Raw genomic sequence first — 72,089 nt, forward strand, 5'->3', positions numbered from 1 at the left:
GTGTTTTCCCTTGTCCTCATGGGCCCGATCCCATTTAAGAACCAGATCACCCACACCAAATTCATAGGTTCCTACAGACTTCTTGTCAAACCACCTTTTAATCCGGCTTTGGTGGACAAAAAATTTCTCCTTGGTCTTTAGTCTCTCCTCTTCCAATCTAAGGAGCGTGTCAATATGGCTTTGAATGGTAGGGCAAGGGGAGCCTTGTGACTCTTGAGCTAGTTTGAGGGTTGAGAGATAAAGGTTAGGTGGAAATATGGCTTCTTTCCCATAAACCAGGAAGTGGGGGGATCTTCTAATGGATGGTTTTCGAGTGACCCGGTCAGCCCATAAGGCATTGCTGAGTGCATTGTGCCAGTTTCTTTGGTGAGAGAGAAGGGTTTTCTTGAGGATGTGGATGAGGTTTTTATTGGTAGATTCTACTAGGCCATTCCCCTGAGGGTAGTAGTTGGCTGAATGTTTTAAAACAATATTGTTTTCCAAAGAAAAATCATACAATTTTAAAGATGAAAAATACGTAGCATTATCAAAGACAAGTGAGGTTGGGACACCAAACCTGGCTATGATGTACTGATTGATGAAAGATATTACCTCATCGTCATTGATTTTCCGTAACGGGATTGCCTCCACCCACCTGGTGAAATAGTCGGTGGTCGTGAGTATATACCTGTGTTGTTTTGATGAGTTTAGCATGATCTCTCCAATGACATCCAACCCCCATTGTTGGAAAGGCTCTTCTACTGCTATGGGTTGGATTGGAGCGGATGATCTAGCCTTCCTACCTATGTGCTTCTGATAGATGGGACACTTTCGAACACAGGCATGCGCATCCTTAAAGAGTGTGGGCCAATAGAAACCTACTTACATGATTTTGTGGGTAGTGGTGTCACTCGCATAGTGACTTCCTATGGGTCCATCATGTAGTTCTTTCAGCACTCACTGAGCTTCGTCATATTCCAAACATCTTAGCAGTACACCGAGGTGGTGCTTTCTGAATAGATTTCTTTGAACTATTTGATATGAGGCAGCCTTGAGCTTGACGACTCTCTTCTGCTTGGCGGACAAGGTATCCGTTAGAGACCCTTGAACTAGGTATTGCTTCAGGCCAGAGTACCGCGAAGAGGGGTCATGTGAACCGAGTAGCTCATTCTGCTACATTTTGATCTCATGTTCCCAAACTTTTGCCTCCAAGACCGATTGATTGGCCTTCGAAACCTATTGATCTGCTGCCTCGGCGGTTAGTTTACAGAGCCTGTGTCCTTTCACTATGTGTGAAGGTTTGAAATCCAAATCATACTCTTGGAGGGAGGTCATCCAATTGGCTCTCCTCTCACCCAGCTCCTGTTGGACGAAGAGTGATCTGACTGTCGAGTGCGGGACCATTATTGTGACGTAGTTCATTTTTCACCACTTTGTAGACATAATATGCCTACTTATCATTGTCCGGGTAATTGAGTTATGCACCTTGTAGCCATGTGCTCATGAAGGATATATGATGTTCATCGTGGTTGCAATCCTTTTGTGTGAGGACTGTGGCCAAGGATGAGTCTAAGGAAAAAGTGTATAAGATGAAATCCTTACTGAAATCCGGGCTGAAAAGGGAAGGGGCCTCAGCGATCATTGTTTTGATGCGATCAAAAGACTCCTTTTCTTCTTGATTCCATTTGAAAACCGAATATTTCTTTATCATATTCTACAAAGGTTTGACAATTTGCGCAAAATTTAAAATAAATTTGCGAAGAAAATTGATTTTACCAAGGAAAGATTGCATACCTTTTTTGCTGCTTGGTTGGGGAATCTGTGCTATAGCCTTCACGCGATCAAGGTCAACAGTGATTCTGTCTTTGGTAATGATATATCTGAGAAGGTTTCCCTCGGAAACCGTGAATATGCTCTTTTTGGGGTTGAGAGAGATTCCATATTTCTGGCATCATTCAAAAATATGCTTCAGATGGTGAAGGTGGTCAGCCCTTTTCTTCAAGAAAACAATGACATCGTCAAGGTAGACCACTACACTCTAGTCCATTAAACCTCGAAATGTGATATCCATTTCTCTTTGGAATGTTTCCCCAGCATTAATCAGTCCGAAGGGCATACGACGAAATGAAAACATTCCCCACTTTGTTCTGAAGGTCGTTTTGATCTGGTCTAGTTCGGCTACTAGGACTTGATTGTAGCCAGAGAAGCCATCTAACAAGGAGAAAATTTCCAATCCTAAGATGGTTTGGAGAATCTTCTCCATGGAGGGGATCAGGTAGTTTTCTTTGTCTGATACCCGATTGAGGTTCTAGAAATCGACACATAAACGGATTTCTCTAGATTTCTTACGTACTGGAACCAGATTGGATACCCAAGTAGAGTGTCTAACCTTGAAGATAATGTGAGCATCCAACAAATTTTTGAGTTCCTTCTGGATAAGGGGTTCTAATGTGGGATGCACCTTCCTCAATTTTTTTTGAAATGGTTTAGCCCCTTCTTTTGTAGGAATGACATGCTGGATAATCCACGTATCATATGTCTTTAGTATGTCCAAGCGAAAATGTCGCAATACCTCTTGAACAGGCTGATAAGGGATTGTGTTTCTTCGGGCGAGCATCCTAGTACTATGTTGACACATTTGGGATTGTATTCGGTCCTGAGGTTAATTTTTTCGTGCGAGAGGGTGGAACTTTGGGTCTTGGTGTTTGGAGGGCCTTGGAACTGGTTCTGTACGTCAAAATATTTCTCTAACATGACCACTCCTTTAGGTATAGGGTTTCCTTTTCATGAGTTTGCTTCTTCCTGTAGGGAGCTTTCATGTTCCTCTTCTTTGATGGATGTGCCTTTAAACACTTTTACACTCTTCATGAACTCCAGTATCTGTTGGTTATCATTGAAAATGTGTAAGTTATTTATGTTATCAGGCACAGCTGGTTTATAAACAATTTCAATAGAAAATTTGTCCCTAAGGGGTGTGAATATAACTACTACATTAGCCAAAGTGTTAGCGACAACATTATTAAATCTAGGAACATAAATAATACTGAAATTTTTAAATGAGTTTATAAAACGCCATACCTCTTGCTCGTAATTCTTGAGCTGAGGGGACAAATAGTGAATTGTGTTGCATACCTGTCTTGTAATGATTTGAGAATCCCTGATTACCTTCAGACAATCTTCCTTTAGGTCTATGGATTTCTTGAGGCCAAGGATTAATGCCTCATACTCTGCAGTGTTGTTAGTGCATTGGAACTCTAACCTGCAAGAAATTGAGAATCGGTTTCCTTTGGCATCTACCATGACACAACCTGCTCCAGCTCCGTCATGAGTCTTAGATCCATTATAATATAACGTCCAGATCCCAACATTGAGGATGGGTGGGTCCAAAGTGTGTTGGTTCAATGCACATATTTCATTATTATGACCTAGGGTTTGCAATGGGAGTTCCAACTGGGTATCCAGAGGGATATTTGATGTTTGGGACTAATAGCAACCAAATAGTGTCTCGAGGAGACACACCCGTAGCTCCTCTTGGGCGTAGCTGATTGGTTCGTTAGAGCCCTCAAGATCGGTTATGGTGTGCTTCATGCAAGGCTCACTGTTGACTCTGATATGATTATTCTTTCCTTTGTAGGGTAGCCATAAGTGGGACCAGTCTGTGGCGAAGTAGCCTTGAAGCTTGCAGGACCAATCTTTGCTAAGGAGTAACCTGTAGGCTTCTGGGATGTCTACGAAAATTATGTCAATGCATTGATGCACCCGAGAATCAGAAGACAACTGAATAGTAATTTTATTCAACTCTCAAATGGTTGGCACTTGTGACCTACCCAGCTAGATGATTTTAGTGTCTGTTTTTTCGGGCTAGATGTTTAGCTTATTGTAGACTGACTAGGGTATGACGTTGGTTGACGCACTAGAGTCAACGAGGAAGTTGTGCACATTGTAGTTGAACAACTCAAAGGTCAAGAGGAAAGGAGGGGTTGAACCTCTCGAGTTTTCATTTGTGGCATTTACAATGGCTTGCATATCAATCATGGCATGGGATCGGCCTGAGGAGTTGGCCTTGACTGATGAGGGATATTTTGAAGGGATGAGAGAGGTGGAAAAATTTTTGACAATCAAATCACGTTGACTGGTCAACTTGCACAACTCATATAATGAGATGTTAGCCCGTGTCTTCATCATTTCCTCGATAATATTTTAATCCAAGTCTATGGATGAAGTGTATTCTGATGAGAATTTCGATAACAAGGTGTTTTTAGTTGTCACCCCTTTTGTCGAACTTTTGGGTGTGGATGTGTCCCCTTTCCCAACGGTTGGGGACTATTTAGAGCTTAGGTCATTCATCCCTTTGGGGAAAGGGTGGATGCCTGGCTGGTGTTAGCGGGTGGAAGAATCCTTCTTAACAGAGCCCTTTTCTTATCTTCTAGCATGGTGTCCGACATGGGCTAGGGCATGACGTTGGTTGACGCACTAGAGTCAATGAGGTAGTTGTGCACATTTTAGATGAAAAACTAAAAGGTCAAGAGGAAAGGAGGGGGGTTGAACCTCTCGATTTTGCATTTGCAGCATTTACAATGGCTTTCAAATCAATCATGGCTTGGGATCGGCCTAAGGAGTTGGCATTGATTGACAAGGGATATTTTGAAGGGACGAGAGAGGTGGAAAAAGTTTTGACAATCAACCCGTGTTCACTGGTAAATGTGAACAGCTCATATAATGAGATATTAGCCCATGTCTTCTTCATGTCCTCGATAATATTTTAATCCAAGTCTATGGATGAAGTGTATTCCAATGAGAATTTTGATAACAAGGTGTCTTTAGTTGCCACCCCTTTTGTCGAAATTTTGGGTGTGGATGTGTCCCCTTTCCCAACAGGGCCCCTTACTCTTAACACTATAGCTTTTGGGGGGCTTCTGGGGAGGAGAGTCTCCCATGATGGCCTCTTGAGTGATTAGCATTTCTCCCCCACGGATGACTTCGAAGGCTAATACAACATATGGAGCATCATCGTTGGGAGGGGAGTCTTCCTCTTTAGGGTCATTAGTTTCTTCTTCACCCTCTCCCATGGTCTGGTCTTCTAAAATATGGATTACTACGGTGGTCATGTTATGGAGCCATTGGGGGAAAGTTTTCTTAGAATGAGAGGCCTAGTGGAAAGTGTAGAAGTTGTCCTTTCCTATCTCTTCCACATTGAAGTTCGTACTGGATGTCTGAGACATTTTAGGGGGGATTGTTAGTTTTCTGGAGAAAGGGTTTATCAGGTTTTCCTCCTCCCGAAATGTCACTGGTCTTTCTCTTTAATTTAGACACCTCATTAGTTAGTTGCTTTAAGGATTTGGCCAGTCCTTCGAAATCGAAGGAACCTTTGTCTTTATATGTGGGTTTACTGGATGAAGCTTGATTTTTCTTAGAGGATGGTTTTGCCTCCTCTCGTGAATCGTGTTGTAGGGCACTGATAGAAAGGAGATAACTTTCGACCTCTAGAGTTGTGGCAAATTTCTCCATTAGGGTGAGTTTTGCTTGATGTTTAATGAACACGACAATGTCCCGCGGCAGGGCCCTGGTGTAATAACCAATCATGATGGAATCATTAAGGGCCACATCAGTCAAGAACTTATTCAAAATGGTGGTGAATCGTTGGTTGAAATATTTCACCTTCTCCTTCTTGTGGCACTTCAACATTCTAAGCTAGGTGAGGATAATAGAAGGTGTCTTGTCTTCTGAAAACTTATCCAGAAAGTTTTTCTAGAATTCATCCCAAGTTCGGATGGAGGCAATGGGTAGTGACTGATACCAGGTGGCAACCTTATTCTCAAAAGTGTGAGAGAATAGGCAACAAGCCACGTCGTCGTCTTGCACCCTCATTATTTGCAATGTTAGGTAGAAATTGCTAATATGGTCATCATCCGAGGTTCCCTTCTCGGGGTCGAACTTCAGGAGGTGTTTCTCAGGATGGTGGGGCATGTCATGAAGTTGGCCCCTAATGCCTAATGGGGATTGAGAAATACAGACCAACGGTTGTTGGAAAAAATTGGCTCTAGGTGGGGGAGGAAACAAGAGGCGGTTTTCATTCCCGTCTAATTTACTACTAATGCCTGATCCCCCGTGGGTGTGAGGAGGTTGCATGCCTTCCCCTCGAGGCAATCTGAGATGTCCTAGGTCCCTTGTGTTTCTCACATTCCTAGTGTTTCTCAGGTTCCTCAGGAGCTATTGATTGTTGTAAAAGTTAATACGATCTCTAAGATACTCCCCAGTCCCCCGCCCTAGGGTCCCCTCAGTATTCTCTCTTAAAGGTTAGCTGTTGACAAGGGTATCTTTTGGAGACCGTTGATTGTTTCCCTGCGTCTCTCCCCGTCGTGACTAGTTGGTTTCCCTGGTGAAGGTCCTCTTAGTGTCTCCCCCTTCATCTTTGGGAGGAATCTCCAACCCCTCGATGGAGAGCCTTTCAACGGTGTCGACATAGTCATCAAGCACTAGCCTGATTAACTACGACATGGAGTTAACTAGGATGCCTTGACGCGTATGATGAGGTGTGGAGGTGATAGGGTTGGATAGGGAGTTAGTGGCAGGAATTCATTTCAAACCCCTAGTGAATTTTCGAGTAATAGGGCACATGGCCCTGAGTTGTTCGTTGGTGACATCGAAAAGGGGAAGTTCCTCCCCTCCTGGAGCATCTTCAAGAAGGGGAGGTTGGGAAACATCTTGCTGCAGCGTCATGAAATCCAGACCATAAGGGGGAATATATGGTATTTTAGGAGGCATGGGGGGATGAGGTTCATTAATAGCTTAATGAGAACTTTCAGTGTGAGGGTGTGGATTAGTAATCTCCATGGCCCTCCTTGTAGCACCAAATCTGTTGATGGGATGGAATTCTCTGCCAACAGAAAAGGGGATCTCCCTGGTGTAGGTTCCCAACTAGACCCTACATCGTTTTCTTTAGGGATCTCATCTGGTATGTAGGTCCAGCTTCCATTCAGGTGTGTTGAGCTTGCTTCAGATTAAAGTGGGATGTGAGCTCAATTGAAATCATGAACTTCAATAAACATAAGGAAATAATTGACAAATATCTTATAACGTGCATACCATGAATAGCTAGGATATTAACAACATAAACCTTACATAAAGTAATTGTTAGCAGACTTCAAATAAGACTCATGTTTTATAAGATAAAGTGCTTAACAACTGTAAAGTAGTTCACAGAAATCAAACATTTATAAGCATAAGTAAACGTACAATCAAGAATAGATTATAACAATACCAAAAAAACAGTTCACCAATACAAGCATAGAGTTAGCGAATCATATACCATCCACGCGTAGCAACACAAAGTTTGTAGTATGAGACAACACATGAATAGACCTTACATCAAAGAATTCTCAAGAACATTTGATCCATCAAACGAAAATACTCATGGAATTACAATGTAAAATATTTGAGGAATCCAATAGTGGAATATTACAATCACTCCTTGCATCAATTAGAAGAGAATAATTTCTCTTAAGCAATATGTCTCTAAAGGTCCTCAGCCCAAGGCCTTTACAATGGGTCATGAGGGTGTATTTATAGAGTGAAGGTGACTCTTGGCCTACCCCTGACTTTTGAGTTTCCTCATGGCCTTTCATCTACCTGATGACTCTTGGAATTCCTCATGACCTTTCATACTCCAAAATGTCTTATTCGATCAAATTACAAACATCACAAAATAATCTACTAATCTAATCTATCAATTTAATAATAGAAAGTTCATGGATGTCCAGGTTGAGCCGCTCCATTAAGTATGTGTGCCATTGTTTGTACTCGGTTGCGATGGGGGTGATCTACAACTGCTCTTCATCATGTCTATGCAGGCATTCAAGGGAATCTGGAATGAGGGTGGTCCATTTGACGTTCACCTAGTTATTCAAGGTTACTAGTTTGGTGTAAATTCTTACTGGTTCCACCACATAGCATGTAATATTTTCTTTTGTGACGAGCAGATCTTCTACATGGGTTGTATGTTTATATGTATCAACAAAAGCCTACACTTCCTTTGAGATATCCTACTACTTCCTTACCTTTCTGACTTCTCCAATAGATGGAACTTAATGAATTTGGATCATAAACTCTAGACCATTGAAAAGGTGTCTATAGGAAGCCAACACCCTATCCACATCCTTGGATATTTTTTCTTTTGATTGAATCTTGATGCGAATTTGAACCTTGGCGTTTTGCATTTTGATTTAATCTTTCTTAGGCACTATCGCTGGTGCTTTTGGGTACTTAAAGGACCACTCATGCATGTTTTCTAGAGAAATTACAACTTCCATTAACATTGCAGCTCTTTCTTTTGTGTGAACGTGTATTGCCAATATAGGGGCCACTGTGTGGTGCAGCTTTGACATCTCTTCATAAACCATTGCCATGGCTTCCCTGAGGGTCTCTGCCTCCCCTTTGATTGCTTCCTGGAATTCAGTTGTGCTTGAGTGAACTAAATAGAGGGCTACATTCTCTTCTTTTGCTCTGCTTTTCTCCTACTCTGTACTGGCAGCCCTTTGCTAAGATGTGTAAAGCCTATTCTGAAGGTCCATGACCTGTTTTCTCATCTGGGCCACATTATGTTCTGTGGTGGTTACAAAAGTTGTCCCGACCGAGGTGATCATCTCTGGAGTCAAAGTGATTTTGGGCACAATCTCCTTGGTCGTGGAGACTGCTAATGGCACTGCTAGATTCCTGGCATAATAATTTTTCCTTTCCTGCACAATTTTGAGGTTGATCTTCAAAGGTGAGTTTAGTGAGATCTAGGACCTCCTCTTCTTGTCCTTCTGAGAAACCCAACTCTTGTAAGGGAAGGTGCCCTCCAATGAGGGGAGTAGAAGGAGGAACATCTAATGGGGGTAGCTCACTTTGTTCCATGTCCAGCTCAGATGTTTTACTGGTCTCTCCTCGTTTGACTCTCCTGGTTTCCTCTTCTTTACTCCTCAATTCTTCCTCCTGCCACTTTCTCTCTTTCTCAACGAGTGCTCCTTGCCTCTCAAGCTCCTCATCCTGCTTAAGCTTTTCTTCTTTCTCCTTTTGCTCTTGTTATTGCCTCCTTTTTTCTTCCTCCTCTTTGGCCTATTGCTCCTCTTGCTATCTTTTCATCTCTACTTTTTCCTGGGCCCTTCGCTCCTCCTCCAGCTTTTCTTCTAGTTGTTTCTCTCTTTCCTCCTCTTCTTGTCACCTCTTCTTTTTGAGCTAGCCTCGATCACTAGAATCTTGTGATTTCTTGAGTTCTTGTTCTTGTTTCCTCTTGAGATCTTGCTTCTTCCTTGCCAAGGCAATGTTCCTTTGTTCTAGCGTTTCATTATTTTCCTCCTCTTCCGTGTCACTCAAAATATCTTCGACCTCCTTTTCTTTCTGCTTTTCAAATTTCTGAAGCCCTTTTGTGTCTCCCATTGTTTCTTCTTCATGGTGGATGCTCTCTCTTGAAGAATCACATTTTCCTGAGAGTGCTCGAGGAGCTCCTCCTCTCTGGCTTGTTGCTCGCTAAGCCTGAGTTCCCTAGTGCAATTATACCATTTCTTTACCCCATCTTCATGACCTTGTCTAGCATGTGAATATGACCAACGGAATTTTTCTTTCTTGCAGTGGGTAGCCATGACCTTCTCAGGATCGTACGTCTGATAGTTGATATTTACAAAGTGGTTACCTTTCAATGCTTCAACTTTTGTCTCCACCTGTTTGAATTTCTCAACTATATATGATCTGATGACAAGAAGGAAGGCAAGCCATGGTTTCTACTTGACTTTTCTTAGTACCTTTGAATGACCCTGTGTCATCTAGTAGCAGACTTCTTGTAGGAGTGTTTTGTCTGTGACAAACCTAGATAGATAATTGGAGCGCTTATGGGTACCCAAGACTTTGATGAACGTGCCCTCCTAGATGGGAAACCAATGTGCTACCTTGACCACGGTCTCCATAGCCCTCCTTGACATGCATGGTGGTTCCTCACCAAATAGGGATAGCGGGGCAATCAAATATTCAGAAATAACATCTATCATACCTTTGTAGGAAGTGTCCTAGAAAACCTTATAGTGGTGGTGCACGAGGCTGGTCGGTGATGTATCCCTGTGATAGCTCCAATTCTCAAATTGGCATCTCGTGCAGACAACATCTAGGAGGTATGAATCTATGTAGAATTATGGTGGTTGCTCTGGCTCTGGATGCTTGGTTGTAGTAATGTTTGTCTTTAGGGATGATGCCAGAATGCTCGTCCAGCTGAAAATTGTTCCCTGGGTGGAAACAACGTGCATGAGAGGAACCCCGGTACCGTAGAATACGTCACAGTCTGATTTACCATACAAGCGACACATCATAATGATAATCAGTTGATATACTTGTTGTAGCCCCTCTGTCTTGTGTGCCTAAACTGCTCTAATCCGGAATTTTGATGGGTCCTGCCACCATTCCCTTAGGATATCCTTAACCGAAGTTGCAAAACCAGTGACCCACTGGGTATTGAAGGTCTCCTATATTTCAGGGAGTCTGTAGTAGGTGGAAATATCTGTAGGGGATATTGCAACTAAGGGTGCTCTAGTGTGGTCCCTAATCATCCATGAATCTGTATATGTATTCTGCGGGACCTAGTCAATAGTTTCCATGCACAGAAATATCATATGATGTGATGCTATCTTGTGCAGTTTAGACCTCTTAACATTCAGGGATATCGGGAAATCCTTGAGGGTTTCCGATATGTCCGTCCTCATGAACTCTTCATAGATTACTAGGAGGGTCTTGTAGTTTTATTGATATTGTTGGCAGTGTACCCATAGATGGGTGGTTCCTCGTATTGGTAGATTTCTAATGAACTACTTCCCGAGCTTCTATGAGCGACCTTCATAGTTGGGGGTGCCATCTCATATTTGAAGGAGGAGATGGAGATGCACTCGATTTCTACGTCACCTGGCATGTCGAACAGATAATCACACAATGAGAGAAATGCGATGAAAATTAAACAGAAACTGCTTAAATAAAATCAATTTCAAACGCTGTCACGAGGCCTTTTGGCAAGTCGCATTGGAAGGTAGGTCGCATGGGTCGTACGGAAAATAGCATGAATTAGTGACTCGGTATATGAGTTAGAGGTCATGGGGGTCGCGAGGTCGCGGAGTTGCTAAGTCCCAAGGTCGCTAGAATTATGGTATCGCGGTTGCGGGCCATGCGACCTAGGCTTTGGGTAGGCTAAGGAGGAAAAATTGGGGCTTAAGGGAGGTTTGGAATTCTTGATAGCGAGATGGTGAGGCTCACTAGCAAAAACAAGGATGATTAAGGTCAAGGAATGGCTATGAGGGGGGCAAGAGAGACTGCACGGGGCCAGAGTAATTGATTTTAGGTTTGAGGTGAAAACCTAGGCCAAAATGGAGATAAAAAACACCCTAGGGTGGAATGTGGAGGGTCGGGGTGGAAGAGAATGACACTTGGACCGGAAAAATGATTACCAGGAAGGTGAAAGGTCACCTACCTAGAGAAATTTGTGCACCCAAGTCGCAATCCTCCTTCGTCTCTCGTGCGACCAAAGGAGCTATTACAAATGAATCAGGGTAACCTACTATTTATATTTTTGGTCGCATGTGCGAGGGTCGCATGGGTTTCAAGTGCAACCTGTTGGTCGTAATGTTACAAGGGTCATGTGGTCGCGATAGGTATCACTTGTGACATTTGCAACCTTTCTGACCTGTTGGTCGCAATGGTCGCAAGGGTTTCAAGGGTCGCAAACTATCAATATCCGACTGATGCGACTCAAAAATCTTACAATGCTCGGGTCGCATAGGTCGCACTAGTCGCAAGTGATGGAAAGAGTCGCATTCTGAAGCTACGACTGACTTGCTTGAACTAGATTTGTGACTTAGCTTGACTTAGAGGGAAACTTTAGGTTCTCACGAGGATTTTCTGGTCTAGTGAGCTTTTGAGCAGATTCTTAAGATGTGGAAAGTTCTCGCACAATACAGGGGCTCCAAAAATTTTAAGGATTTGAAATTTTTGGAGGGGTTGTTGCAAAAACTACAACAATATGCAAGAATGTAAACTGATCAAGGTCCCTATTCCTATATGTGTAAAACTATTTGCATATCAGCATCCCAATACATAAAATGATGAAGAGGACATTTCCAATTTTCCATATGCTAGTTTTATCAACAGTTTGATGTGTGCAATGGCTTATACTAGAGTATATATTACACATGCAATGGGATTTTTGAGTAGGCATATGTCAAAACTAGGTAAGGAGCATTGGAAAAATATAAAGAGGGTTCTTAGGTACTTGTGTGGCATTACATATTGTGGAATTTGTTACCAAATTATATCTAAGAAGACAAAGCGTTGAACATACATGGATTTTTTTATGCTATCTAGGCTAGGGATATGGATTAAATAATATATACAAGTGGCAATGTTCTTGACCTATTTAGAGAAGCAATTAGTTGGGTTACTGAGAGGGAATTTGTAGTTTCACTCTTAACTACAAAAGTTGAATACATTCTAGCCACTCATGTAGGTAAGGAAGATATATGGCTACAAACATTTTGTCCTGGTATTAGGTTTGTATAAGAAGATATAAGTTTATATTGTGACAGTTAGAGTGCAAGCCTTCTAAAAAAGAACCCATATTATCATTCTAATAAAAATCACATTGATGTGCCATATCACTTTATGGGAGTCATGGTTGAAGATAAGAAGGTATTTCTAGTGAAGGTGGATACTCTGGAAAATGTTACATGTTCATTAAAAAATTATATGAGAAATTATAAATTATCATGGTGTAGAGAAACAATATGGATTGATACCTTAGATTATTTATCAAGTACTCTAGAAACCCCCTGTATGCAAAAAAATAAAAACTAGGAGAATTTTGAATACCTATTACATTTTTTCCACAACTAGCCCCACATGCAATTCATTTTTCCATATATAGTGGATGGTTCATAAGAAGGGGGTGAAAACCTACCTATCCTAAGGGTTTGTAGTTGGGTAAAAGGCCACAATATAGATATATATATATATCTATATATATATATATATATATATATATATATATATATATATATATATATATATATATATATATATATATATATATATATATATTGTGGCCTTTATATATATATATATAGGATACCTTTTTGCATCCATTTTTGGTGATTTGTGGTGCATAATGATTCAACCCATGGTTTTGAAATTCTAGTTAAGGGATTAAGATTGTAGTTTAATCCTACCTCATGGATTAGGAATTTTGTATTCCATAGGATCCTATATATTTTACTATAAGCAATGAAGTTGATTAATTATAAAAATTAGAGGTGTGCCTCTAAATAGTTTTTTGGCTTCCCTGATGTTGGGTTGTGTTATATTACTTCCACGACTAGCCTACGTAGTTAAACGAGGGGTTAGAGGAGGAGTGGAGCACCCCCTTCATTGCACCAATTGCGTAGCAGGGGGTTCACGGACTGGCGGTAGCCCCCTCTGTCCAAGGGGTTTGAGGGGATCAAGTAGCCCCCCTCTACGGGGTCTAGGGCAGCACCCTGGGGAAATTTTTTTTGGACCCTATATCAGGTTGGGTGGACCTACCTATGGTTTTGTTCATGGTTTTCCCACATGGTTTTGGACATGATGGTTTTTGGTCCATGGTTTTAGACGCGATGGTTTTTGGTCGATGGTATTGGATGCTTCGGCATGTATAAATACATATTGTAACATTGAAAGGAACATAATGAAAAATCAAGCTGGTAGTCCGGATTTTGGGATCCAGGGGAAAATATCTATGTATATGTGTTTTATGTGTTATGCTCTTGCATTATTTATTTTCTATGTTTTAGAATTTGTATGCAGGTAATTTCTGTATGGGGTTAAAACCTACACCTGATTTGGGTTTCTAAGGTATACCTTTGTGTAATTGTGATTTCTAGTGTTTTACATTTTTTTATTAATAATATATGTATGCATTGCATTAATATAAAAGGATTAAAACTTATACATACAATCCAAATTCCCATACTATTAGGTAGGGAAGCACCCTCTACTTATTTAGGTCCCTATTTTTATAACATTTCTGCAAAGTTTGATCTAAAAATGGAACCTAACATAATTATTGAGATCCCATGAAATTCTCCAAATGTTTCCAAAGTGAATATAATATTGACATTAAAGAAAGAGTTGCTCATTTACTTCATTTAGTAGTTTGACAAAAGATGGGTACCTAGACCTTCTTCCCCCTTGTTTAAGTAGTTGACTCCAAGTTAAAGGCTTACCATCAAGAGTTAGACACATGAGAACCACTACCTTGGTATGGGAAGTGTTCCTCTATATATTATTTTAATACCATTTTTTCCTCACCTTACCCTAGTTGACCACCACCTTGTAGCCTTGATTTGTCGAGTATGCAACATTATAAACTAAACCAGAGAATCTTTCTTGGTAGACAACTAGCGATGTGACTTCTTTAACTTTTCTAGAAAGTAATTCTACATATGAACATTAACACCCTCAAACCCAAGATCTTGTGTAATGTCTCTAGAGAGTATATACCTTTGGCTTAAATTTTAGATTTAAATTGACTTTCCCTAGATCTTGAAGATTATTTGCTTGATTTTTTATGCTAAGAAAATGCTTTGATTTCAACCCATAATTTCATCCCTTCCCACTTTAACTTATGAACCATCCCATACCTTCAAAGCCCCAAGTTCTCCCAATGCCAAAATCGTTAACGTTATATATTTTTATAAAATGAATACCCCCTTGATTTGAAATGATGGCTTCATGTATCTGTCTTCCCTCCAAGAAGCCAATTTTATTAGCTAACACGTAACTAGAGAAAACCAATTTTTACCTCAAAGATATTAATCTTGATTTTATTTTTATATAAGTTTCTACACAGAGGGAGGGGAAAAACTTCATTAAAAGAGGTGGGAAAATAAACCTTCAGTGTGAGAGATAAGAATGTCACACTAAAATTTCAAAGGTCCTTGACATTAATCAAGCCTCCTCCATAACCCAAACAAGGTCATTGCTAATGATATCAAATAAATATATATCAAATACCAACATCTATCCATCTAAACTATGGATTCTATCCTTTCTGAAAGAGACAAGAATAGCCAAAAGCTTCATTTTTCGCATTGTCTTTTAAATTTTCTCATATATATCCTCCACAATATCCTAGGAAAATCTCAGGCCACTTTTGGGACTTTTGCATTATTAGTACAGATAGGTGCCTTAAAATAGATTCAAAGTGACTTCCCACCATAGATTCTAAACCCTATAGATCCCTTACTTGAATTCCATCCTCAATTAGAACCTCCTAAATCATGTTTCATATACTCCTATGATAAGTGAAATCAAGAAAATAGATTTTATTATTGTGACCTAGTGCTAGCCAAGTTTCCTAGCTTTTTAGCCTCCAATCACATTCTATGTCCAATAAAACAAATTCTATTGTAGACTTCAAACATTTATTTATTTTCAAATATTCCTCACTTAGAATAACTCCCCCTAAACCAAGTAACATCTAGCCAAACTATCCTACACTCTTTCAAATGAAAATATTTATTCTAGAACCTAAGAGAGGCCCATGCCACGACCTTTTCTTTTACCTCCTTTACCATGTTTGGAAACTAATTACAAGTAGATGAACCAAGTGAAGGACGTAAAGAAAACCAATTATCTTTAACTAGAGCCTTGAAGTCATCCTCAAAAACCATTCTAGGATTTTACTTAAAGGGAAACCATGGTTTTTTTCGTTGGAAATTCAATTTCCAGTAACACTAGGAAATATTGTGAGACGTTATTACTGCAAACCCATGATCAAACCCTATAGATTTGTAGAAAGAGGTAGTCATGAATAAGAAACCTATCCAACCTCTTTAATATCCCATTAATACCTACTCTGGTATTTAACGAAGTTGTCTTCACCTTCAAAGGTTTGACGTCCACCAAATGAAATGCCTCCAACCAATTAAGAAAAAAATCAATCATGGTATCTAATTTAAAGATTCCTCCTTAGATTTTGGATCTATGTATTATGAAAATTAGTTCCTCCATCGATCCACCCACTCCCCACCAAGAAAAAAAATACTAAACCATCATATTTACATACTTGGAACTATATATCTTTTTCCTAAAATGTTTGATTATCTTCATATGTATCATAGATGTTGAGTAGGGTGATCGAGAAGACCAAGATTATAATGAAGAGTTCTATACATAGACTAGAAAAAATGGAAAAAGTGTTGATAAAAGATACATCATGCTTGAAACCCATTATAATCCCTTTGAACAAACAAATAGAAATAATAGATAAAAAAATGCCACGCTCAAAATAGATTTTTTTCAACATCAATACTAAAGGAGCTCCCAACCCAATAATATCTTGAAGAATTATAACTATAGGATGTTCTACATTAATTAAACTCTTTAGGAATATTTTTTGGCTAGGACCCCTAACCTCAAACATGTTCATGGAGAGGACTTTCATTAGTGAAAATGGGCTTGGAATTCTCTAAGGCCCTAATAATTGATCTATGTCTTCCTTGATTAATTTTTTTCACCACACATTTTGGGCATGTCTCAAAGCATACTTATCACCCACAAAGAGACCTTTTATTTTCTACAACATATCAAAACCAAAAATTCCCAAAGGACTATACTATGTGACTAGAGGCTCTCCCCTTGATCATATATTGTAGTGGTCAGCCCCTTGGAATTACTCACTAGAGAGGTTGAGGAATCCTCACATATATTTAAGGTTCATGAGGAGTAGAATAGCTCTAAGATATCATCTAATACCTTAACTTTTGTTTTCCTATTGAACCAAATAGAAGTGTTTTCTTCTAATGATACTTTCCACTACCTACTAATGAATGAATGGAGGATGTCAAACCCCCATCCACACCATGAAAGGACCAAAGAGAAATTTCCAAAACTTTAGTATGATAAGAGTCACCCAAAAGAACATCAGCAGTGGTCCTTGCACCAAAGAGGCTAGGATACTTCAATTTCATGGATGGTGAGAAAGTTCCTTAAGGAACTACATGAAGTGTCAATCCCACTAGTGCAGGGAGACTTTGATATCCTTAAATCAATTGTACTGAGAAGTACCCAAATTTAATATTATTCTACACATTACCACCAGTAGAATTCATGTCTAATAGAACTTAACTATGCTCTTGCATATGTATATCATGTTTAGACAGAGACCTAAAGACCCAAAAAACCAAAGAACTCTTCTTTGGCATCATCCTCTAGAACATCTATGAAAAGTGTTTGGAACACTCTACCTAGATATGACCATATTAATCCAAGGGCTAAGTATGTCTATTTTTCCCTAGAAACATGGAATCCCCTTAGAAATGTCTAGATCAATCTACACCTAAACCACCAAGTGCTTTAAACTATGAATGAAGCTATCATCCACCAAATGGAACATCCCAAGAGGTTCTTAATAGCCCTATTGGCCTATTCAATGGACAAATCCATTTGGTAAACCAAGGAGTTTTACCCAAATTGGGTATCTCTCTAATGTTTTTTAGGAAGCATCAGGAAATGTGCATCAAGGCTTGAGGGAGAGTGGGCACTATTGATAAACTAGATCCCTTTGAGGATGAATAAGCAATTCCCCTTATACTTCAAAATGAACCCACACCAACCTTGCATCAAACCATGAAACATAGGACCATAACCTAAGACTAGACAATAGACCTGAGAAACCTAATAGGTCTTGAAAACTTACCCACCAAGGATGTATTAACCAGATCTATAATATGATCAAGTGAAACATCTTTACCCACCACCAATGAAACTCACCCCACTTTGTTCTATATTACCTTCTATCTCTTTTTAGGTTTAGGGCTCTTTACTAGCAAACCCTCACTTTCCTGTAGCACAACTAAGTCTAGAAACAATACAACAAAACCTTCACCATGTATTATTGATGGAGATATAGAAGTGATGGAGCCAAGAAAATATGGATCTATTAGGTGATACACTAAATGCAACTCGAAAAACTGGCCATCCTTCAAGAGTAAGTCATTATCATCCCTTAACTTTGCCCTACTAATCCCCTACTCTTTTACCCTCATGACAGTTGAGAATGGATCCATTATATAGGCCTCAATACATCCTAGAGTTAGTGGAATAATATCTCATATAGAATTCTTGGATTAAAATCCACATAAAAAGGTAGCATTGACTCGTTTGGCATCACCTAAGCCCTTTTTTGTATTACCTCCTCATGTAATGAATTTGATATTCCTTTGACAAGAGAGAGAATACGATCTGGGGACATAAATATATGATGGACTTGTAGGGAGTCATAAAAGTAATCCAACACATCTAGGTTAGTTATCCATCTCACCAAGCTTGTAATATTCTTCACTAAAATATTTTTGTGTACACCCAAACACATATATCTTCTTGTTTCATGAATAGATACTCCTTATATTGTAATATATTGGGAAAATATAATGAATTTAGTACATAATTTATAGTTAAACACAATATTAGAAAATAATAATAATAATCACAAAATAAAAAACTATATTAATTACAAATAAAATATATCAAAAATTGGTGTCTACAAAAACTAGGGTTTTAACTTGCAGATTCAGAACAAGCCGCAAAAGTGTCTCTTCACAAACAAAAGGATGGTGTGTTACACTGCATCTCTAATTGGGGCATGAGAGCGTTAGGCGAGAGCGGAGAGATCCCCTCCTATATAAGCATAACGACTAGAGAATCGAGCAGTCGGGGAGGAGCCGCAGCTGCAAATGGAGCTGAAGGAGGAGGAAAATGTAGCCTGATATTGGGAGCACAGTGGAAAGAAATAATATGGGGACAATGCCTGCCAAGAGTAGTGAAGAAGCCTTGATTTCCAATTCTCAATAATAAATTGGAGCATTATCAAAAATTTGTGAAAGACCATGCGTTGATATGCAAGTTTATAGGCTTTTGGCCCTCTGAAAGAGATCTGGTTAAATGGATCCAACTGAAATGGAAACCAAAAGGGAATATAGATTTGAAGTTGGGGGCTCAGGGTTTCTTTACAGTGATCTTTACCAGTCTTGAAGATAAGGAGAAGGTTTTTGAAAATGGTCCATACTTCTACTACAATGTTGGTCTCTTCATGCGACATTGGGAGGAATGCTATAACCTAGATGAGGAGAAATCTATGGCAGCCCTAGTATGGGTTAGATTATTCAGCATCCCTATGGATTTTTGGGATCCAGAAATATTGGAAGGAATTGGAAACTCCATTAGGAGATTTGTTAAGGTTGTCGACTCAATAAGACAAGGAAGGTATACCTCATACACCTGGATCTATGTGTACATTAATATAACAGAGCCCCTACCAGAATTTATCGAGTTGGAGTACCAGGATGAGGTATGGAAACAACCATTGGACTATGAACATATCCCATTTAACTGCAGAAGATGTCATTAATACATCCACTTTTGCAAATAATACCCTCTTAATCAATCTGAACCCATGACGTCTAAGACTGATAAGGTTGCAGCAAAATCTCAGGATGATTCAAATGGATTTCAGGAAGTCCAAAGAAGCACAACACGTGAAATAATCAAGGCATAGGCCAACAACAACCTCGCAAGGCTCCTAACAACCAAAATCGATACAATATCTTAACGTAGGAAGATGAAACTCCAATGGGTGGCCAAAAATCTAAGAGGAAAGTTGAGGAGGAACCGTAGGAAAAAGAAGGCTAGGGGAAAACTAAAGATAAAGTCAATATGGAAATCGATGGAATGAAGGAGGATCTCAGTGTAGAAGAATAGATCATGAAACAACTACTGAACGAATGGAGGCACCTAGATGAAAGGTTCATTCCTGAGGACCATAAGCAACTATACAAGGAAACTTTTCAATAATATCGAGATAAAAAAGGATCGGTTTCTTTGGACCAACCAAATCACTTGGGTTCTTAGCCAAGCCAAGAAGCAAAGCTAAGTGTTTCTGGAAAAGGAGGTAAGAAAAGAGGCATAAATAATTTTCAAGAATCCATACGATGGTGAGATATTTTTTGGTAAACTTGGCTAGGGTGGTGCCGATTTTTGTGGTCTTCCACTAAATTAATAAGCGTTCCCAATGATTATCTCATCCTGGAATGTGCGAAGCCTCAATAGTAGAGGCAAATAATGGTACTTGAAAGATTGTCTTAAAAGATACAAGCCGAGCATTGTGATTCTCCAAGAAACTAAAATCTCAGAGACTAGGCTAAAGGACCTAATTAAAAATTTCAAACCCTGGTATGAGGTGGTAGCCCAGGATTCCAAAGGAAGTCCAGGAGGGCTTGCTATCTTATGGAATCCTACTTAAATTACATTTGAAGACTGGGTTAGTATGCCTCAAATTCTCTCAAGAAAATTTCGACACATTGGTACTTGTCATTGGGCTCTATTATCAAGGATATATGTGCCTCATATTCCAGGAGAAAAAGGGGTTTTCCTTCAAGATCTTAGAAAGCTCAAAAGACTTTACCCAGAGGAGATGTGGATTGTTAGAGGTGACATCAACCTAATTATTTCATTAGAAGAAAATAGGGGAGGCCTGCGTTGCATGGATACGAAAATGGAAGCATTCGAGTACACAATAAAGGAGACACGTCTAGTAGATATGCCAAAAAATAATGGGGTGTATAAATCGAACAATTGGTGTGGAGGAACAAATCATGTAGCTTCACGACTTGAACGATTTCTAGTGTCAAAGCATGTAATTAGTCGTGACATTTTTCTTGAAACCTCCATTATCCGATGCATGGGTTCAGATCATTGGCCGACCAGGCTAGAGATTGACCTGAAAATGACTCCCAAAAATCGTCCCTTTAGATTTGAATATTTCTGGCTCAGGGACCCCATGTTCATGAAAAAAGTGGAAATTTGGTGGAAAGGGAGCTCAGCCCAAGGGAGGAACCACATGCACACTTTTCACCTAAAATTAAAAGACCTAAAAACCCAGATCAAGAGATGGAATCAAGAAGAGTTCTGCGACATTCTAAAATATTAGCACCAACTTCAAAACCAAATGCAAGAAATTCAAAAAAAAATCATTAGTGAAGGCAGATCTGAGAGCACCTCATTGGAGGAAGGAAGACTGGTCAACAAGCTGGAAGAAAGAACATAACAAGAAGAAATTATGTGGAAGCATAAATCTCATATACAATGGCTTCATCAAGGGGAGAAGAATACTCGGTTTTTCCACAAAGCTATGGTCCAACATCGATAACATAATAGAATATTATCCCTTAAGGATGATTCGGGGAATAGAGTTGTTCATCATGAAGAGATGAAAATACTGGTGGTAAACCATTTCCAGTCTCTTCTCACGGAATCTCCGGAGAATAGACCGGAAACTATTCAGAGAATAACTAGGCACATTCTTCCACTCATCTCTCGTGACCAGAACCTGGAACTCATGCGAGTGGTTACCCTGGAGGAGATAGAGGATGTTGTCAAAGGAATGGCTAAAAAAAAAATCACCAGGTCCAGATGGATTCACTTCAGAATTCTATCAAGTTTCTTGGAGATTCATCGGTAACAATATTCTGGAGGTGGTGGAGTAGTCTTGTTGCAATCAAAAGGTATGTCCAATTCTTAATTCCACATTTATTGCTTTATTCCTAAAACTGCCAAATATGAAGACTCTCAGGGCTTTAGGCCAATCGCCTTGTGTAATGTCATTTACAAGATCATTTACATGGTTATTGTTAAACGCCTGAAGCCTCTCCTTCCTGGTCTTATCTCCCCTAAGAAAACTAGTTTTGTGGAAGGTCATCAAATTTTGGATGGTATTATTACTTCCCAATAACTTTTCCATTCTATGAAGCAACATAAAATCCCTGGCATGATGATCAAGCTAGACCTTTCGAAATCCTATGATCAACTAATTTGGACCTACCTTATCAGTATTCTCAAATCTTTTGGATTTGAGAAGCGTTGGCTAAATTGGATCTTGTCTCTTATCTCGTCTCCTGTTTTTTCAATCTTGTTAAATGGCTCCCCCTCCCAAACCTTTAACCCTTCCTATGGCTTGAAACAAGGTGACCCAATCTCCCCTTTTCTTGTTATTCTAGTAACCGAGGGTCTTGGGAAGATACCTGAGATCAATGGCTCAATCATCCCAAATCAAGAGTCTGTGCCCCTGGGGCAACGATCTCCCCATTACCCACCAACAAATTGTGGATGACATTATATTATTATGTCAAGTCGCGTTGATGGAAGTAAGAAGGGTCAAAGCTATTCTGCAGGACTTCATGTCAACCTTGGGTACCCAAATCAATAATGACAAGTCAAATATATTTTTCTTCAATACCCATATGAATATCCAAACCTTCCTTTCTTGGATGTTGGGCTTTGGGATCGGTTCATTAACTATCAAATATCTAGGAATGCCTCTGGTTTCTAACTCCCTAAAACCTCATGTTGGAAAGGTCTGCTCCAAAATATCCAATCGTAGTTGAAAAGATAGCCTTTGTGAGTGCTCAATATAGCAGGTAGGATTGTACTTCTTAAAGTAGTTCTCCAATCGATCCCTATTTATCAACTATCTGGGATGGTTGTCCCTAAGACTTCTTACACTGTTATGGTAGATATTTTTAAAAAATTCTTATGGGGTGGAGCGTAGCAATTGAAGAAATGGGCATTGCTTTTGTGGCCACATCTCACAAGATCCAAGATGGTGGGGTTTTGGGACTCAGGGATTCGTTCATCTTGAATCAAGTAATGGGTGCTAAATTATGGTGGCGATGGATCAAGGGAGGAAAAGACCTATGGAAAAAACATATGGACTAGAAAATATGGCATGTCACTTCAGATAGAGTACATTATTCGATACCAATATCCACCCAAGAGGTCCTCATATGGAACGTGGCAGCAAGTAATAAAGACCTAGTCACTCAACACTTTTTTTGGGAAATTAGAAATGGAAAAACAACATTATTTTGGCAAGATTTATGGCTACAGAGACAGAAGTTATTCAGTTGGAAAGACCTTGGGGAGATATTTCTTTACACCACTAGTTAGAATTATCAGCAAGTGGATCAATTCTGGAAACCCTCGAGAGAGACCTCAGGATGGAGACAATGGAAAAATTATCAGGATTGACGCAATGCACCCATATTTGATCAATGTAAATGATTGGATAAAGAATGACAATCTCAAAAAATCAACAGTCTGGATGGACCAAACATTCTCAAATGGGGTTACTCTACCCAAGGTATTTTCAATATTAAGGAGGCATACAAACTTCGATTAGAGGATCATCAGAATCAATACAACCATCTATGGAAGAACATATGGTCTGGTCCACTCTGGCTGAAAATAGCTTACTTATTATGGCTAGTTTGTAAAGGGATAATCCTCACTTGGGATCAACTTCAAAAACGTGGTATGCATGGCCCATCATTTTTCTCTTTATGTGGGCAACATAATGAAGACCTAGAACATCTCTTGAATTCTTGTTCTTTTGCTAATCATCAATGGAGGTAGCTTGGCACCATTTTTTACCATATGGATAGAGACTTCCAAAGCATTAAGGAAAGCCTTCTCTTATGGCGAAAAGGTATATTTTCAAGCCTGGTGCTCAATTGAGCTTGGACTTTGGCTCTAGTATTCCTCCTCTGGGCTATCTATAAGGAAAGAAACAATGGGATATTTGAAGACTGCCGTAAAACCCTAAAGTTTGTTTGGCAAGGCATGGTCCAAAACATTTTAGAAATAATATTGGCAGAGAAATGGCATCTAGATGACTGGTTAGTAACTCCTAATGAAGCTAGAATTATTCATATGCTAAATTTTCCCCTTTCATGATTGCCCCACGCTCATGGAAAATTCTAATTGCCCTTGTAGTGTCTCCCAAACATTTATCTACTCCTCTGAATTATTTTCTTAAACTAAGTTTTGATGGTGCATCCAAGGGAAATCTGGGTATAGCGGGTTATGGAGGGCTCTTTTGGGATTCAAGGAAGAGGACGAGATTGATTTATGTGGCGGCTTGTGATTTTGCAACCAATAATGAAGCAAAATTTAATGTTGTTAAACAAGGTCCCCACCCTGATATTATAATGGGTTACCGGAAACTTGTCATCGAAGAAGACTCAACGATGGTGATAGAAATCATTAAAAAGTTGAATGAAGGAGCATGATGGGAAAAACTTAGCCACAGTTGGAGCATCGCTCGATTAGTCCAAGAAGTCGACGATCTCCTCTCTAGCTTTGATTATATCCTAACCTCTCATGTGAGGTGAGAGGGAAATAAAGTTGTGGATCTCCTAGAAAATTGGGGTTGTGCTCATGAGGGAAGATCCATTGAGCTGGATTGGCCCCCTAGTACACTAGAAGTCTTTTTTCAGCCCCTCAATACAATCTTGGAATGGGATAATAAGGAAATTTAGCAATCCCGCCATGATCAAGACCCATTTCCTTGATCGTGGTGTGAGCGGTTTAATAGCGGTCATAGTACTATGTGTTGGAAATCTTCCTGATCCCAAGGCAATCCTTCACCACCCTCCACATGCTCGTATCACATTGAGAAGTGGTAGCATGTCTGAAAGAAATCAATGTAAATTATGAAGGTAGCAAGGTCAGTTTAATGCAACATGCTCCCAACATTTTCGGTGTTCAATCTCATAATTTTTTTGTTTGTGTATGGGCTCGACATAATTTTGGAATTGAGCATCCTTGCAACTTACGACAGAATTATGTGGCAGAAATTTACAAGGCTATGGTTCATTCATCATGAGTTCAAGTCATCAGTCTCGGGTATGTGCTCAGTCTTCTAACTTATTTCTGTCATGACAAGCTCTTCATGTCTCAGGGTTTCATGGGAGAAGAGATATGCTTTGTATAAAATGGTTTGGGAAATGTATTCTCTAGAAATGAGTATGGTCATCTCTGAATTTCTTGAAGGTTGTATCATTTTCTTTATTCCTTTTGTGTGTGCTCTATGGAGTTTTGTTGGCTCGTATGGGTGTTCTAGTTATTAGGTCGACAAGCCACTTATGGTCTCTCTCATTCTATCACGAGTGCCCCAACCCTGGTTCTCCTCTAGCATTTTGTGGCTATGGCTTGAATATTCTTAGGCCTCTACAAAACACTGCTTTGGTTGGCCATTCTTCCCTCGGCTGTTTTGATTGTTTGTTAGACTTATGTTTCTGGACGTTGGGATGTCTTCTTTATAAGACTATGGGTCCAAAATTGGGGCCATCATTGGGTTTTTCATGGGTTGTGGTTCTTACCATCAATTACCTTGATAGATCCTCTCAAGTGCAACTCTCAGTAGTGCTCTGCTCCTGGGTTGTGGCTCATTTCGGCTCGGCATCCTGGGTATCAATTTGTGGGTTTCAGTTTTGTTTTATCTGTGTTACCGGTGCTGCATCATGGCCCAAGCTACTTCTGGAGGAGGTTGGACCATTCGGGGCTCTCGTGGGCATGAAAAGAAGGCCAATTCGGCAAGTACCTCCAACAATCCCATCACACCTACTAGTAAATCGCATGGACGCAACTCCACCTCTAGGATTATTGAAGAAGCAAGGATAATGTATCATGCAGTCTTGGCCCTAGTTCGTCAACTCATCGCCAAATGGGAATTAGAGTTAAATGAGATAGTGGGAATGTTGGACCTTGACTTAGATGATTGGCATACCCTGGTGCCTGATCCAGGGCATTCTTGAGGTTGGGTTTATTAGTATAAGCAGATTGTGCACACGTATCTGTTATTAAAGGGCCTTTTGGTTAAAGCCCTAAAGCACATCCCCCCAGGATTGGCCACGAATGCTCAAGCTTTACCAGACTATAAAAAATATTTTCAGCAAATCAAATTTTAGTTACAACAGTAAAACAATTGCCTTAGCCATGTCGAGAGGCATATCCCATGCATTCCACAATCTGAACTTCCCGGGACAAGTGTTAAGGATCCGGCTTTGGGTGACTCAATAGTTGATGAGTAGTTTTGGGTATCACTTCTCTTTACTTATTAGTATATGAAACATTTTTTTTTATATTTTTAGCACCTTCAGTATGTATACAGATATCTAGATGTTAGGCAGTGTAAGGACAATTAGACTTTTTTATCATGGATGGATAGACTTATTCTATTTTGTTTTTGGTTTGCTTATCATGTCGTTACGTGGCCAACAGACCTAGTTTCCCATTGGGCAGATTAAGGCCACCTAACCATTTGGCGTATAGGCATAATATGTCTGTTTTTTATGATAATGAAAAGAAAAGTCCTACCAAACTTTTTAAAAAAATATATCAAAAACTAAAACATTTTAAGATTGATATTGGAAAGAAAGTTGCAACCATGCAGGAGTCCATGGCGGAAACAAGGGTTTCTGAGTAACTGCTACAGTATCAGCGCTGGAAAGGAACAGATCACGGATAGCAGCACTGTTGAGAAGGGGACAAAAGCTGACTGTCCAGATGGGTGCAGAGGGGTCCATTGGGACCCCCACCTATAAACAAATAATCATGCAGAAACAGAGACAGCAAGCAAAGGAGGGAGTCAGAATCCCCGGGAATGACAGGCTCAAGCAGAGTGGCGGGAAAAACAAGGAGAAAACACAAGTGGAAGACAATGAACCAAGCAGTAATACAATAAACCAAGGCAAAGAAGATGAGGGTTTGGAAGATAATGAAGACAGAAACGCTTCAGGACAAAATCTGACAGGAAACAAGGAAAAACAACAAGGAGCAAACGGGGAGCCCACAGACAGCAAGCGGGGGAACAAAGAGAAGGAAGGGGACACAAGCTCGAACCCCAACAACGACTCAACAAAAAACGGTATTTGTAAACCAAGGAAAGCTGATAGTCTTAGAGTTGTAATAACAGATCCAGAAATACAAGCCTATAGAGAGCACATGACAGAACATGCAGTCATTTGCAAGTTCATGGGAATGTGGCCAACTGAAAGAGCCTTGTGTCAGTGGATCAGACAGCATTGGAAGCCCAGAGGAGATGTTAAACTGCATTTGGGAGCCAAAGGTTTTTTTACAGTTGTGTTTACTAACCTGGAAGACAAGGACAAGATTTTCGATGGAGGCCCGTATTTCATGGCCTCAGCTGGTTTATACATGCGACCATGGAAACCGAACTTTGTTCCGGAGAAGGAATCCTTCACTCAGGTTCCAGTGTGGATCCGCTTGTTTTCTCTCCTGATAGATTATTGGGGTTTGAATGCTCTAAAGCAGATTGGAGACCAGTTGGGGACTTTTGTTAAAGCTTCAGAGGCAACATTACAGAAGAAATACACCTCCTACGCAAGAATATGCGTGGAAATGGATGTATCAGGGGCACTATACGAGGGATTATGGCTCGAATACAGGGATGAGGATTATTTTCAGGCAATAGACTATGAGCAGATACCGTTTCGCTGCCGGAAATGCCATGAACACGGACATCTAATAAGGGAATGCCCTATGAACAAGAAGGAGGAGGACATCAAAATAGAACCAGCAAATAAAGGCAAAGATAACTTTATAACCCCGAAGTCAAGGCAGAGAGCCAACAGAAGAAGGGCATACAGAACAGGAATAGAAAGAAACAACAACAGCAATACTTTTGAGCTCTTGGATTTGGAGACAGACTCAGAGGAGATACAGAAAACCAAAGCAGCAGATAAGGAGCCAAGAGACAAGGAGGAACGAACCAGGAAAGAAGAGGAAGAGGACAAAAACAACAATGAAGTCCAAATGGGGGAGCAACCAGAAGAGCCGGAGGAGGATACAGACATGTTGACCAGTGATGGAGGGAGCGAGGACATTGAGCTGGAGGAAGTTTTAGCCCGGGAAGGGATGAATCTACCTGCCATAGTGGAAAATTGGAAAAATCAAGGTATAGAAACGGTACCAGAAGAAGAAATCAAAAAAATCAGTGATCTGTTTACAGCAAGGCAGAAAGCAGCTCTAGAAAGGCAACATAGAAAGCTAGGCATCGCAAGAGGTAATAGTCTCCACCCGAAGAGTCTTCTATGGAACTCATCAAGCTCACGGCAAAAGAAGAAAAGGGGCCGAAAGACAAGCAATGAAGCTCTGCAGGAGCTAGGAATGATAATGATCAACTCAGGGAAAATGAAGGCTCTTAGCGCCTTCCCGTCCTTTCAATAACCCCTCAAGTTTATCATGAAGATCATTTCTTGGAATGGAAGAGGGCTAAACAGCCAAGCAAAGCACAGAATGCTGAAACGCAAATTCCAGAAATATAGACCGGAAATCATGTTCTTACAAGAAACCAAATGCAATGGATCCAGTATGGCAAGGATAACCAAGAAGATAGGAAGGCACATAAATTTTCTAGAAGTTGAAAGTCAGGGCAGAGAAGGAGGACTGGCAACTCTATGGGACACAAGAGAAATTCAAATACTATCTGTAGAAGCGAACAAGCACTTCATTGCTGTGGAAGCTCAACCCACAGGTAATTCTAAATCTTTTTTATGTGTAAATGTCTATGGACCTCAGAAGATAGAGGATAAAATCAGTTTCCTGAATTCTTTAAATAGGCTCATAAGCAGGCACCCAATGTCCAAATGTATTATGGGGGGTGACTTCAATATGATAACTACCCTTCTAGAGAAGAAAGGGGGTCTTAGGAAACTTAATAGGGATGCGGAGTCTTTCATTAGTTTCATTGAGAATGCTAAATTGGTAGACATTCACACCAAGAGTGGCAATTTCACATGGAACAATAGAAGAGGGGGAAATAGAATGATAGCCTCTTGCTTGGACAGATTTTTGGTTTCCGAGAGCATCATGTTGGATGGTATCCTTGTTGAATCAGATATCCTTCCCAGTGGAGGTTCGGACCACTGGCCAATATCGCTCATAGCTGATATTCATGGCACACCAAGGAATAAACCCTTTAGATTTGAAAAATTTTGGTTGGATCATCCCAGCTTCCTTCAGATGGTAGAAAAATGGTGGTTAGAACCTATGGAGGGTGAGGGCTCTAAAATGTTCAAATTGCAGAAAAAACTAAGACTTACTAAAGATAAGATAAAAGAGTGGAACATAATAGTTTTTGGGGATATTTTCAAGGAAAAAACCTTTATAGAAAATAAGTTGGAACAAATTCACAGAGAATGGGCAGCTGGACAAAGTAGTGAGGAATACATTGAACAGGAAAAAACTCTAACGCAACAGTGGCACAGTCGATGTCGGCAGGAAGAAATCCTTTGGAGGAAAAAATCAAGGGTTCAGTGGCTAAAGGAGGGAGAGCAGAATACTAAATTTTTTCACAGATCTGCTCTAGATTACAGAAGTTCAAACAAAATTCTTGAGATGAGAAATGAAATTGGGGAGTCAATTAAGAACCATCATGACATATCAGAGTTTCTCTCAGCTCATTTCAGATCCATAGCACAGGAACCGCAGTTAAACAGAGGAGAAGCCATTAGGGAACTTCTAAAAGCCATTCTTAAAGCTGTAACCTCGGAGCAAAACTGGGCCCTTAATAGAGAAATCACATTGGAAGAGGTAGAGGAAGCTGTAAGAAGCATGCCAAATGATAAAGCCCCTGGGTCGGACGGGTTTACAATCAATTTTTACAAGGCTTGCTGGAATATTGTGAAGCAAGATATTTGGGAGGTGGTAGAGGACTCTAGGCGCTCTGGAACCATACTCAAATCCATTAACTCAACCTTCATAGCGCTAATTCCTAAGGTTGAGGAAGCTAACACCCCTGAAAAGTTCAGACCTATTGCTCTCTGCAATGTCATCTATAAAATAATATCAAAAGTTATTGCCAATAGGCTGAAGCCCATTCTCCCGGGCATCATCTCTGAAGAGAAATCGGGTTATGTAGAGGGAAGGCAGATATTAGACAACATTATCCTTGCTCAAGAGATGATCCACACTCTCCATTCAAGGAAAAAAGCAGGGATGCTAATGCAGCTGGATTTATCAAAAGCTTATGACAAGGTGAGCTGGCAATACCTCGAAGCAATTTTGGATGCTTTCGGTTTCAACAGGCATTGGGTTAACTGGATTCTGGCCCTCATCAAATCCTCGAGATTCTCGATCTTAGTCAATGGAGCCCCCTCTGAACCATTCTCACCTTCGCGAGGAATAAGACAGGGCGATCCTTTATCCCCTTTCCTATTCGTTATCCTCATGGAGGGTCTCAGCAGAATTATAGCCAAGAAGAAAGCTGAAGGGGCAATTAAGGGTCTTCAACCAATCCTTTCTATTCCTGCTACTACCCATCAGCAGTTCATGGACGACACAATGTTACACGGCAAGCCTATAGTGAAAGAGGCCTTGGCATTCAAGGAAATATTAGATCTCTTTAGCCGAGCCTCAGGAATGGAGATTAACTTCTCCAAATCTACGATCTTCTTCTTCAACACTCATCATGCTATTCAAGCTCACCTTTCTCAACTTCTAGGCTTCCGGATAGGCAGTTTACCTTCGAGATATTTAGGAGCTCCCCTCACTCTGCGGCCTTGTCAAAAAGTGCACTGGGAAAAGGTTATAGCCAATATGGAAAACAGATGCAAACACTGGACTCACAGGGCGCTTAACTTTGCGGGAAGATTAATCCTCACCAAGGTTGTGTTACAGTCTATACCGCAGTACCTATTATCCATGCTACCGGCCCCCAAAGGGATTCTTCAACAAATCAGAGCGATACAGAGGTCCTTTCTATGGAGTGGGAATGGGGACAAGAGAAAATGGGCGTTAGTAGCCTGGAACAAATTATGCAAGCCGAAATATGTGGGGGGACTAAATCTAGTGGATCTAGAGGTTGTCAGCATAGCCTGTGGAGCAAAGCTATGGTGGAGATGGATTAAAGAGCCCAATTTGCCATGGGCCAGACATTGGAAACACAAGTACATCCCTAACTGTAACTATCAGGATCTCATAAGATTGCAGGAGGTTCCAGAGGGCTCGCCCATATGGAATCTTGCAAGACAAAACCGTAGCCTAGTGCAGGAAAATAGCTTCTCGGAAATACGCAATGGCAGGCTAGCCCTGTTTTGGGAAGATGCATGGCAACAATCCCCCAAATTAGACACCCCAGAGTTAGCTCATCTCAAACAGATCAGCCAGAACGAAGGCAGAAGCAGAGTCTGCCACTACTGGGACCTGAGCAGCAGAGATGCAAACTGGAGAGACTGGATACATCTCAACGCTGATAACAACATTGAGGGAAATGAAAGCATAAAACAACTCTACAGTCAGATTCTTAAGAGAAGGATAAGGAAAACAGAGGAAGAGGATCAGCTCAGATGGGGTATGACAGGAAATGGAAATTTCTCATTAAAAGAAGCGAGGGAACTGTTAGTAAAGGCAGAACAGGAGGAAGCAACGCCCTGGTGCAACAAAGTGTGGGACAGCTTATTTTGGCTGAAAATTAAGACCTTCTTATGGTTACTAATGCGAAACAAAACCCTGACATGGGACAATCTGCGCAGGAAAGGGTTCGAAGGGCCTTCCAGATGCCCGATGTGTTCAGGTGAAGAAGAAACTATAAACCACCTATTTAATTCGTGTGATTGGGAAAACCATCTATGGAACTGGATAGAGGGAATTCTATGGAAATCGGACCGAGATCGGGAGTCTATCCAAAACACGATTTTAAACTAGCAAAACAATTTCTCCAAAAACCAGAGAGTTAATAACATCTGGAAAGCCACGCCAGGCTTTGTATTGTGGACAATATGGAAAGAGCGCAACAGGAGGGTATTTCAGGATGAACACAGCAATATTGAGCGTTCAAAAGTAACTATTCTTACAAACATTAAACAATTGATTCAAACAAAGTGCAAGATAGATCCCAACGAAAAGCCTTCGGCTCGAGACTTACATATCTTGAAGTGCTTTCAACTGGAAATCAACCACAGCATCACGATGCCGAGACACCAGCAACAACCAAACTTGGAGGCTGATAGATGGAATTGTCCGCCTGAGGGAGGTTTGAAGCTGAATCTTGATGGTGCCTCCAGAGGCAACCCCGGGATAGCTAGCATTGGAGGTGTAATTAGAAACCAGGAAGGAGAAATTGTGCATATTTACTGCAGAGACTTGGGGGAAGGCACGAACAATGAGATGGAGTTCGCGGCGTTAGAACAAGGGTTGAGAATTCTAAGGAATCTATCGACAGGCAATGCAGTGGTAGAAGGCGACTCGGCCCTGGTGATTTCGGTCGCAAAGAAAATTCAGGGAGGCACTCAGGCATGCAAAGCCACGAGACACTGGAGGCTAGCCAAGGTGACGGAGAACATTGCACAGTTAATCGGCGAAATGAAAGGATTAGTCTTTCAATCGGTCAGGTGTAAGGCAAATGGGCTAGCTGATTACTTGGCAAACTACAGCATTGACAACCAAGACAGGGGATGGGACAGCTGTTGGCAGCAAGTGGACTGTCCTCGTCTCAAGGAGAGATGCTTACAGCTGGCAAGAGAGGACGTGGATAATTTAAACCGGGCTTAACCGGAAGACGGCAGATTATATCGGTCCCTCAAAATGAAATACTCGGGAGGCGATATGAGTGGCGAAGGTTGGCACAGGTCGAAAGGACAAGCCAGGCGAATGCTTTTATGGCAACAGAGGGTGCGCAGAGATCACATCTTCAAGTTGATATTTCGAAGAGACTACTGCAGATGCCCCCTCAGCAGGATCGACATTTGGCACAAATCTATTCATCAAGGTTTGAGCAACATTTATTTGCATATCAGGAGACATCACGTAGCATTCACGGCCACCCACAGGAACTATGATAACAGTACTCCCACGACGTTTCGGGAGGTGAGGTTTAGCGTGGGAAACCTCAAGGCGAAAAGCTATTTAACAAATAGTTGGGGCAATGTTTCATTTACTCCTTCTAAGGGCATTACTTTGGGTTACAATTGTTCTCGAGTCCGAGCTGCTGTTCAAGCGACGGGTAACAGAGAAGCCATGGATACTAGGAATTGTCGGAGCATCAATGCAAACCAGGAGCTCCGGGATGCAAGGAGCGTGTATCAAACTCGAACGACTACAAGAAACAAACGTAGAATTGCTGAGATGGAGGCTGCGGAAAAGGAGGAGGAAAAGCTGCGTGATGAGGAGGACATCGCAAGGGAGGTAGATTGGTTGATGGACCCAGGCACTACATCCAGGCGCGCTACTCAATTCGTGCGCACACAAGTAGAAAGCTGGCGGATCAAGACCCTTTTGGCGAAAGCTCTGGATTCCAAGGATAAGGGGAACCAGAACTCTCAAGGGGAAAACCATATCTCTGAAGCCCAATTAAAAAGTCTGATTGAGATTTGCGGAGCGTTGGACAACAAGATTTCGGCTGTGCATGATGTTGCGGAAACTGTCGATAAGAAATTAACACTGCTTATCAAACTTCTCCGGCAAACGTTGAGTCCGGATCCTCCGAGCTCCGATAGCAAGCAGCAAGCACCACCGAAGGAAATTCATAACTACCGATCCCTGCAGGAAAGAGTGGACAAGCACGTCCTGGAACAGGGTTTGGACATTGCAAGTAGGTTCGGGATGCCCCCGCTGTAATTCGGGAATGCATGTGCCATTTCTTTGGTTTTGTTTGTTGTCTGTTTCGGTGGACCTCTTGAACTGTAATTTTGTCTTATCCTGATAGTGTGATAGTTACAGTGATGCAGTTCAAGAATTGTCTGTGTTATAGATATGCGTAGCAGATAAATGGCTAGGCCACCCTGCGTGGTGTGCAGTTAGCTTTTTGAACTATCATAGTTTCTTGCTGTCGTAGCGCTGTTGTCTTGTGTCTATTGACCTGGCTGCCTCAGGTCTCGATCTGCAACCGCAGATTTTTTGTACTATATTTTGTTTCATAATATATCTATCTGACTTACACAAAAAATATCAAATTTTTAAATTTTATATTAATAAAATGTTTTAACCTTTCCCATTATAAAAATATTTTAATATTATTTTTTATATAAATTAAAATAATTAAAAATAACAATATTTTTAAAAACTTATTCTTGAGATAGGCCAGAGTTATTTTCGATTATATATATATATATAAACAATTAACTATCCTAATCCTTTATGAACGGAATATTTTTAATAATTTCTTACTATCATAGGTGACAATGTAGTAAGTAGGTAAATATTTTACTTTTCCTAATGTATCATTAGGATGGGTGGCACACAGATTAGTAAGTGGATTGCTTACTATTAATTTATGTAGATTAATATAGCAGTTGTAAATAATAATAAAAATATATAAATAAAAAACTTTTACTAATATATTAGCGAGACAAGTGACAAAGTAGTGAGTGGATAGCTTCCATTACTATTTAAATGAGGATTTCATGAGTGGCGGATAATAAATCATATACATATACATATTAGCGAGACAAGTAACAGAGTAGTGAGTGGATAGCTTCCATTACCATTTAAATGAGGATTTCATGAGTGGTGGATAATAAATCATCCCTATATATATATCTATATCGCAATTGAAAATTAAATTTGGTATTTAATCACACATATTTTAAGAATGATAAATGGTACAACCCGTGCATTAAAATTAAATAATTTGTGAATTTAATTGTTTTTATTACAATGATATTTTTGAATTTATTTTGATTTTAAATTTTAGGAATATTTCTAAATTTCATGAACTGTAGCAATGTTAAATAATCAACTTTATTGTAATCTTTGAGATTCAAAGATATTTTTGCGATAGAGATAACGATGACGATGGTTGAAAACTATGCAAGTCTAATTATTTTATTATATGAGTGAATAATTGAGAATAAGTTGATGATTGAAATGATTGTTTAAAACTATGCAAATTTAATTGTCTTATTATATGATTGAATGATTAAGATTTTGGAATTGTTTGATTTCCATTCTAATCTCATCTATTAAATTCCAAAATATTCTTAAAAATTGTTTATTTATTTGATTTCCTTTCCAAATTTTAAAATATTTTTAAAAATCATTTATCTAAATAAGAATAAGAATAAACATGAATGATGAATTTCCTTTAAATGTACTAATTTAGTGTTACTAATATTGTATGTGAAACCCCAGTGTGTCCATGATGTTTCTCAAAACATGGCCACTAAACCATGCTTTTCTCTTTATTCTTTCAACATATGTTGTCATGGATGTTATGGTTAAGTATACGGACGACACTAACCTTACCCATATTTCCTCCTTCCATTGGAAAGGGGAAGAAACAGAAGAATGGTCGGGCCAAGCTAAAATATGCAGTAGAAGAGAAGGATATATAGAGATTGGTGATGTTGTTGAGCTTCATTACAAGTTGAGAATGAAGGAGCAAAAGAATCCTTGGCATCATATGAAGTGGGTTGGGGAAGTGGGTAGGAAACTCTAGTTGAATTAGAGAAAATATGTTGAGACGATATTTCAGAGGTTTAATATGCAAGAATGTAGATTGATCAAAGGTCGATATTCCTATATGTTCAAAACTATCCACATATCAACATCCCAAGAAACAAAAAGATAAAGAATACATTTCCAATGTTCCATATGCTAGTGTTATCAACAGTTTGATGTGCACAATGGTTTATACTAGACTATTTATTACACATGAAATGGGGGTTTTGAGCAAGTGTAAGTCAAAACTAGGTAAGGATCATTGGACCAATATAAAGAGGGTTTTTAGGTACTTGTGTAGTACTACATATTGTCGAATTTGTTTCCAAGTAAGTCCTGAGAAGATGAAGTGTCGGACATAGATGGATTTTGTTATGCTAATAAGGCTAGAGATATAGATTGTAGAATATATAAAAGTGGTAATGTGCTTGACATATTTGTAGAAGAAATTAGTTGGGTGATTAAGAGGGAATTTTTAGTGGCACTCTCAACTACAAAGTTTAATAAATTCTAGCCATTCATGTAGGTAAGGAATATATATGGCTACAAACATTTTTTTCAAGTGCTAGGTTTGTATAAGAAGCTATAACGTTAGAATGTGACTACTAGAGTGCAAGCCTTATAACAAAGAACTCATCTTATCACGTTAAGAAAAATCATATTGATGTTCCATATCACTTTTTGGGATTCCTGGTTGAAGATAAGAAGGTATTTCTAGTGAAGGTGGATACTTTAAAGAATGTTACATGTATCATTAAAACATTCTATGAGAACTTAGAAATTATCTTGGTGTAGATAAACAGTGTGGATTGCCAACTTGGATTATTTATCAAGTACTTTGGAAACCCTTTATATGCAAAGAAAATAACAACTAGGACAATGTTTTGTATGTGTTATATTTTTTCCACAACTTGCCAACCTTGCAATTCATTTTTTCATATATAGTGGATGTTTAATAGGAAGAGGGTGACAATCTACCTATACTAGGGGTTTATAGGTGGGGAACATCCACGGGGGATTCACTCAGCGAACCTTTGACATATCACATGCGTTCGTGGCATATTAAACAATACCCTTAATTTGACTACATATTGGAAAATACCTCTAAAAATCACATTATTTAACCCCCTACCAATATGAACCCAATACAACTTCCCAATTTAAAAAACCCCTACTTTCACTAGATATTGTAGGTATTCATTTTTTCACTAACACTTTTTATACCCTTTTATATTTTTCATTAACTTTGAGCTCCATTTTTTATATTTTCCAATATAAAAACCCTTTACCCCCTATATATCCCCCAATATATTATGTCATTTTTTCCTCAATATATATCCTCCAATATGAACCCACGTGGTATGATATTTCTCCCCCAGTGAAGCCCCCATGTGAACAACCCACAATTTATATAAAAATAATAAAAAAAATATTTATAAAAAAAATCAAATACTTGTTTGCATTGCTTTTGGGTGATTTTCAAGAGGTGAATTTCAAATTTGGTGATTTTGTGGTGCATAGTGGTTCAACCCATGGTTTTGAAATTCGAGTCAAGGTATTATGGTTGTAATTTAATATTTCCTAATGGATTATGGTTTTTGTATGCCACAACATTCTATATATCGTATTGTAAGCATTGAAGTTGATTAATTATAAAAATTAGAGGTGTGCCTCTAAATAGTTTGTTGGTTTCCTTGATTTAGGTTTCCAAGGTAAATCTCTGTGTAGTATGTGATTTCCATTTCTTTACAATTTTTTAATTAATAATCTATGTACACATTACATTACTATAAAATGATTAAAACTTATTCTTGAAATACAAATTCCCATTATGCTAGGTAGGGAAGCACCCTCCACTTATTTAGGCCCCCCTTTTTATATCATTTCTACAAACTTAGATCTAAAAAGAGACCCTACCATAATGTTGAAATCCCATGAAATTATCCAAATGTTTCCAAACTGAATCTAACAAGGAGACTGAAGGAAGAGGTGCTTATTTACTCTATTTACTAGTTTGGCACAAAAGGAAAATACCTAGACCTTCTCCTCCCTTGTTTAACTAGTTGACTCCAAGTTAAATGCTTACCATAAAGAGATAGACACATGAGAAGCACTACATTGGTATGGGAATTAGTCCTCTAGATATTTCTTGAACACCATTTGATCCTCACCCTACCCTAGTTAACCACCACCTTATAGCCTAGCTTTGTCGAGTACGTTTCCCATGTCTCATTATAAACTCGGTCAAAGCATTTTTCTTGGTAGAAAACTAAAGAAGTGAATTATTAAACTTTTCAATAAAATAATTATATATCGCAACATGAACACCCTCCAACCCAAGATCTTGTGTGGTGTCTCTAGAGAGTAGATACCTCTAGCTTAATAGTTTTATTTAAAGTAAATTTCCCTATATCTTGAATATTATTTGCACTATTTTTTGTGCTAAGAAAATGCTTTTACCTGAACCCATAATTGTATCCCTTCCACTTAAACCTATTAATCATCCCATACCTTAAAATACATAAGTTCTCCCAATGCCAAAATCGCTAAGAACAATGCCTTCCATTTATTTGAAACATTATGGAAGCTTGTATTCTCCCTCCTAATATAGTCTATCAATGAGTTAGGTATTATAAGATTTTGAACCATTTTTTTTTTCAGAGACACTTCTAAGAGATAAATTTCCACAATAAATTTTCTGTAATGACTCGCCCAAAGAGATTAATGTCTTTTAAGCCCCAACCTCCTATATCTCAAGGAAAAGTCAATTTCTTATAGCTACCCCAATGGGAACCCTTATATTTTGAACTTCCCTACCAAAGGAAGTTGAACAACATTTCCTAAACTTGTCAAAGACCAATTTTCGAATGGACGGCAAAGTATTATTGTAGACTATGATTGCTTCCAAATCTAATTTAACAAGGATGAGTGAGTCACCTTGTGATAGCCATTTATTGCAACAAACAGAAATTTTTATCCACTTTTTCTAATTAAAAAAAACAATCAAAATTGACACTACCACTAGGCTTCAAATTAATCCATGAGTATTTAAACCCTGCATTAATACAGTGATGATAAAAAGGAAAATAGTCCTTTAACTATAACAAGTGTTCATCACTCAGTTTTTTTTTATATAGTGTCAAATTCAATAAATTTTACACCATACCAATAGCCTTAGATAAGAGCTACAATATATCCCTAATGTTAGGACCACCCCTACTAAGAGAAAAGAATAACCATAACACATCATCCATGACAAGTAAATGTGACAAGGAAAGATTCCTGCCTAGTTTAATGTCAATCACTAACCTCCTTCTTCTAACATCTTAAATCGAGTGTTTGAAAGCCTTGGTTATAAGGAGAAATAGATAAGGTCATAATGGGTAACCCCATATTAGGATGCTTTACAAAAAAAGAAACTAACCCATTGATAAGCACTACAAAATTGTCTACAAAGACACACCCCATTATCCACTAAACTAGAAATAAATAAAAACCAAGATGGAAGTGATAAAAAATGAAATTAGATATAGGACACTTTATCATATGCCTTCGAAAAATCAATCTTGAGAATTATGGCAAGAAGGTGATCTATTTTTATCAGAAGAATGCCCTCTTGAGTTGAAATGATGGCCTTGTGTATCTACCTTCCCTCCAAGAATCTAAATTTCTTAACTGACACAAAACTAGACAAAATCAGGTTTCACCTCAAAGATATTAATCTTAATTTTACTTCTATATAAGTTGTTACAGAGAGAACCAAAATATAATTCATTAAAAGAGGTGTAAAAAGGAATGTCACACTCAAATTTCCAAGTTATTTTCCATTACTCGAGCCTCCTCTACAACCCAATCAAGGTCATTGGTTAGGAGATCAAACACATATAGATAAAAGTCCAACATACATCCATTTATACTAGGGATTCTATCCTCTTCTAAATATCCAAGAGTATCCATAAGATTCCTTTTTGACATTTCCTTTTAAATTTTCTCACATATATCCTCCATCAATATCCTAGGAAAAATGGAGACCACTTTTGGGACTTCTGCAATATTAGCACCAATAGGATCCTTAAAAGAGCTTCAAAGTGAATGCCAACCATAGATTCTAAACCATAGAAGTCCCTTACCTGACTTCCATCCCTAGATAATTCCTCGTAAATCATGTTTCATATACTCCTATTATAGGCGAAATAATGAAAATAGTTTGTATCATTGTCACCTAGTGCTAGCCAAGTTTCCTAGATTTTTAGCCTTAAATTACATTCTTTGTCCAATAAAATTTCATCTATTTTAGACTTCAAATATTTAATGTTTTGCATATATTTCTCACTCAGAATATCTCCCCATAAACCAAGGAACATCTATCCAAACTATTCTGCATTTCTTTCAAATGAGAATCTTTATTCCAGATCCTAAAAGAGGCCCATGCCACAACATTTTCTCTTACCTCCTTTAGCAAGTTTTCAAACTAATTAAAAGTAGATAAACTAAGTGAATTAAATGAAGAACACCAATTATCTTTAACTAGAGCCTTGAATTCATTCTCAAAAACCCGCCCAATATTTTACTTAAAGGGAAACCATGGATTTTTCATTGGAAATTCAATTTCCACCAACATTAGGAAACGATATGAAAACTTATTACTGCAAACCCATGACCAAACCATATAAATTTGTAGAAAGAGGTATTCATCAATAATAAACCTATCTAACCTATTTAATATCCCATTAATCCCTACTCTACCCTTTCACCAAGTGGCCTTCACCTTCAAAGGTTTGACATCCACCAAATGCAATGCCTTAAACCAATTAAGAAAAAACTCAATCATGGTATCTAATTTGGAACTTTCTCTCTAGATTTTGGATATATGTATGATGAAAATTAGTGCTCCCATCCCTTAACAAGAACAAAAATACTAAACCATCATATTACATACTTGAAACTATAGAATTTGATCCTAAAATGTTTTATTATCTTCATATGTATCATAGATGTTGAGTAGGATGACAAGTAACACCAAGATTCTAATGAAGAGTTCTATACATAGACTAGAAAAAAATGGAAAAAGAGTTGATAAAATATACATCATAGTTGAAACCCATTATAATCCCTCTGAATAAACAAATAAAATCAACTAATAAAAAATCCCACACTCCTAGTATAGTTTTTTCAACCTCAATACTAATGGGGCTCCCAACCTTATAGTCTCTTAAAGAATTATAACAACATGACGTTCTACCTCAATTAAACTCTTTAGGGATAATTTTTTAGCTAGGACCCATAACCTCAAACATGTTCCTGGAGAGTACCTTCATTAGCATAAATAGGCTTCGCCTACTCTAAGCGCCCTAGTAATTAACCTATGTCTTCCTTGATTAGTTATTTTCACCACACATTCTCGGAATGTCTCAAAGCAGACTTCTCACCCACCAACAAACATTTTATGTCCTACAATATGTCAAAACCAAAAATTCCCAAAGGACTATACTATATGACCAATGCCTCTCCCCTTGATCATATATTGTATTGGTTAGCCCCTTCAATCAATTGTATTGAGAAGTTCACAAATTTAATATTATTTTACTCATTACCACCTCTAGAATTCTTATCTAATAGAACTAGCCTCTTCCATATGAATATCATGATTAGACAGAGACCTAAAGACCCCAAAAACCGTAGAACTCTCCTTTGGAATGATCCTCCAAAACTCCTATGAAAAGGGCTTGAAACACTCTACCTAGATATGACCATATTAATCCAAAGGCTAAGCATGTCAATATTTCCCTAGAAACATGTTAAATAACTTAAGAATCCCCTTAGAAAGGTCTAGATCAATCAACACCTAAACTAGCAAGTGCTTTAAACTATTAATGAGGTTATCATCTGCTAAAGTGGAACATCCGAAGAGGTTTTCAATAGCCCTATTGGCTTATTCCAAGGATAATTCCATTTGGTATACCTAAGAGTTTTACCCAAATTGGGCATCTCTCTAATGTTTTTTAGGAAGCATCAGGTAAAGTGCACCAGGGCTTGAGGGAGCATGGGAACTATCTATAAACTAGATCCCTTTGAGGATCTTTAGGGAATTTTCCTTATATTTCTTAATAAACCCACATGAGCCTTACATCAAACAATGAAAGATGTGACTATAACCTAAGACTAGAGAATAGACCTAAGAAACCAAAGAAGTCTTGAAAAATTACCCACCAAAGACGTGTTAACCAGATCTAGAATATGGCTGAGTGAAACATCTTTACCCACAACCAATGAAACCCACCCCCGTTTGTTCTTTACTACCTTCTATCTCTTTTTAGGCTTAGGGCTTTTTACTAACAAACCCTCACTTTCCTGTAGGACAACTAAGTCTAGAAACAATACAACAAAAACTTTAGCTTATATTACTGATCGAGATATAGAAGTGATGGAGCCAAGACAATGTAGATCTATTAGATGATACACTAAATGTGGCTCGAAAAACTGACCAACCTTCAAGAGTAAGACACTATCATCCCTCAACTCTACCCCACCAACCCCCTACTATTTGACCCTCACGATAGTTGACAATGGATCCATTATACACGACTTGAGATGTCCTAGAGTTAGTGGAATAAGATCTAATATATAATCCTTGGATTCAAATCCACACAAAAAGGTAGTATTGACTCCTTTAGCATCACCTAAGCGCTTTTTTGTATTATCTCGTCATCCACTGAATTTGATATCTCTTGACAAGTGAGAGAATATGATGTGGAGACATAAATATCTGATGGCCTTGTAAGGAGTCATCAAAGTAATCCACCACGGCTAGGTTAGCTATCCATCTCGCCAAGTTGTAGTATTCTTCATTAAAATATTTTTATATACACCCAAACACATATTTTCTTCTTTCAAGAATATATACTCCTTATATTATAATATAATGAGAAACTGTAATTCATTTAGTATGTAATTTAAAACTAAAACATAATATTAGAAAATAATAATAATAATCATAAAATAAAATAACTAATATTAATTATAAATAAAATATATAAAAAACTAACATTATTTAATATCAATTTTTTTAAATTTTATATTAATAAATTATTTTAATAAAAAATATTTTAACCTTTTTAACTATATATAAATATTTTTATATTAATTTTTATATGAAATAATTAAAAATAAAATAATTGTGTAAACTAAATATTTTTAATAACTTATTATGCGATACTTTCAATTATATATATATGAATAGAATATTTTTAATAATGTACATCTATGATGGTGACGGATAAAATATTTTACTTTTCCTAATGTATAGTTAGGATGGGTGATACACAAATTAGTAAGCGGATAGCTTACTACTAATTTCTATATATTAATAAAGTAAATAAAAGTCTTTTTTATAAACCAAAAAATTTCAGTAATATATTAGTGAGATAAGTGACAGATAGTGAGTGGATATATCTTCCATTACTATTTAAATGTGGATTTCATGAGTGATGAATAATGAATCATCCTTTTATATTTTAATACCAATTATATATATATATATAAAATTAATTTCCTTTCGACCAAATATTTTTAGTAATGTAGTCGGTCGTTCTGTGATGGGTGACACATTAGTACGTGGATAGGTTACGGTACTGTTTAAATGTGGGGTTGTGGGGATGAATCGTCCAAATTTGACATTGAAGTTTAATTGTTTAATTATTATAATTAGATTGCTGACTTTATTGTGGGAATATTTTTGAATTTCATCATAAGAGCAATGTCAAATAATTAATTTCGGTAAAAGTATTTTCAACATGTTCATTGAGAATTTTGCAGATTTTAGAAATGTTTGATTTCCTTTCCAACCTTATTTTAAGATATTATTATAATCTATTCAGAATAAACATTGAATGGTGAATCGTCTTTAAATGTACCAATTAAAATGAAGCTTAATTCTTTTATTATAATTAGGTTGTTGAATAGATTATTCAGAATAAACATTGAATCGTCTTTAAATGTACCAATTAAATGGAGTTTAATTCTTTTATTATAATTAGATGGTTGAATTTATGGTGAATCGCCTTTAAATGTACCAATTTAAATGGAGTTTAATTCTTTTATTATAATTAGATTGTTGAATTTATCTTGAGTGCATAACTTGGGAATAGTTTTGAATTTTATGGAGAGAGCAAAAGTCAAATAACTGATTTTGCTATTATTTTCGGATTTAAAGATATTTTCAAAATCTGCAATAATAATAAAGATGATGATGGTTGAAAAATTTGTAAATTTAATTGTCTTATTCTAAATAATTAAGGTTTTGAAATTGTTTGATTTCATTTCCGGTTTTATTTGAGATGTTTTTTAGAATTTGTCATTTTAAGTCATCTCAGAATAAACATGAATCGTGAATCGTCTTTTAAATGTACCAATTTAGTGTTATGAAGTTTGTATGTGAAACCCCAGTGCATCCATGACGTTTCTCAAAATATGGCCGTTGCGCCATCCTGTGCTCTTCATTCTTTCAACATACGTTGCCATGGATGTTATGGTTAAGTATAGGGATGACACTAATCTTCCCCATATTCCTCCCGCCATTGGAAAGGGAAAGAAACGGAAGAATGGCCAGGCCAAGCCGAAATGCGCAGCAAAAGAGAAGGGTACATAGAGATCGGTGATGTTGCTGAGGGTCGTTACAAGCTGAGAATGAAGGGGAAGAATCCCCGGAATCAGATGAAGTGGGTTGGAAAAGTCCTGCGTGAAAGGGCATCTCATAGATAAGTTGGACGACTCGACAAACTTCCGAAGAGGATTCACCCTCACATTCACTGCAGATGTGGAGGAAAAAACACATCTCCTTCCATGGATTTTGGCTTCGAAGATGGATCTGAACAAGAGATAGCGCTGAGTTTTTCTACATCTGGGCGCCAACTACTTCAACACCAGTCTCACTTGGTTCATGCACATGTATCCCTGCGACTTCTCTGATACTCATGCCTTTGAATAGGTTCGATGAAGAAGCAAACATAATGGACCAAGGTCACGCCAGAGGCCACCTAGTGTGTCAGGGCCCCGCGCCTGAGTCGAAAAACCGAAGTTGGGCCGAGTTGGGCAAGAGTGCAGGGCAGGCCCGCCCGCACGAAGGCAGGGTGTCCACATATGCGACAAGGCAACTTGAAGATGAGCATGCGTTGGACAACAAGTTGAGAGGTGCGGACGATATAGTGGAGGTAGCCACGTGACTCAGGAAAGGAATGCACGTCGCAAACTTATAGCGACCGACTTGTGGACTCGTGCTCACAGGCGCGCCCACCTCATGGGGCGCCCCAGCGCCAACCATAACAGGCAGAACATGTGCAACACGACGAGCGAACATGCAGACATGACATGCAACAAAAGGCAACGACCAACATGTGTCACGCCCCCAAGTCTACGGTTAATTTTTTGCCGTGCCCGGCGGGGTGCGGCACCACCAAACGTTCACTTTTTAACAAGTTCCCGTTTATGGACTACGCCTTAACCGATATAAATCAACATTAACCGATATAACCTTGCGTTAACTGTTAACTTATAATCACATAAACCCTTAATCTTTGTTCTTCAATATACACCATTCATAACATCTTCATGTACAACTTAAACCGAATAACAAATTGCAATGACAAATAGAATGGGAGGGGCAACTCCCAAACGAGTCTGCCCACGATAATATTTATTATGATAATTTTTCAGAAATACAACACAAACAAGTGTGCCGGGCAAATCCACGGCCACACTTAGAATATTACAAAACAGGCCTGCGCCTTTATATACATATGCTGTACAAAACCACGCTATACCGTATACCACTGCCCACGAGACAATTCCCCGGTAAACTGCGCAAGTCTGACCTGCGTTATACCGTATATCTACTCATGAAACAGTGCTTCGGTCAAACACTTAAGCAGCTTATCAAAACCCGACAGCCCGCTGTCTACACATAATCTCTGCGCATTTATCCAGGAGCTGGTATCCACGCGGCCACCCAACGCTCGTATATATATCTGCGCAGTTATCTATTCGACCTACTGTCCGAATTCCGATCTCCAACCGACCTTTCGACCTCAACCTACGCAACCCTTTGCTCTTTTGAGCGTCTGAAAGGCAGCTGTCGTTCTGCAATACGCTGTCACCAATTATCTCTCCAAACCGTCGTTTAATTCATGTCTGTCGTCCGGTCGTCCACCCGTCGGGCGCGGGTCGCCCATGGGTCGTCCGCCCATCGGGTCGTCCACCCAAGTGTCGGAGGTTCGCCGATCCGCTCTTTGCACTGCCCGTCGTCGTGCCAAGGAGCGCTCGTCGTCGTGCACGCCTGCCCGAGACTCGAGGGCGTTACATTCTCCTCCACCTGAAGTCGTTGTCGTCCTCGACAACACTCCATCTTAGTAGCTCTCTACCAAGATTGCATCACCATCGTGACCCCATCACCTCAAGTGTCTCATCGGTCCTCCACATCAAGTTACTCTTCCAAGCCATGTCCCATGCATGTGCATTGGAAGTATGCATCCCATACTACATCAAAGTCATCTGACCTCAGCTCCTCAATGCATCAGATCTCCAAGTCACCATATATGATGTCCCAAAAGTCACAACGATCTCATGTCATCATGAACTCCTCCACCAAAGGTCCACTATCTCTTGGTCTCGGCCATGAGAAGTCCATTATCATTCAAGTAATCAATCTTCGGTTTAGTGAACTCGGTCACCAACCATATCACCATGTCATCACGAGTCCCTTCTTCATAGCTCCTCCAAAAGTTCGGCCATGAGAAGTCCACCCAAGGGTGTGCCCTTCAACCTGTCCATGAGTCATGTCAGGCATTTAGCCATGTGGCTAAAGCATGACCCAAATCATCCACAACGGTCATCAAGTTCCACCCTTGTCACGGGCCCTTGCACCTTCAACCTCAAGGTCACAAGTAACCCCAACAAGTCCTTCAGCGAGCAACAACCCTTGCTTCTCCATACAAGGTTCCATCATAGTCATCCATAAGATGTCTCCATGCTTCGGCAAGCTGATCTTGCCCTCTCCTACACATGATCCATCTACCAAATGTCCAAATGAAACACAAGTACCAATACTTACTTCATCAATATGAGGCTCCTTCATGTGAGTGACCTCACTCATCCATGTTGATAAGCTGCACGATCCTGGTTCAACTTGATTATCCTCAAGTTCGGCCTCCATCATATTCTCATCATCACATGGTCCTTCCATGTGAATGTCTTCATCGGTCCATGTCCATGAGCTGCATGATTCGGGCTTAGCTTGATCATTTTCAAGTCTAACCTCCATCATAGTTAAGTCTTCAACATCTTCGGCCATCAAGACTTCTTCTTCTCGGTCTGCAACCTCATCCATTGTCTGACTGATTTGAAGAAGTCCATCTCGCCCAAGTACCACATCAATGCCATCGGTATTGATCACCACGAAGTCTAGCTGACCTCTACGTCTTTCCAACTGTACAGGTACATCTCGTATCAATCCTATTGCCAGATTCCACGAGGTTATTTCCCAGCTTTCCATAGTAGCTATCAGCCCCACTTCCTCTACAAACCGTGCCGATATAAGGTTATATGAACCACCTGTGTTTGCCAACGCTTGAACATCTCTGCCACAAATATTCAAGGTTACAAGTCCTCGGTTGTTCTCCATACCTTATCTTCACCTGTCAACTGCCAGCTCCGACCGAGCTCTGATACCACCTGTCACGCCCCCAAGTCTACGGTTAATTTTTTTCCGTGCCCGGCGGGGTGCGGCACCACCGAATGTTCACTTTTTAACAAGTTCCTGTTTATGGACTACGCCTTAACCGATATAAATCAACATTAACCGATATAACCTTGCGTTAACTGTTAACTTATAATCACATAAACCCTTAATCTTCGTTCTTCAATATACACCATTCATAACATCTTCATGTACAACTTAAACCGAATAACAAATTACAATGACAAATAGAATGGGAGGGACAACTCCTAAACGAGTCTGCCCACGATAATATTTATTATGATAATTTTTCAGAAATACAACACAAACAAGTGTGCCGGGCAAACCCACGGCCACACTTAGAATATTACAAAACAGGGCTGCGCCTTTATATACATATGCTGTACAAAACCATGCTATACCGTATACCACTGCCCACGAGACAATTCCCCGGTAAACTGCGCAAGTCTGACCTGCGTTATACCGTATATCTGCTCATGAAACAGTCCTTCGGTCAAACACTTAAGCAGCTTATCAAAACCCGATAGCCCGCTGTCTACACATAATCTCTGCGCATTTATCCAGGAGCTGGTATCCACGCGGCCACCCAAGGCTCGTATATATATCTGCGCAGTTATCTGTTCGACCTGCTGTCCGAATTCCGATCTCCAACCGACCTTTCGACCTCAACCTGCGCAACCCTTTGCTCTTTTGAGCGTCTGAAAGGCAGCTGTCGTTCTGCAATACACTGTCACCAATTATCTCTCCAATATATACGTGCTTTTCATATGTTCCATGGCCGACATGCCATGCCATTCCATATATAGCCCACGTATATATATATTTGTTATATTATATTTAATTAATTCACACATATTCGCATATGTGTACACCGCCATATAACATGCGCTCTTCTTATGCTTCAATGGTCGTCCTCCATTATTTTACATAAAAGCCTTCGCATATCTTACAGCCCACGCATATTGTCATATGCGTATAAGTCTCCGTGGCATATTAATATGCCCGTCCCACACTTAGCCATGTTTCGGCCTAAGTGCATACGTGCGTCCATATAACGTCGTAACCGCTTGCTGTCCCGTCGCACTGTGTCAACCTGCACCGCAACCACAGCCCGCCATGATTCGTTTCTTGTCGCACGCTGTTCGCCCGGTTGCTGAACCGTGCCGCCCGTCGTTGAACCATACCGCGTCCGCCACATAACGTCCTCGTCATGTCTGTCGTCCGGTCGTCCACCCGTCGGGCGCGGGTCGCCCATGGGTTGTCCGCCCATCGGGTCGTCCACCCAAGTGTCGGAGGTTCGCCCATCCGCTCTTTGCACTGCCCGTCGTCGTGCCAAGGAGCGCTCGTCGTCGTGCACGCCTGCCCGAGACTCGAGGGCGTTACAACATGGGTAGCATGAGCAACAAGACAGGCGGAGTGCCCAGGCAGGGGTGCACCCGCCCACCTAAGGGATGCCCACACGTCCATCGGTTGGTCGACCCAAGTGGTGCACCCATACGGCAGGGGCACCCATGAAAATTTGATGGGTCGGATCAAACATTGGATGGGAGTCGGCCCACATAAAAGAAGATGAATGAACGAGTTTCTAGGCAGGTCGAGTTGCGATATCGCAGACTGGGCAAAATCTCGATATCAGAGACATGGGCAGAATGTGCAGTAGAATTGGGCAAAACAGTGTGGATAGGAGTTGCACAATCATATAAATAAAGTGGACGAGTTGCTGGTTTGGGTCAGGCAACTACCACGCCTTTGTAATTTATAAACCATACTAGTATCATATTGCAGAAGTTTGACAATAACAGTTGGGTAAACTACTTTGGAGAGTTTCCTCCTCCCATGTATATTATTGTTATGATGGTTGTTTACGATATCACACATTGTTGAATATCACAGATTTGAATAAGTGTTGAATGTTAAATGAAGTAAAGTAAATTGAATTAAGAATAACTAAACACTTAATAAAATTGGCTAAGTGTTGTAGAGAGAGGTAGTCTGAAAACTCAAGTAGTGTTGAAACGGAAAAGTTAATCAGTGCTGACGAGTTGCCGATGGGTCGGGTTGGGCAGTCACCCAAGACGTTGGGGCCATGACACAGTGGATGCTTGACCGAATCAAAATATATCATAAACTAGTGGGTGATGAAGATGTTACAGCCATCAACTCTATCAATATTACTAGATTTATCGAAGAAGAACTGCAATTGAAGCCAAGCGATACAGTGGTCGTAAAGATGGACATCGAGGGAAGTGAGTGGCCCGTTCTGAGATGGATTAATGATCCCAATATGCCAAATATTATCGACGAGCTCGTCGTGGAGGCTCATTAAAACCACCCATCCATGGCTATGTCTGGATGGGAAAGCCATGGCGAGATTACAAGATGCTGGGAGATTTAAGATGGCACGGTTTCTTCGCCCACTTTTGGCATTAGCCATATTTTTCTTCTTATCGCAATCGCCACGTCCGATAGTCATCCAGACATCCACTTTACTGATTTAGTAAATCAATCATTTCAATCTAATGAGGCTTTATTTGGTTTATTATCACTATGAACAATAGTCATCCATTTTACCTATTCAATAAATCATTTCAATCAGCCCAGGCCGTGTTTGTTTTACTATGGAAAATAATCATCCATTGACTTATTTAGTAGAACATTTAAATCTACTCAAGGTTGTATTTTCTTTGACCCATACGGTTTAATAAATCATTTTCCAATTTTTTTTATTTTTACATTTTTCAAAAATTTTTAAATCGTTTTTTTTACTAAATTAAAAAAATGATTTTTATTTTTATTACATTATTAAACAAATATATTTTGAAATAGAATTTCATCTAAATTTAATTATTAGGTGTATGGTAGAGATTTATCTAAATATTTTAGAATATTCACAGTGGTATACACAAAAATAAAAAATTGAGATTTATTTTCAAAATTGGCATGCCATTTTTCCATTTTAATTAAATTGATTAATTAAAAAAAATGTCATATCAATAAGTATCATAAGAAGCGAGTTATGTTTTTTTGGGCATGTGGTATTGACAAGTCTTAGTATTAGCCCATGGTATTATAACAAAGCCTATTTGTGAATTAAAAATCTCCATAGTAAAATTAGAGTAAATCTATATAATTAAGAATCTTATTCCATATTTTTCTAAGTGTATATATGTTTAACTTATATATTAATTCTTTTTATAATTAATAATAATAATTTAAAATAAAGTTATAATTTAGTTTATTTTTATAATCTTTTTAATTCTAGCAATGTGTAATGTATCAAATTTATTATGAATTATTGTTATTAGATTTTACCAACCAATTGATTTGTATAACTACACTAATTATAACCAGCCTATATCCATCTAACTCTGGATCTATCATGGGCCGAGAGGGATCAAATCCCTTGAGGTGCAAACTTTCTTTTTGGAGTGTAGAATTTAAAGAAAGGTTTGCACCTTGAGGGATTTGATCCCTCTCATGACAGATCTAGAGTTAGATGGATCTAGATCCGGAGTTAGATGGATCTAGGTTGCTTCCAGCTAAGAGAAACAATGTCACATTTTTAGATTATCATTATTATGTATATGTTTAAGATAAACTTCCTTCTTTGAAATTTACATTATGTTTTTTTGCTTGACATGACCATATCATTCTCTTCTTTAATTTATTCTATGTTGCTTTCCTTTAATGGTTTGTACGCCTATTTATGGATGCTTTGAGTGGTTTGTTTGTGTCTATGTTTGGATTCTTTGAGTGGTTTCTGTGTTTATGTGTTTGGATTTGGATGGTAATGTTTGTGAATGTTACAATTTTGGTGTTATATTACTATATGTGTATGTAATTGTCTATTAGTAATTAGTTGGTGATGAAGGGATAGAATCGTGTCAATAGTTTGCAGGAGGATTAATATTGCACATCCATTTCACATAATTTTAGGTATCACAACTTTTGACAACTACTTAATTCTTAATAGTGTCCCTCTAGGTATTACTAAATATATCTTGAAGAGTAGTTTTAATTTTAAATTTTCTCAATTACATCAGTCTATTGATATGATAGATATCGTTAAGAACTTTAATGATGAAACTTGTTGAAATAAAAAAATTGAATGCAAAGTGACAATGTAATAGCGTTCAGTGATAGAAAATGTGAATAATAAGAATGTAGTCAATTACAAATACTCTTCATTGTGATCAATCTCAAACTATGTTCTTCTACTATTCTTACGGTCACCACTGTTAATTTTGTTATCTTTTCATATCAATTATATGAAAAGGGCAATTGAAATTGTAAACCAATCAAATGCTTAACTCGATCAATTATAGTAAGCATCATGCCTTCTCTCTATTTCTCTTTAATATTAATAGGTTTAATTACTATAGCACAAAAATCAATGCACATTGTTAATAATTTTTTGTGCTTACACTAAAATCAATAACATGGTTAATCCAATCACTTTAAAATTATTGTACAATCATACATCCAGTTACATCAAATCAAAAATCGACATCTCTACTGAATTCAATGCATCTAATGCAAGCAATCAAATAGGATTAGAATAAAACATCTACACTAAAATAAATGCATCTAATGAAAACAACCAAATAGGATTAGAATAAAGCACCTACACTGAAATCAATGCATCTAATGCAAGCAATCAAATAGGAGAAAAAAACATTTACACTGAAATAAATGCATCTAATGCAAGCAATCAAATAGGATTATAAGTAAATGTCTACACTAAAGTCGATGCATCTAGTGCAAACAATCAAATAGAATTAGAAATCAACATCTACAATGAAATCAATGCATCTAGTGCAAGAAATCAAATAAAATTAGAAAAAAATCTACACTGAAATCAATGCATCTAGTGCAAGCAATAAAATAGAATTAGATATCACTGTCTACACTGAAATCAATGCATGTAGTGCAAGAAATAAAATAGGATTAGAAATTAGCATCTACACTAAAATAAATGCATCTAGTGCAAGAAATCAAATAGGATTAGAAACCAACATCGACACTGAAATTAATGCATCTAGTGCAAGAAATCAAATAGGATTAGAAATTTCCATCTACACTGAAAGTCAATGTATCTAGTGCAAGAAATATTATTCCCTCTCTTCCCCCTCTCTCTCTCTCTCTCTCTCTCTTTCTCTCTCTCTCTCTCTCTCTCTCTATATATATATATATATATCTCAACCCATCTCTCCTTTTTTGTCTCTCTATCTCACCCCAAAACATGCACATTTTTCTCCATCTAACCCTTGTCACTCCCGCTTTCTCTCTCCACTTTTCTCTCTCTATGTCTTTCTTCTTCCCTCCCTATCTCCCCTTCTAAATCCATCTATTTGTCCCTTCCTCTCTCCTCCTCTCTCCTCCTCTCTCTACCTCCCTCTCTCCCCCTCCCTCTCAAGCCCTCTCTCTCGTCTTTCCTCTCTCTCCCTTTCTCTACTACCTCCCTCTGTCCTCCCATCACTCTCACTCTCTCTCTCTCTATCTCTCTCTTTGCCCTCCAACCCTGACATTATCTCCCTCCCTTCCTCCTTCTCTCCCCCCTCCATATTCATGTATCCATCTCTCTCTCTTACCCTTCTCTTCCTCTCTCACTCCTCTCCTTCTCTCTCTCTTGATTCCTCCTCTCCCCTATCCTTTAGTTTATCTCCTTCAGTGTAAGAAATGAAATAGATTTAGAAATCGTCATCAACACTAAAATCAATCCATCTAGTGTAGGAAATGTTTTTCCCTCTCTCCCCTCTCCATCTATATCTATATATCCCTCCATATGTCCTTCTTTGTCTCTCTATCTCACCCCCCCCAAACACAAACACTTTCTCTCTCTCTATATTTCTCTATCTCACCCTCTCTATATCTCTCCCTTCTTCCCTCTCTTCACCTTTCATATATATCTATATCTCCCTATGCCTCTCTTTTGTATTTCTATATCACCCCCAAAACATAAAGAATATTTCTCCATATATGTTTATCTCTCCCTCCCTCTTCCTCTCCCTCTCTCACTCTTCCCCTTCTCTCCCTCTCACCCCCCTTCTATCTCCCTTCCCTCATGCTTTCCTCTCTCCCTCTCTCTCCATCTCCCTTATCACTCCCTCTCTCTCCACCTTTCTCTCTTTGTGCCTTTCTTTTTACCTCCCTCTCTCTCTCCCTTCCTTTCTCCTTCTCTCTCACACATACTCGCTCTCTTCCTCCATCTATCTTCCTTTCTCTCCCACCTCCCTTTGTCACTCCCCCTCATCTCTCTCTCTCTCTCTCTCTCTCTCTCTCTCTCTCGCTCTCTCTCTCTCTCTCTCTCGCACATTTCCCTCCAACTTTGTCACTATCTCCTTCCCTGTCAAGACTCTGAGTCAGGAGCACCTAAGAGAGTCGAAAAACCAAACCCGTAGTATGGGTGCACCTTGATGTTCGACGGTCACACGCGTTCGATTAAAGTTGACTCGGGCGAGCACTCGGTTATGGCCAACGACTTGGTATGATGTCCAGCTATGTGCGGTAGGTGACCACACTTATAGCGAGCACATGTTGGGTGGGTGCCCACCCATTGCGACGAGTGACCAGTGGGCTAAGTGTGACGGGCAATAGTGGAGGAAATTTGTAGGGCTATGGGAGGGCACCACGATGGGTGAAATGTGTGACAAGTTGGCATGTTGGGTGAGAGCGCACACCCGATTTAGTTGACACAACCATATGGTGGATGATCATGTGCAACCAAAGTATGGAGTTTGTCTGACCGAGACGAGCAACAAACTTAGAGGTTGGGCCAAGGCATTAGTGGGCAGGTCGACCTGCATAATACACATGGGCATAGGGCCAAGGTATTAGTGGGAAGGTCGACCTACATAATACACATGGGCATACCCGTGATAAAATTAAGGGTCGCGACAGTTGAAGTGCCACAATCATGTGGCACTCTTATATATTGGATGAGAGTTGAGTCACTTGGGACATCAACTCAAAATTGGATACATCACAAAAAATAAGTGTGAGGGTGAGTCGAGCGAAGGAGAAAGGAGTGAAGGCCATGGGCAAAGACCAGAGTTTGGGTTGGGTTGTAGGTGGGACAAAGTCAGGTTGTGCAACGCATTCATCTATTGGGCCAGTTCAGGCAGACAGGTTGCACTGCGTGTGGGCCATATGTCTGTGCCGACAGGCGAGCTAAACAGAAGTATTGTGGATAATTGGGCATAGTTTCTAAATGGGTCATGGTTCGAGAATGGGTCGCATTACATTGAGTGTGGACTATGTATAGAAATGGTTGTGCCGCACGATGAGCGCCACCTAATAGCCGAACGTCGTGTGCATAACTCGGGCAGGGTTTAACGAGAGCAATAAGAGTTGTGTCAACGGTAGGTTTGGGGTTTCTGGTAGTGCGAAGAGAGGAAGCAATGAGTTGCACTACTGTGGCAGGATATTAATAATTTCACTAAGTGTGCAGGCCAAACCAGTTGGCTGCACGTCTTATGTAACTTGTACATTTTTTAAATTATTGAAGTTTGTTTATAAGCTGATTGGGAAGACTTTGTTATCAAAGACTCGACCCTGATAGGATGCTAATCAAGAAGACTTTAAGTAACTATTTCAAACCAATCTTTTGGCTGAGGCTTAGCCTCCTTAGCCTTAGAGGGCTCTCTCAAAGGTTAATGATATTGATTAAAGATATAGATAGATGGCTAACTCTATGATTTGTGATTTTATATGTTTATAGGTTGAAAGATGGAGACTTGCTACCATTGGGCTATGGAGTCCGTGACAGAGATAAAGATAACAAATATCTCTTCTATTAAAACTGAGGCTTGTATATACTTCAATGAAAGAGTAACACATTCAGGAAAGTCTCAATAACTTGAAGTTCATAGGAGTTAGAGCATGTGGGCATGAATTTTGAGTAATGATACATCAAGGTATTCAAAAGGAAAGTATTTAAAGTGATTCATCATAGTTTAATACTTAAAGGAAGTCAGAGCATGAGTAACCATGAATTCTGAGTAATAAGTATTAAAACATTGAAGAAAAACATCCAAATATAGGACCCAAGAACTCAATTCACCATAGTTTAACACTTAAAGGAAGTCAGAGCATGTTCCTCCATGAATTCTGAGTAATAATCATTAAGACTATGGAAGTAAAACATATCAAAGATAAGAGATAAATCTCACTGAAGTACACTATGAATCTCATATTCAAAAAAGTCAAACTACTTCTGTATATATCAGTCTCTGCACAACATTTACAAAAGTAGTCTTTTTCTATAACATTTTCCAACACCTCCCTAATTCAACCTCTTGCTTCATATATAGCTTTTACAATAAGGATTCCCCCATCCTTCATCAAGAGAATTTGAATTTCTATGATTGACACCTATTCTAACCATAAAATAGACTATTAATTACAAGTAACAGTTAATTGACTGTCTGAGAGTCCTAATACAATTAGGAGTACAACTCCTAATTATGATAAAACAACCTTCTCTAGGAATTAAACATTCTCTTTGACACCTATAAATCCATGAATTCGAATTTGATGAAGCCTTTAACCTTGTTGTTAGATTCTGTTGACTCATCCCTTATCTGTCCTGAAAACCAGGAACCTGTTTCCTGCAATTATGACTTTAAATAAAGCCTCGTATCTCCCAACTGGTGACACTTATGAAAAAAGTGAGATAGGTTATTGTAGCTGGAGATTTTATGAAGAGAAACCTCCTTCAGAATTCCAAAAAACTTTTTCATGTGGCCAGAAACTGATCTTTAAAAAGACTGCTAAAACTAGAAAACAGAGTTCCTCTCAGCAGTTTCGTAGCGCAAGTTAAACCATCAATTTCTCCCACCTCATACTGAATTTGAAGAAACTAAAAGAGGTTTTTGTAGTTTAGTATGTTAGGAATAAAAAACTCTTTCACTTTTTAGAAATTAGTTTTCAATTGCTTAGGAATCCCCTTGGAAGTTGACTGCTAAAAACAAGGAGATAAAGTTCCTCCTTTTTAGGGTTTCATCCTTATGCTTGTCTTCAAATGCTTCTGCTAACAAAGTTAACATTTAAGACATGTGACATGTATTCTATCATCCCTGGAACCTTGCTCTTACACTTGTGCAAAAATTAAACTCCTTGAAGGTGCATGAAGAAGGTCAATCTGGATGTGCTACGAAATAAACTATTGTTTTTGTAGCACAAAACTTTGTTTTTTACATATCTCCTTTATTCTTTGAGATTTTCCCTTACTTGAGCTTTAAACATTCACAAGTGACCTCCTCACATTCTCCAGCAGCATCATTCTCCAAAAATAGTCGCTTATTTCCTTTGAAGAGTGATCAAAACACCAAAACTGCACCTACAACAGTTTCGTAGCGCGTGGCTACGAATCCTCGATTTCGTAGCGCACGTAGTGTAATTTCAGGGCTTTGCACTACGAAATGGTGGATTCCTGTGTATGTTCTTTTTTCAACACATTTTTTTCAAAATGACTTGAGATATGACTTCTAAACACAAGGTGAGACTTCTAAGACATGGAATAAGGTTGTCAAACTTTCTTTGGAAATGAAATATGACCTTAAAGACTTTTAACCCTATGACCTAACCCTTTAAGCATGAAATGACCTAGAGACCCTTTAACACCATGACTAGAAGAAGGGTTTGGAAATGAGAATGACACTATTGAGACTCTAATCCTATCACTTATCCCTTTAAGCATGCGATGACTCAAAACTTATTATAAGACCATGACTAGAAACAAGGCAAACTTTCCAAAGTTTAAAAAAAAATTAGGGTGATAACAGTGGCTCCACTAGGGATAGTATGCCCCTTGTGGTATGCTAAGAACTAGTAGCTCCAGTGCTGCAATCCATTCCTTTAAGAATAAAAACTCTAAAATTCTGCCCAATCTGCTTCAAACTGTACCTAGTAAGAAATTCTCAATCAACCTTGAGCTTATTTGCAGTTTCCTACCTACCTACCCTATCAATTGTAAACTTCTTTCAGCTCAATCAATGTGAAATTTCCAATCTAGCCAATCATTTGTTTTATCTAATATTTGAATTTTTTTACTGCATCAAAGTTCAAAGCAGCTATGATATTGTGATGACCACTACCACTAAAATTGCCTCTGATCTTCATAGAAAAACTAAAACATTGGAGAGAAAAACTCTTCCATGTATTTAGCTATAGGATCCCAAAATACATGATCAACTTGATGTTTCTTGTGATATTCTACAGCTTTGGGCAACTCACCAATACTTTGATCATCTACATAAGGTTTCAGCTGTGTGCTCTCAAACTGCTCCTCAAATTGATTTTCAAAAATAATGTATTCTTCCTCAATCTCAAAAGAGAAAGGAAGCAACACCCTCTCTTTGTATTCTACCATAGAAAGCTGTTGAAAAGTATGATCATGATCATGAAGACTATATGATTGAGTTTGACCTTGTAAACCTTCAATGTCTTTCTCAATGTTCCTAGCAACATCATCCAAAAATTTCATCTTATCTTCTGTCTTGCACTCAAATGATTTTAGATAAGAAGACAGGGACAAAGAAAGATGGAGACTTGCTACCATTGGGCTATGGAGTCAGTGAAAAAGATAAAGATAAGAAATATCTCTTCTTATAAAATTGAGGCTTGTATATACTTCAATGAAAGAGTAACACATTCAGGAAAGTCTCAATAACTTGAAGTTCATAGGAGTCAGAGCATGTGGGCATGAATTTTAAGTAATGATACATCAAGGTATTCAAAAGGAAAGCATTTAAAGTGATTCATCAGAGTTTAATACTTAAAGGAAGTCAGAGCATGAGTAACCATGAATTATGAGTAATAAGTATTAAAACATTGAAGAAAAACATCCAAGATAGGACCCAAGAACTCAATTCACCATAGTTTAACACTTAAAGGAAGTCAGAGCATGTTCCTCCATGAATTCTGAGTAATAAGCATTAAGATTATGGAATTAAAACATATCAAAGATAAAAGATAAAGCTTACTGAAGTACACTAAGAATCTCAGATTTAGAAAAGCCAAACTGTTTCTGTATATATTAGTCCTTGCACATCATTTACAAAAGTAGTATTTTTCTATAACGTTTTCCAAACCCTTCCTAATTCGACCTCTTGCTTTATATATAGCTTTTACAATAAGGATTCCCCCATCCTTCATTAGGAGAATTCAAATTTCTATGATTGACACCTATTCTAACCATAAAATACACTATTAATTACAAGTAACAATTAACTGACTGTCTTATTCCTAATACAATTAGGAGTACAACTCCTTATTATGATAAAAAAAACCTTATCTAGGAATTAAACATTCTCTTTGATACCTATAACTCCATGAATTCGAATTTGATGAAGCCTTTAACCTTATTGTTAGATTCTGTTGACTCATCCCTTATCTGTCCTGAAAACCAGGAACCTGTTTCCTGCAATTATGACTTTAAATAAAGCCTCGTATCTCCCAATTGGTGACACTTCTGAAAAAATTGAGATAGATTATTGTATCGGGGGATTTTATGAAGAGAAACCTCCTTCAGAATTCCAAAACACTTTTGCATGTGGCCAGAAATTGATCTTTAAAAAGACTGCTAAAACCAGAAAATAGAGTTCCTCTCATCAGTTTTGTAATGCACGTTAAACCATCAATTTCTCCCATCTCATACAGAATTTAAAGAAACGGAAAGAGGTTTTTGTATTCCAGTACGTTAGGAATAACAACCTCTTTCACTTTTCAGAAATGAGTTTTCAGTTGCTCAGTAATCGCCTTGGAAGTTGACTGCTAAAAACAAGGAGACATTTTTCCTCCTTTTTAGGGTTTCATCCTTATGCTTGTCTTTGAATCCTTCTGCTAACAAAGTGACCCTTTAAGACATGTGACATGTATTATATCATCCCTGGAACCTTTCTCTTACACTGGTGCAAAAATTAAACTCCTTGAAGGTGCATGAAAAAGGTCAATCTGGATGTGCTACGAAATTATTCTGTTGTTTTTGTAGCGCAAAACTTTGTTTCTTACATATCTCCTTTATTCTTTGAGTTTTTCTCTTACTTGAGCTTTAAACGTTCACAAGTGACCTCCTCACATTCTCCAGCAGCATCATTCTCCAAAAATAGCTGCTTCTTTCCTTTGAAGAGTGATCAAAACACCAAAACTGCACCTACAGTAGTTTCGTAGCGCGTGGCTACGAATCCCCAATTTCGTAGCGCATGTAGTGTAATTTCAGGGCTTTGCGCTACAAAATGGTGGATTCCTGTGTATGTTCTTTTTTCAACATAGTTTTTTCAAAATGACTTGAGATATGACTTCTAAACACAAGGTGAGACTTCTAAGACATGGAATAAGGTTGTCAAACTTTCTTTGGAAATGAAATATGACCTTAAAGACTTTTAACCCTATGACCTAACCCTTTAAGCATGAAATGACCTAGAGACCCTTTAACACCATGACTAGAAGAAGGGTTTGGAAATGAGAATGACATTATTGAGACTCTAATCCTATCACTTATCCCTTTAATCATGCGATGACTCAAAACTTATTATAAGACTATGACTAGAAACAAGGCAAACTTTCCAAAGTTAAAAAAAAAAAAAAAAAAAAATAGGGTAATAACGGACTTTACGGGAGTTTCCACTCCTAGGTATGTATGGGTGTACTTGTGTTTTTATTGTGATTTCTGCTGCATATTGGTAAAATATAATCGATGAATGTTTTTTTCGTTGCATTGTTAAGAAAACTTATTGGAAAATTGACTAAGTGTTGAAGTAGGCATAGACCGTGTACTCAAGTATTAGTGAAAAGAAAATGTACGATGGTTCTGCACCCACCTATAAGTGGTTGGAAGACTACCACTAGGATAGGGGTGTGACAGATGGTTTTAGAGGTCATTTTGAAAAAAATGGGCTTTACAAAGATATGGAGTTTTGAATATTGGAAGAGGCACACCATGGGGCTGAGCCAAGCTGAACAAAGTCCACTTGCAGAATTGGAAGATATTGAACAAAGATTGATGGAATTGAAGGAAGACTTTTGTGTGACAGGAAAGGCCCTTCGTGCATTAGCTAACGAAGGGATATACGACATGAATAAAAGTGAATTCTATCAATGCATGGGGGAAGTAGACTGTATGGAAGCATAAATGAGGAAGTTGAAGGAAAAGCAAGGTGTGCTTTGGAAGAAGGCAACCAAGATTGAAGTGAAAATGGCTCTTGAGAAATTGTGAGTCATAGTTGTTACTCATGTTTAGGAGGAATTTTTGATACATAACGAAGAAGAGCTTGGTGGGATAGAGCCTACTATAGCTGAACCAGATTTGGAGGATGTTATCGTTGTGCCAGACAAAGAGGAGGAACTTGGGGTGACTCAACTAGCAGAATTTGAGCTAGATTCGTGCACGACGCAAACATTAATGATAGGAGGCACTCACATGGAGAGACCTCGTGAAGGTATAAGTATTGATATTACTTGTGTTTCATTCGAGATTTTGGAGGATGGGCCATATGGATAGATGGGCAAAGAGAGTTTTTGTTGGGTCCCTATAATACTAGTGATTACCCCATTACTATTGTAGTTATACCCTTATTTATATTGTTGTGCCCCTATTACCCCCATATTGTTATTTCTGTGCCCCATAGAATCCATCTATTGTTATTTTTGTGGCTTTATATTATTATTGTTAGGTCGGCTGGATTATATTGTGACTCCTTAGACTCCTATATATAGAAAGGAGGTTTTGTCATTTGTATCATCCAAGAATTGTTCATTTATGTAATGTAAAGGAGGTTGCCCCCTCGAAGAGGCTGAATTCTAAGGCGTTGATATTTCTTTTCTATCTTTTCTTGAGCTGGTTTCATAACATTTGGTATCAGAGCTTTTGGATTCTAGGGTTTTGCTGCTCCAAACAGGTCATCGTGGCATTTTCGCTATAACTTTTTTTCTGTGACGTTTCAGAAGTCGCAAAAAAAACCCATTTGAGAATAAATCGCGTTGAACCTTGGGTCCGAATTTCAGATCTTTTCGCACGATATTTGCGGAGATATGCTCTGAGGAAGTTGGTCTTTTTGCAGCCTCCTGAATTACATTCAAAATAGGTGACCTAGGGAAAATCGTCATAACTTTCTCTCTGGGGATCGGATTGAAATTTAGTAAGAAGTTATAGAAAGAGGACGGACTGTAGTTTCTTGTATATCTTTTTCAGAACCAAAGGTAAAAAATTGTACACGTCGCACTTCATACAAGTTCACTCTTATGGAAAGGTCTATAATCAGGTCATCTTGGGAGATTGTGCATAACTCTTTCTTGGAGAATCCAATTTGGATCAGACTAGTGGCATTGGAAAGAGGACACAGAGAGCTACTACAGGTCACAATTTCAGAACTAGATGATTGGAAAGTACAGAGATACATCAGAGGCAATATCAAGCTCCTACAAAGTGAAAAAAGGTGTGTAGATTTTTTTAAATTTTTGCTTAAGCTTAGTTTGAAAATTTATTTTGAAGGAATTCAAAGGGCATAGTAGAGCATTATTATCGGTAACTGATGCCCCGAGGAAAGAAAATGCAAACACCTAGTAAGGAACCTGAAAGCTCTAGCATGACTCATGAAGAAGAGGAAGAAATGCAACATGATAATCAAAATTACAAGACCAAGTGCAACAATTGTCCCTTGCACAAAAAGGAACAGAATCTAAGATGGATGGTTTAAAGAAAGATGTAGAAGCTAAGATGGATGGTTTAAAGAAAGGTGTAGAAGCTAAGATGGACTATTTAAAGAAAGGCGTAGAAGCTAAGATGGATGGCATGGAAGCTAAGGTGAATGGCATGGACGCTAAAATTGATGGCATGGATGATAAGATGGAAGAATTGAAGATAAATATGAATAAGTTGCTACAAGAAATGGTCACTAAGGGTGAAAGAGTACTAAAGGAAACTCATGATGAGAACAAAAGAAATGTTAATCATGATTCCATAGACTCTAATGTTGGATCAAAGACTCACCATGTTCCAAAAATCGATATGAGGAAGTTTGATGGCAAGGATCCCGCCACATGGATATTACAGATGGAGCAATTCTTCGATCTCAATAATGTGCAAAACACACAAAAGGTACGTATGGCAACTTTATATTTGGAACCAAATCAGTTTGTATGGTATCAATGGCTTTGTTCTCGTAAACAATTTATCACTTGGGCAATTTTTACGGAAGAATTGATAGCACATTATGAGGATACAAAAAGCAACACTTTTTTTAGCCAATTGATAAGTCTCAAACAAAAGGGTTCAATAATGGAGCACATTGAGGAGTTCCAAAAATTGAACATAAGGGTAAAAGATATTCCAGAGGAGCATAGGATTGATGTGTTCATAGGGTCTTTAAAGGATAATATCCAACATGATGTGCGCCTTTGGGAACCTGATTCATTAGAGAAGGCATTCAGGTTAGCAAGAAAAATGGAAAGCAAAATTATGGCAACTAGGAAGCATACCATTCACAACTATAAAGACGGAAGTGTTGTTGCCCATAGTCTTCCACAACCTACAAGGTTGACACCACAACAATTGGAAGAAAAAAGAGCAAAAGGGCTTTGTTACAATTGTGATAGCAAATACACAAAAGGTCATAAGTGTGCTGAGAAGAAATTATTCTACATAGATTGTGAAGAGGAAGAAGAAAAGGAGCAAGAAAGGTCAAAAGAAGAGGATATATTCCAGGAACAAAGCCTAGATGAAGAACAAATAAATCCGACCATATCTTGTAATGCATTGGCGGGAATTACCACTCCTCAAACCATCAAGATAGAAGGACAAATCAAGAAGAAAAAGGTAATAGTGTTGATTGATTCAGGAAGCACCCACAATTTTATTCATTGTAGGGTAGCAAAAGAATTGAATTGCTTCCTATATCCAGCACCAGAGTGTCAAGTGATGATTGCAAATGGAGGAACAATAAATTGTTCTGGAAAGTGCCATAATATCAAGCTATCCATGGGAGAATATGTATTGACTAGCCCAATGCTTTCCATTCCAATGGGAGGTGCTGATGTTGTACTAGGAGTCCAATGGCTACAATCCTTGGGTACAATAGCTTTTAATTTTCAAGAACTTTTCATGAAATTTTCTGTGGAAGGAAAGGAAGTTGAATTAAGGGGTATTGCAGGGAAACCAGGAAAGATAATCAGCTCTAATGGCATGACAAAGCTTCTAAAAAAGGAGCAAAGAGGTGTAATTGCACAATTATGTTCGCTAGATGTTTCCACATTGGAATCATCTATTTCTCCAGATCTCCAAAAAGTCCTGGACAATCATTCCAAGGTATTTGAGACTCCCAAAGGTCTCCCACCTATGCGTGATCATGATCATGCTATTCATCTGATTCCAGGAAGTGTTCCTCCAAACATCAGGCCGTACAGATATCCATATGTCCAAAAAAGTGAAATTGAACGTATGGTTGCAGAAATGCTAGAGGCTGGTATAATTCAACCGAGTCAAAGTTCTTTCTCAGCTCCAGTAGTATTGGTGCACAAGAAGGATGGATCATGGCGCATGTGTCCAGATTATAGGGAGCTCAACAAGCTCACTATTAAAGATAAGTTCCCCATTCCTGTCATTGATGAATTACTGGATGAATTGCATGGATCAATTTACTTCACCAAGTTGGATCTTCGTTCGGGATATCATCAAATCAGAATGAAGATTGAAGACATTCCGAAAACGGCATTTAGAACTCATGAGGGTCATTATGAATTTTTGGTCATGCCTTTTGGCCTTACCAATGCACCTTCAACATTTCAAGGTTTGATGAATTCAATTTTCAAACCATTCCTTAGAAAATTTGTGTTAGTATTTTTTGATGATATACTAATCTACAGCAAGTCTTGGAAGGATCATGTTGAACATGTTGACAAGGTGCTACAACTATTGGAGGAGAAACAATTATATGCAAAAAGATCCAAATGTTTCTTTGGAGTCCAGGAGGTGGAATATTTGGGTCATATTGTATCTCATGAAGGAGTTAAGGTAGACCCTAGCAAAATTAAAGCCATTAAGGAATGGAAAATCCCCACATCCATAAAGCATCTGCGAGGATTTCTTGGGTTGACAGGGTATTATCGCAAGTTTGTTAAGAATTATGGGAGAATAGCAGCACCTCTAACAACATTATTGAAGAAAGATTCATTTTCATGGACTCCGGAAGCAACAAAGGCCTTTAAACATCTTAAAGAGGCAATGTGCCAAGCACCGGTCTTAGCTACACCGGACTTCACAAAAACCTTTATTGTGGAATGTGATGCTTCAGGAAATGGAATTGGTGTGTTCTAATGCAAGATGAAAGACCCATTGCTTTTGAAAGTCGTCCAATCAAGGGAAAGTTTTTAAGCAAAGCTATTTATGAGAAGGAAATGTTGGCAATACTCCATGCACTTAAGAAATGGCGACCCTACCTAATGGGAAGACACTTCAAGGTAAAAACGGATCATGATAGCCTTAAATACTTTTTAGAACAAAGATTATCCTCTGAAGAGCAACAAAAGTGGGTCACAAAGATGTTGGGTTATGACTTTGAAATCATCTACAAAAAAGGGAAGCAAAATGTGGTGGCAGATGCACTCTCAAGAAAGGATGAGGATATGGAAGCATTGTTGTGTGCCATTTCTATTATCCAACCAGATTGGATAAACGAAGCAAAGGAGGAATGGAAGAATGACGAAGAAGTGTGGGCACTTATTCGAAAGCTACAACAAGATTCCAGTACTTCTGATACATTTAGCTGGAAAAATGATTCGTTATGGTACAAAGATCGCTTATACCTCTGTAAGAATTCCCAGCTAAAACAAAAGATTCTTATGGAATTGCACACTTCTCCCTTAGGAGGGCACTCAGGATTTTTAAAAACTTACCACAGGGTTAAGAGGGATTTTTTTGGGATGGCCTTAAATCAGATATTCAAAAGTTTGTGGCGGAATGTTTGGTTTGCCAACAAAATAAAGTTGAAACAATTAAGACACCGGGTCTATTACAACCTTTATCCATTCCAAGCCAACGTTGGGAGGAGGTTTCAATGGATTTTATCACAGGTTTACCCAAGTCTGAGGGAAAGAGTGTCATCATGGTGGTAGTTGACAGACTTACCAAGTATGCACACTTTTGTGCATTATCACATCCATTTAAAGCCAGTACAGTTTCTACTGCATTTATGGAAACAGTTCAAAAGCTACATGGAAACCCAAAGATTATTGTAAGTGACAGAGATCCCATTTTCACTGGAAATTTTTGGACACAATTATTTTCTTGTCTTGGTACTCAGTTAGCTCATAGCTCATCTTATCATCCTCAATCTGATGGGCAAACTGAGATAGTAAACAAATGTTTGGAAGGATATCTTCGTTGCTTTGTATTGATAAACAGACACAATGGGTCAAATGGTTGCCTCTGGCTGAATGGTGGTATAACACTTCCTTCCATACAGCAACAAAAATGACCCCATTTATGGCACTTTATGGGTACCAACCACCATCAATCACATCATATTTAAGAGAAAATTCTAAGGTTCAGGCAGTGGAACATCACATCGAACATCAACAACAAGTCCTCCAACTCTTAAAGGATAACCTCGTGTTGGCACAAAATAGAATGAAACAACAGGCAAATCAACATCGCAGTGAAAGAAGTTTTGATGTAGGTGATTGGGTATTCCTACGGCTACAACCATATAAGCAAATGTCCCTAAAGCAAGCTAAGAAGGATAATAAATTATCACCAAAGTATTATGGTCCGTACAAGGTGTTGGAAAAGATTGGTACTATGGCATACAAATTGGAGCTTCCTGCAGCTTCTCGATTGCACCCAGTTTTCCATGTTTCATGTTTAAAGAAGGTTATAGGTGACAAGCTCCCAGTTCAAACAATATTGCCAGAACTTGACGAGGAAGGAAAAATTATATTGGAACCGGAAGCAGTCACAGAAACAAGAACTCGACAGCTACGAAATCGATCAATTTCAGAGTATCTTATCAAGTGGAAGAACTTATCCGCTGAAGATTCCACATGGGAGGATGAGAATTTTATGCAGAAGTATCCAGAACTGCTCAAGCGTTGAGGACAACACTTTTTTGAATGAGAGGGGCATGTTGGGTCCCTATAATACTAGTGATTACCCCATTACTATTGTAGTTATACCCCTTATTTATATTGTTGTGCCCCTATTACCCCCATATTGTTATTTCTGTGCCCCATAGAATCCCTCTATTGTTATTTTTGTGGCTTTATATTATTATTGTTAGGTCGGCTGGATTATATTGTGACTCCTTAGACTCCTATATATAGAAAGGAGGTTTTGTCATTTGTATCATCCAAGAATTGTTCATTTATGTAATGTAAAGGAGGTTGCCCCCTCGAAGAGGCTGAATTCTAAGGCGTTGATCTTTCTTTTCTATATTTTCTTGAGCTAGTTTCATAACAGTTTTCCAATGCAATGGACAACCTTACCATGGATGATTACGATGAGACCTTATGTATTGCAGAAGCAAGGAACATTGGTTGTTTCAGAACTTGTTGGGCAATTTGTGACCTTATGGTAGAAGGTGAAAAAGCCCGTGACAAGGGAGGAGCATGATGAGCTTTGCGGAGGATGAGTAATGCTTATCCATATGGAAATTGGCTAACTTCCCAGCATGACTCATGAACATATTGGAGGAAGGGCACCCCAGAGTTATGATATATGATACTTTGGTGTACTTCTTCATGGTTGAGACTGAGAGGCAGTCTTGGTGGACCTTTAGTGGGGGATGTAGTGATGATGGAAGAACCTGTGATGTGATATGATATGAGGTTTGAGTGACTAAGGGCACTAAACCTGGTTGAGGACGAGGGTGCGATGATCGAAGTTGTGATGAGTCTACTAGGATGGACAACATGGGAAACTAGAGTCATGGACATCAAGTTGGATAGATGGATCATGGAAGAATTCGTGTAGGGACATTATGTAGGAGCACTTATAGAGATGTCACTTATGGGCATCCAATGAGAAGTGCCAAGGTAGAGATGTTGTGCGGATGGACTTGTTGATGCGACATGGAGATATTTTGTAGATGAGCCGATGGGGATGTTGTGCACATTTGTACAACGAGACCATGGTTGTTTTATGGGCAACCTATGAGAGTATTCATACAACTGAGAGGGCAGGGGAGCTTGTGATGGCACTTGAGACTGAGTCAAGTATGTTTGGAAAAGTGTTGGATGGAGATGAGTCATGGGAGGTAATGATGACTTGAGAGAGTTGCAGCTGATGGAGACTTCATATTATGGTGGTCTTGGAGTATCTAGTTCGTTGAGGAGCTGAGGTCAGAGGTGTACTTGACTTTGATGCAGTATGGGATGCATACCTTGGGCACATTTATGGGGTGTTCGTGAGGAGTGACTTGATGGATGTGATAGAGACAAGAGACTTTGAAGTTAATGGAGTTGTAGTGATGGATATGCCTTGTTGGTAGCACTTGGGCATGGATTGAGTTGATGAGACTTAACCATTCTTGATAGACATGATGGATGATTGGTCTATGACCATAGGAAGCACATGGATGAGGTGATGAGGCAGGTGTAGACTTGCACCTTTGACATTATTGATGGATGGCATATTGCAGATGAGATGGAGGTTTCTTCATGGACCTAGATATGGCACATTGAGAGTTGGATTTATGGGAGGAGCTCTTGTCTAATTTGAGGAGAAGGGCCTCTCACACATATATGATGATGGTTAGATGGATGTTGTTGGTTGGTACACCACCACTGCACATGGACATTAGCATTGATGACATCATGTTGCAGATGAGATGGGGACTACTTGATGGATCTGGATATGGCTTACTTTATATTTTGATAGAGATGGGATGGATTCTTGATCGATTTGATGTTGTGACAAGATTTTAGGGAAATAACCAATGATGTCATGAGGATGTGAATTCTCATGAGTTGAGTGTGACACTTGAATTAGCTACCCAACTAGTTCGATTTGTGGGAGCCGGTAGTGTACTGATATGTGTTTTGAGTTGAGTTGGAGTATCATGGCAACAGTTCACATGATGACGATACATGGTGAGTCGACATGATATATGTTGCAGTGATAGGATGTAGCTTGACTTGGAGGGACCAACCATCCACGATGGGGCAGCATGTGGAGATTGCGACAAATGTGGTTGATGATCATGGATTGAGGAGACTTTCCCGTTCATGAAGTCATGAGCCTTGATGGAGAGCAGAGTTGGGCAGCATAGACATTGGATATTGGAGCTAGCGACACTTTGTGATGTTTTGATGATGATGGTGTTGTCGAGGACGACAACCTTATTTAGAGTGGGGGAGGATGTCAGGACTCCAAGTCAGGATCGCTTGAGAGAGTCGAAAAACCAAACCCGTAGTATGGGCACACCTTGATGTGCGACGGACGCCTGCGTTCAGTTAAAGGAAACTCATCTAAGCGCTTGGTTATGTGTGACAACTTGGTATGACATTTGGTTAAGTGCAGTGAGTGAACGCACTTATAGCGGGTGTGCCCGTGTTGGGCGAGCGCCCGCCCATCGTGACGAGTGACCGGTGGGCGAAGTGCGATCGACAACCATGGAGGTGAGTCGCAAGACGACTAGTGGGCAGTGCGACGGGTGAAATGTGCGACGAGTTGGCATGTTAGGTGAGGGCGTGTCGTGCAACCCATGTTGGGTGCTTGGGTGAGCACGTGCCCGAGTTAGTTGACACGGTCATATGGTGGAAGAACATGTGTGACCGCAGTATGGAGTTTGGTCGATTGAGAGGAGTAGAAAACTTATATGATGGAGGGAAGAAACATGCTATACTTAGAGGTTAGGTCAACACATTAGTGGGCATGTCGACCTGCATAATACACATGGGTCAACCCTTGATAAAATGAAGGGTCACGACAGTTGAAGTGCGACGGTTGTGTGGCAATCATATATATTGGATGAGAGTTGAGTCACTTGGAACATCAACTTGAACTTGGATACATCTCAAAACAGAAGTGCGACGGTGAGCTGAGCGAAGGAGAAAGGAGCGAAGGCCACTGTCAAAGACCAAAGTTTGGGTCGGGTTGCAGGTGGGCTGAAGTCAAGTTGCACGGTGCATGATGCAGTTGGGTCAGGTTGGGCAGACAGGCTGCACTGTGTGTGGGACATTAGCCTGCTCCGATGGACGAGTTGAATGGAAGTATTATAGATAGTTTGGTGGAGTTCCTAAATGGGCCACGGTTCGGGTGTGGGTTTTATTGCTTTGAGTGTGGATTGTGTATAGAAACAGGCGGGCTGCATGGTGAAATCCACCCGATAGCCAAACATTGTGTGCAGAACTCGAGCAGGGCTGAATGAGAGCAATATGAGTTGTGACGATGACAGATTTTGGGTTTCCGATAGCGTGAACAGAGGCAACAGTGAGATGCATGACTGTGGGACTATATTAATAATTTGGCTAAGTGTGCAAGCCAAACCAGTTGGTTGCACGACTTGTGTAACTTGTATATTTTGTAAATTATTGAATTTTATTTATAAACTGATTGGGCAGAATTTAGGGTATTTTCCCCTCCCAAGTATGTATGGGCATACTTGTGTTGTTATTGTGATTTTCACTGCATATTGGTAAAATATAATTGAATAAGATAATTGGTGAATGCTTATTCCCCTTCATTGTTAAAAACACTTATTGGAAAATTGGGCAAGTGTTGAAGTAGGCATAGACCGTGTATTGAAGTATTGGTGAAAAGAAAAAGTACGACGGTGTCGCACCCACCTATAAGTGGTTAGACGACTACCACTAGGATAGGGGCATGACACTCCCTGTAACGCCCACGAGCTACGGTTGGCGGACGGGCGAGGGTGCACCAAGTGAGGTCGCGGACAAGTGAGTCAAGCCGCAGGTCACACGAAGCAAAACGAAGGAAATGCTAAGTGTTTGGGCGTTTGCATGGTTATACCATGTGGTTGGTCCCATGCGACTCGACGAGCGGGCAAGCCGATGAGCAAACCACCACATGGGTGGGTGGTCCCAGGCGAGCCAACGGGCGCGCTGACGGGTGAATTGGTGAACGGGCCGACGGACGAGTCATGTGGGCGGTAGGTCGACCGAACGCCCAAACGATGGTTAGGCGGGTATGTATAACCAACGACGAGTTGGTGAGGAGCCATCAATCATTCGATCATCGAACTTGGACGAGTTAGAAGTGCGAGCTAAGTCTGTGGGGGAGGCGCAGTTCGGCATGTGGATGTGCCCGCATGACGGGCAGCTCAAAATGCAGTGTTTCGTGCAGACTATTCAGGGTGTTCGTGCAGAGTTGAACAATGGGTGAACTGGATACGGCTTTCATGCAGGGTTGAATGACGGGCGAACCGGATAGGGAGTTCGTGTAGGGATGAACGACGGGCGTGCCGGGCAACTTGGTGAGGGTGTCTGCTAAACGAAGGGTGGTTGAACCGAAGGCGTGAATGGGAGTTCGGGCAAGAGGCGACACGAGTGCGTGTGTGCCTGCTGAACGAAGGCACAGTTGGGCTGAATGATAATGTCGGGCAGCGTAACATGATGAGGGCATTTGCTGAAAAAACGGGGAACGAACCGAGTGAATAAGTGTGATGGGTTGTGAACGAAGGCGACCGATGTGCGGACGTGCCGGGTAGGCATGCACGGTGACACGAGTGGGCGCCCAAGTTGGGCAAATAACACGACGAGCTGAACGAATGCATTCAGGGGTGAACAAAGAGTTGGGAAGAACGTGTAGTGACCATTCAGGCGTGCCGACGAGCTGGGCAACCGAGTTTGCCGAAGTTGTAAAATTGGCTAAGTGTAAATTTGGGGTTTCCTCAAGATTTAACTTATATATATATATATTGATATACAAGCAAACTCACATCGGGGAGTTGCCACTCCCTTTATACTGTTGTGCATTTATATGTGTAATGTTGTTTATGATGAATGTTCATGGTTTTCATCATGTATAAAGTATAACTTAATACTTGGTAACGAAGAAATAAACTAAGTACGAATGTTAGGCATAGTCCATGGTCATAAGTATTGGTGAAAAGAAACTGGTCAGTGGTGCTGCACCTCGCTATAATGCGGTTGGAAGAGTACCGCCAGTGTAGGGGCTTGACAGATGGTATCAGAGCTGGTGAATTAAATCAAGGAGCTAATTCTACAAGAAGGCCGAAGACTTGACAAGGAAGTTCAAGTTTTGCAGCTGATAGGTGGTATATCAGGGTGATTCAAGGTTGCAAGAATGTGGATAACCGAGATGGTGGAAGGACCTATGGTAGGTGAATCTAGCCATAATACTAGTGAAGGTTTCTGATACAAGGTATTGGAACAAATGAGTAGATGGAGTTCTGAATGGGCTTCGATGAAGGTCCAGAATATGAAGATTCGGGAACGTTGTGAGAAGATAAAGGAAGAACTCGACGGACTCAAGGGCCAATACAAGGATGTTGAATATATGACAACAATGGAGGATGAGCTTGAAGTCAATCAAGTTGGACCAGGATCGTGCAGTTTGCATACATGGGTGGATGAGGATACTCACATGGAGGAGCCTCATGGTGATGTAAGTACTATTGATGCTTGTGTTTCACTTGAGCATTTGGTAGATGAACCATATGCAGGGAAGAGCAAAATCAGTTTGTCGATGCAGTGTAAGATCTTACCATGGATGTCTTCGATGAGACCTTGTATGGAGAAGCAAGGATTGTTGACTGTTGCAGGATGTTTTGGGGTTGTTTGTGACCTTGTGGTAGAAGGTACGAAGGCTTGTGACAAGGGAGGAACATAATGATCATTGCGAAAGAATGGGTCATGCTTTAGCCACATGGATAATTGGCTAAATGCCCGACATGACTCATGAACAAATTGGAGGAGGGCACACACTTGAGTATGATGATACTTGGGTGGACTTCTCGTGGCTGAGACCAAGAGGAAGTCTTGGTGGAACCTTTAGTGGGGGAGCCATGATGGAAGAGACTCATATGTTGATGATATAGTTAGGTGGCCAAGT

General features: G+C 39.3%; 1 protein-coding gene across 1 annotated transcript; it reads left to right on the forward strand.

The window, feature by feature from the left end:
* Positions 1–35,011: 35,011 nt before the first annotated feature.
* On the forward strand, positions 35,012–44,299 carry LOC149193880 (uncharacterized). The gene is given in 3 exon segments (XM_089407471.1): positions 35,012–35,297; positions 39,738–39,746; positions 44,049–44,299. Coding segments are annotated over 3 exon segments (546 nt in total).
* The last annotated feature ends 27,790 nt before the right edge of the window (positions 44,300–72,089 follow it).

Source organism: Pinus tabuliformis, chromosome 2_2, assembly GCF_031772625.1.
Source record: "Pinus tabuliformis cultivar Carrire ecotype Pingquan chromosome 2_2, CPIR1, whole genome shotgun sequence".
In the NCBI taxonomy this organism is placed as follows: Eukaryota; Viridiplantae; Streptophyta; class Pinopsida; order Pinales; family Pinaceae; genus Pinus; species Pinus tabuliformis.